Raw genomic sequence first — 72,089 nt, forward strand, 5'->3', positions numbered from 1 at the left:
CATCTGATTCTGTGTCCCTTAATGAGCAATAATTCCAGCCAAAGCAGCATAACATACCTATTCAGTAAGACTGAGAGATGAGAAAAAGTTAAAGGCTCAGTATTTTAAAAGCAGAGGAAAAAAATTGAAAGTACATTTTCTTGCAGAACAAATTATCTCGTGTGAATGTGCTTTAAATGGTACAAATAAGTTGCATTTTAAATAGTACTTCTTAATGTGTGCCTTCTTATTTCCATGCTAAACAAAATCAAAGCTGTGTAGCAATCTGGCCAGTTATCTGGCCAGTGTAAGTCCTCATTGTAAGGTAACCGCACAGGTCGATCAGAATTAAATACCCAGGTATTTAAATACCCATGGGAATGGCCATTTGAGATGGATTCCAACTCAAAAAAGACTGTCTTGCACTGGTTGAGTATCACTCATCCAGACAAGATCATGAAACTGATATAAAAAAAAATAATCTCTTGATGTGTGTAATTACCTAGAAATGTACAGTAAAATCTTGATTGCTCTACCTTTGCATACTCTACGTCATTGTCTGCTAGTCTGACTAACGTATCTCAAGGTACTCTTTTAAGTAACTTTCCTCTCTTCTATCCCACTGTGACCACATTTTTTGAAGTCCCTATCTCCAGCTCTGTTTCACGTGACCAAAGAAGCCTTCTTATGAGGCCTTCTTCCTTTGCAGTGACCTTGGCCAAGATCAATGATGGTGATGGAGGGAGGAGCTGTCAGCACAGGTTACACAGGGATGTAACAGCAGCCTTGGAGTAGGGATGCTTTATTCCCTAAAGGATGCAGAAATTGCTGAAAGAGGGATTAAGCACAAGAGGACCCCACAGGAGTGCATTATTTTAAAGCCTGTCTCTTCACTGCTTCAAACCATTCTGGCAGTTGGCAGAGAAAACGTTTGTCATGTTCAAATGTAACCATTTAAACTAACCTAAATAAACAGAAATATTAATGCTGCATCCAACTCAAATGAATAGCACTGTGCTCATACAGAGTGGAGATATTTGCAATGGGAACAGATCAAAAATGGGCAGGTTGTTCATGGTGATCAGCCATGGCCTTTCAAAGCACCCACCCTAGAGGCTGCATGAGACAGGGTGAGCCTACTCTTGGGGTGGGATATCTCCACCTTCTGCAGGGAAAAGCTGCCTGTCCCCATGGGAAAGGATGACACACTGTGTTCCAGCTCTTGCATAGCCCTTTAACTGCAGCACCCAGCTTGAGACCTCTCCTTCTATGCTCTTAGAGGTCCCCAAAAGTGCTGAAAGCAGGACTCTGGGACATCTCAGCAGAGCTGAGTTACACCATGACATTATGGGTGAGGCCTTCCTGGGCCTGCCCCAAGCATAGATTCAAGGTGGTTTTGGAGTGTCCACTGGCTGGGCAAGGACATTTCACCACCTGGAGAGCCAGGGCGCTCTGTGCTGGTTTTGCAGTGGGCTGCAAAGCTGTGCTGTAAGTTTTGCCTGTGCTGCTTCAACTGTCACACTGGCTGATGAGTCCAGCCTGGCTCTATAGGGAAATCTCAATTCATATGCAGAACCACAATTAGTGCTGTACAAATATATAGAGATGGGACTCTTACACTAGAGCACAAAGACAGACATAGGAGCCTGATGTCTCCGCTCTGCCAGTATTTGTGACTGGTGCCTTAAACATGCATCTTGAGCCCTACGGCTTTCACCTACATGTCCACAAGCAGCTGGAGTAGGACACCTTGTGCCATTTGTTGTTTGTACCATGCCTGTGGCTTGAATGTGGGGATGCATGCACTCACCTTTCGTGGGAAAGGCCCAGTTTGGACTCAGAGAGTCAGACTCAGCTCAGCTTGTTCTCTTGTGCCCAGCCTTGCCAACACTGCTGGGGGAATATGGGAGTGGGAAGAGCCTTTTTCCCGCTTACAGCTCACTACTTCTCCCTCCACACCCTTCAGTTTGCAGCTGCAATTCAGTCGCCTCTGAAGTGCCCCCTTGCCCTCCAGGATCCCCCTGGGACATGAGCCGGGCCCAGGGCAGGCAGCGGAGGGGAGGGTGCTGCAGCCCGGAGCCGGGCCGCGTTCAGCACCGCGGACAGCGGCCTGCCCTGTCCTGCCCTGCCCGCGGGCGGCGCCGGTGTGATGGACAGAGTTTGTATGCCTTACACAACTTGTTTGACAACTGGCTGGAGAAGGGGATGGGTGCTACAGAGGCCTGCAAGTCTGGCAACAGATAAGGGCCTTGGGAGCAGAACAATACCTTGCTATGCCTTAATTGATGTGATTTACAGCTCAGTCTGGAGGAAGAGATAAGTCCTGTGGAGGCAGGATGGTATCTTTTCCTTGGGGCCAACCTACATGTGCAACATCTTTGTAACATGAAGGCATCAACCACACTTGTGCAGAAGTGGGTTCATACAGCGGGCACCACAACTAGGGGGGATCACGACCACCAGACATCCCTTAGGGGACCACCGACTCATTTTGAGAACAAATCTAAGACTACAAATGCTCAGGCATCCCAATTAGCATGAGAAGTGAGTGGACAGGGGAGACAAAAGGGATATTACCACCCGTTCCTATCTCGCATGCAAATGACCTGAAGTATTTAGAACTTCTCGCTTGGGATGTTGGTGTGCTCCCGCCTGCCACCTGAGGACTGATCCTGCAAGCAATTTAGTGGAGGAGCGACTCTGCAAGCGATTTACCAACTCTACAAACAACTTATATCACTGGATCCAAGGGTGGTGATATCTCTTTTCCTCTCTCTCATATTCTTTATCCTCTTTCTCTTTTTCCTTTTCCTTCTCTCTTTTCTCAATGCCTTTGGAAACCCAAGACACTTAAGACCATGCTACTTTTCCTGTATTAATAAATTGTTCTTAATTTCATACCAGTTATTTGGTGTCGTTTCACCTTAATTTACTCCAAGGGATTTATGAACTAGTTGTGACCAGGTCATGATAGCTGGGCCCCGCAGCACCCAGGCTTGGGCTGTGCATGGCCAGGGGGACACCTCTTCCCGGGCTGACACGGCCAGGGGGACACCTCTTCCTGGGCTGGCACTGACCACACTATGCAAAGCCCGCAGTGTCCAATGTCTGGATAGGCTGATGTTCTTCAGGAGGCTGAGGCCTGCCTCCTGGGCACTTTGCTCCAAAATTCACCTTGGGCTTTCTGTCTCAGCCAGGCAATAGATGGGGAAATTGAGACCTACCCAGTGCTCTCTCTTGGGCCAAGGGGAAACATGGTGCTGCCATTGTCTCTGGAGAACAAAATTTGGTTGCACTGTCTTTATCTTCCTTGGCCAGGGAGGAGGTGAAAGCAATACAGCACTGGGTTGTGTGACCCAGCCAGGATCAGCTAAGGGGCACATCAGAAACGGCTCCATCTGCAAAGGGGGGGTCAGAGAGGTCGTCTTCTCTGTGGGCCTGCAAGATGACTTTCACAGGGGTTCCAGCACACTGTAACTTGGGGTATGAAGATACGGGTGCTCGTACCTAGAAACATGTTTGTGGATGTCAAGGGATGCCATGCGCTGGCAGGAGCAGAGCTGAATCCACTGAGCTTGCCTTTCCAGCTGTGAGAAAGATGTGACCCTGGGCTTTTTGAGAATCTATGTCACTGGAGATAAAATCATGACAGAAACAAGTTCTTCCAACAGAGGAACTTAGCCTGGAGGCAGCACTCAGCTCTTGTAGGGCTAGGGTAGAACAGGTCAGATCCTGTGGGCAGGAAAAGCTCAGAAGTAGGCAATGAACTTTGGTTCTGGCTCAGGACTTTCTGGCACTCCCGCAATTGTGTCTGTGCAAAGGGGACACTGCTTGGATTGGGCTAGGGTTTGGGGGAAAAGCCCCTTTGGTTCCCTGGGGACTTGGTCAATGAAGAGAGGGCCCCAGTGAGGTAAAAGAGGGCGGGGAGGAAGGGCAATCTCAGACATTGTGCAGGGAAGTCCAGACTGGGAGATGTAAATGGGGCTCAAGCTAATTGCCTCTGCAAAAAGGAGCCCATCTCCAGGGCTGAACAGTTTGCAGACACCTTCAAACAGAGCAGGAGGGCCGTGCTTTGAAGTCACCCAGAGGAGGAGTGTCATCTTGGGCTCTTGTGCATATTCTACACAAGTGGTTTCCCTTGATGTGTCTGGCATGACCAACATAAATGTCCCTACACCTAACACAGAAGCAACCAGCTTGCTTCGCTACTGTCTGGCAGCTCTGATCTCACCACCCACATATATGCACTGCGTGTCCATTCCCACCACATCCCCTGGTCATTTCTCTGGGACAAGCACTCACATCCTCAGGCAGTTTGCACTCAACATCTGGCAATTGCAATTAACTCCCCTGTCTCTCAATGAAGACTGACTTGGTGGGGATCTCAGGCCAAAAGGAAGAGGCCAGCAAGGAGAAGGAGATGTGTGACATAGAATCATTGAACAGGCGAGGCAGCCTGGACTCCAACAGGGAGGATGGCAGAGCCACTCTCATCTTGACCCTCACCCTCTGCAACGTGAGGAATATTGAGCTCTCTAAGGCAGCTGAAGTCTTTGAGGTACAAACCTCACCATTCCCTTCCTCCACTGAGCCCTCTCTTATGTCCCTATTGCCTTCACCTCTCCCACTTTGCATCTCCCCCTCTCTCACCCTTCTCCTGCTCCCTGCCTGACTTATGCCTCCACCTGCTTTCCCCCTTTCTCATTGTCCCTGTTTTGCTACAGCTGCTCAGAGAGGTTGACTGGCCTCTCCAGGTGAAGGAGAGTGCTCTGGAGGGAGGGAGCAGCTGGACACAGTCATTTAGAAGAATCATCATGTTATGCAAGGGCTGTTTAGAGCAGATACCAATCTATTATTTCTTTCTAGCAGTTGTGGTGGCCAGCCATGACTAAACAACAGGCCAGCATTTCAGTCACTCAGACTGTGGGGATGTTAGAAGCCAATGAATTTTCTCTGCGTATTTGGCAGGAGATAGAGAGAAAAAAAGAGCTGTAAACCCTACAGGCATTATATATTCTGGGCACTTGAAATATCCCTACCAGGTGCTCACTCTCATCTGTGAAAATGAATAACTCAAAAGAAAAGTATTATATTTGTTACTTATTTTTAATTGTTTGCAATTATTTAATGATTATGGTGTTATTATACATCAATAGATCTGCTTTCATTCTGCCAGGGACTTAAGAGTTACCCAGCCACTCATTTGTTATTTCTGCACAGATGAAATGCTACAGTCAACAGTACCTCATCTTTCATCTCTATCTATCTCTACCTAATTCTACAGTGTTTAATCTTTAGCTCTGCCTGTATTTAAGCTCCTTCTAAACTGGCCATTATTAGGCTTCATTGCTTAACATGCATTTCTTGTTAAGATCTCTTTTAGTCACCTTTTAAAGACATTGTAAAAGTGTATCTAGACTTACCTGGATTTTCAGTCTTTGGAGAAGCTTCATCACATGAACATGTGGCTCTTGCAGATGTTTGAAACTCAGATCCATCACTTTGAAACCAGACGAGCCAAAAAGCCCAAGAACTCTGCTGATGATCTTGACATTTTTGTTGAATGTGAAGTTCACAGTGCTGATGTTAGTGTCCTTATCACCTCTTTAAAGAGAGTAGCAGAGGATGTGAAATCTAGCAGAGAAGACAAAGGTAAGAAATGTATGCATCTGTTAGTGCTGTTTTGTTTCTTTTTGGAGTAACTTTTTTAGCATTAGCTTCATAATAGTAATTTAACTAGTCTGGAAAGCAGGTGAGCATGCATTAATTTTTCTTCACTGCATGACTGTTTTCCCTGAATTGGGACTATTCCCATTGGTGTGGAAAGTTAGGCACTTCGTCATAGCCAGTGGAACTGAGGTGAGAAAAGTATTCCAGCAAAAAGGGAGCTGAGAAAGATAGAGCAGCAAAATAAGAAGCTGAGGAGAAACTGGAAACTCCTCAATGACTGGAAAATTGTGGGCTGGGAGCTGAGAGCTGTGCAGAGAACTGACTGCTCTGAGGAGAACACAGACACTTGATGGGAGTCCAATGATATGGCAGAGGGTCTGAATGTTTCATTTGCTTGTAGCGTATCACGTCAGTTTTGTTAAAAGAAGCAGTAGCTGTTTACAGTGTCCACTGCCCTCTGGGTCCAGTAGTATTTTCTGTAGGTAGATTGCTCCTTCACTGAAAAGAGCTAAGTGCAACCAGCTTGAAGAAGCTTCCAGAGTGCAAGAGGGAGAGAGGTTCAGCAGAAAGCCTGCAGGGCAGGCTGGGAGGACCAGGGGATGAACTTTTTGTAGACAGAACACCGACTGCCAAATCTGGACTAACAGAGCATCAGGCATTTTCCCAAGCACCTGAAAAGCCTGTTTGGAGGTTATGCAGCTTCAAAGATTGCACTTTAGAAACAGTATTTCACTGGCAAAGTGCTGCAAGTGGCTACTCCACTGCCTGTGCTGTATTTGGGTCACCATCCCTACCAGTCATCAGGATGGAAAGTGAGTTTGCCAGAGATAGACCAGTATTTTTCCTGTTTACAGGAAGGTAGTGGATCAGTGGGTACAACAAGCTGTTGTAGGTGCCCTTGACAGATGAGAAGGCTGAGGGTCCAGCTCATAGGTTGAGCTCTCTGAATACAGAATTGCCATGAAGTTTGCCATCCTTGACGAGGACAGGCAGAAATCTCCAGGGTCCTTTTAGCTAATATAGTCATGTCTGGATGCCTCTGAGTGATGAGAGGCAGTCCATGTCAAGCTGTTCTTAGGGACCGTGGGGATATCAAAAGGGTATCACAATCATCAGGGAAACTGGAGAGCGAAATAGGGTTTTGGAGCTGAAGAAGCATTTCTTTAGGATTTCCTCAGGAGTTGACAGGTTTGTGCGCAGAAGTAGCAGCTGGTTGCAGGTGTGCTGGGACTGGGTTCTACAATAAAAACAAGGGACTGTTAAAAGAGGATGTGTTCATGGTTAAAGCAGAGGAATATTAGGGACATAATTTTCTTCACATTTTCCTTTTTCTTATGGTTTTGAACAACAATCATAAAAGTAATCAGGCTTATTTTGGATGTAATGATGCTGGAATTAATATACTTGGCATTCAACTTGCCAGAGTCTTTCTGTTTCTAAGTTAGGTCAGACTTACAAACAGCACTGCTTAGTTTGTCAAGAGTCTTTTCTGGGTGTTTCAGACCCCAGAATTCAGTAGTGCGCTAAGCAGTTAATTTGATTTCAAGATGAAAGGGTCAGAGAGTTGATATTTGTGGCCCACAGAGGCACCTTAGCTGTGGGCACTAGCAAGGACTGGGGATTTGGAGAATTTGGCCTTGAAGCTCTTTGTGTTTTTCGTCCTGTTGAGGTGAATTTGGAGGAGCATGAAAGAACTGGAATTTCCCAAAATTGGTGTGTATTTGTAGCCTTGTACCTTTGTGAACTGTCTCTGCCTTTATATAATATAATAAAGCTAAAGGTAAATTTGCCATTCAGTACAGGGATGTCTGGTCTGTTGTCAAGTATGAGATTAAGGTGACCCTGAATGGATGTTTTCTGAGCTGTAACACACTAAGTCTGATCACAGCATCAGTCTGACCTCAGAAAGCGGTATCAACTTTATCTTTTTTCAGTATTTTTTAAATTAATTGGTTATAAATGAGGGCATTTAAATTAAAATGAGCACACTTTTTTTTTTTTTTTATTTTAGTCACTAGAAAAGATCCCCACTTCAGGGGAAGGAAATGGTTTGGAAATTCAGCTAATGCTAGAATAATTTTGCTGGGGAAAAAAAAAAAGAGCCAGAAGGAAAAATCTTGAAGTCAAGATACTTCTTGGCCTGTTTTGTTTCCAGAAATTTCATGTTTTCCTTTTAAAATGTTGTTTTCACTTTTAAAGGTATGAAAATTTAAGACTACTTTTTAGACATGATCAAAATAGTTTCTTAAATCCAAAATGTAGAAATAAATTTGTTGTGCTGTGTCAAATGCAACACCTCATTTGGCCTAAAAGGAAATGATTTTGCCTTTAAAAATTGTTTCTATTGATTAAAACTGAGAGATTGTCATTGCAAGTTAGTTTCAGATAATTTTTCATCCAGTCTGCTGGTTTGGTCAGCAAACAAATTCAACTACTGACATGGTGAGACGTAGATATGAATATTCTTAGATATTGATGAAAAGAAAGCTTGTAATCTTCAGCACAACTTTTATTTTCTGTCTTTAAAAATTATTTGTTCCTATCTCATTTAACTCTTGCTACTTTCTCTCCAGTGCCCTGGTTCCCCAGAAAAATCCAAGATTTGGACAAGTGTCACCATCTGATCACTAAGTATGATCCCAGTTTGGACCATGGTCACCCTGTAAGTTTGACATCACTGTTATTTCATTTTAAAAAAAGAAACTCTCTGTAGGGAAATTTTTGTAAGGAAAATTTCAGGAGTAATGAAATACTCGTGAAAGTACAGAAAAAATGAAGGATCAGATAAAGGCTGATCTGCAGTGGAATTAGAGAGTATAGAATGGATTACTTAATAATGAGAAAAGCTTACGGTTCCTGATTCATCAGGGTACATATGATTAGCATCAGATGCATGCTGAAGTAATTTCTATTCAACATGTTCTTTTAGCATGAGTTTACATTTCATAGTTTAGTTTAAATAAACCTCTTGTTTATTATTTCACCCCTGATACATTTGCTGTGCGTCCACTTTTTACTAGCTGGTCCACATAACAGTGGCGTTCCCCAGCCTTCTGCATTTTGTGTTTTCTAAGTTTTGACATTTCAGATATTCCAGGTCTGTATTTTTAATTTTGCATATGTCAGGAATCTTATTCAAGTGCAGATGTACAGGGAATGGTAATGAGGACAAGTGGCAAAGAGCTAGTCACTGATAAATACCAGATCCTCAGATCCCACAGATGGAAGTATTATGCTTAAACTTGCAAAAATTGTCTAGACAGAAAATAAGATAAATACATAGCAGCACTGATTAATGGGTATAATACCTGAACTGAGATTTAAATGTGAGCGAAGAAGCTCAAAAGGTCTAGTGATTTCAGTTGAGGTAAGTATCTAAACTTCAAATTGGAAGCAAGTTAGAAAGATTATAATCCTAATTTCCATCTGACTTTTCACAAGGTCTTTGGAGCCAGGATTTTGGCAGGATTTATTGATACTATTCTGCAAAATATTGTTAGAATGTTTGTGACAGGCTCTCTCTCAGATTCAGACAGTAGGTCTTGGTTATGAGTGTGCCGCAAAAAGGGCTTTACTCATATCAGTTTTATGTGTGTACTCTTAGCCTTAATATAAGCAGAAATTCTAAGAGAAGGAAGAGGAAAAATGTACTGTAGAATTCTGCTCTAGTGATGATAATACTAAGGCAAAGTACTGGGAACAAACAAACAAACAAACACTTGTTTCTCATCAAAGTTTTCCAATTTTAGTACAGATGCGATACAAGTTTGGTACAGAAAAATAAGGGACTCCAAAGGGCCCTTTGCTGACCGACAAGATAGGTCATGGAATTGTTGTGAAGTGTTCTGTCGAACATCACATAGAAGTGATGCATGAAAGGGAAAAAAAGCACAGACTTTGCACTGAAAAACGCAAGGAACATGGAAGTCAACAGAATCCACAAGATTTTGCCATTCTCTTTTCTAAATGTCTGACTTCTATTTAGACCCTTTTATTAACTTACACAATGTTAATGTTGTTAGCTATGTACAGTTCCATGTGGTACAAAACTTTCCAAGTCTGTCTTCTATTTTTGAGAATCACTTAATAAACTATAATGCTCTAGGAGAGCTTCATATCCTCCTTAACCAGGACATCTTTCATTCTTCCTCACATCTTCCTGATAGAAACAATCCAGGTATTTGTCATTTTCCTGAGCTAGCTCTGATGCTGTTTGTTGTGAGATAAACGAATGCACACTGGGAGTTCTTTGAATGGGACTAAATTCCCCTCCTACTTTGCCAAATAGGGGGTAGGAGCACTGAAGAGGATGAGAGAAATCACCAATGGTGCACAGTTACTGAAGTATTGAGTGGGGATAAATCTACACTACAGAATGCAGTGCAATGTAGAAATACCTAAACTAGATTGAAACAAGTTAGCTCAGACACTGAAAATCATTTGTCTGTGGCAGGAGGGAGCACAACATGGGCTCATTTACTGTACTGCTAAGCATGGCTCAAGAATTGGTTTAAGATAGGTTGGAGGGAAGTACCATATGCTGATGTACAGGTGGCTCAGCAGAGATTTTGCATATACATTTACTACCAAATAGGCAATTTGGGCTGTTCATCTCAACAACTTCACTTTCTTCTTTACTGTGTCTTTAATGGTCAGGAAAGCAAACCAATGACACTGTGACAGCAGTGTTTGGGGCACCCTGACAGTGGCTGTAGCAGTCCCCCAGGGAGGCTCCTGCTGCTCAGAGAGTGGGTTCAGAGCCCTGGGAACTGCAGGGAGAGAGGTCACAGCATCAACGCTAGTCTGGCCTGATGGCCTTTCCATGTGTTTTGCATGGACTTGTTACAGCTACTGACAAGCAAGGGTGGCATCTGAATGAACATACTATCCATAACACATGACAAAAGTAAACATGCTCTCGGGATCCAGTTCTTTCCTCAGATTCACACACACAATACTCATTAACTGCAGTATTACTGGTATTGCTACACTGAAACTTATGTGAATAAACCTAAGGGAGAAAACTGGCTTGTAGTATGCAAAGTGGTTCCAGTAAATTCTGAATATTTTAGAATAATAAATATTTGTACAATGATGCTGATCAACGCTGCTTTATGAGTTATATTAATAACACAGTGCCAGATTTCAGATTCTATTCCTATTTTGAATGATGTAAAATGCAAAGGAATTTGATTCTACAATGCTATTCATATTTAATAGCTGGAGAAGCCTGCTTGAATCTCAACTTCTAGTAAACATCAAGGGGGCAAAAAGAAAACTCGTATTTAATAAGTAAACTACCCCTTTAAATAGATACCATGGAATCTGTCTGTATCATAACATGCTAATAAATGGGCAAGGGGGGATTGAGCTGAAAGCCTGTGCTTTCTACAGATTTAGTGGTGGCTCTAATGATTTCTAGGCAGCGAGAACCCCTTCTTCACCCAAAGCGCAGGTTATTGTGCAGGCTCGGTGTACTTTCTCTGGTGAGGTCATACTAGGCTTGGTACCATCGTGTCCATCACAGCCTTATGTTGCAACCTTCATTCTTAGCGCAGGAAAGAAATGATTCAGAGATTCAGCTCTTCCCCAGTGGAAGTGACACCCCAATGTCAATTCTATTTTTAATGTGGTTTGCATTTAAATTTGACTGTAAATGTAATGGTCTGTGATGTAGTGTTTATGAACAAATTCAAAACCTTCCCATCAAGCCATGTTACTTTCCTTTCTGGTCACAGGCCCTAAATTTTCATCAAAATGTCATGGATGTAACTGATTGCAGACTTTGGCTTACCCTGTTATAAGGCTCAAGATTCATTGCCTCAGAGAAAACAACCTATTTGAGATGTAGGTTTTCTGAATGCTCTGTTAGCAAATTTTTTTAAGCCCACAAAATCTCTCTTAATGTAAAACTTTTTACGAATTATTTTCTAACTCAGGGATACGCCGACATGGAGTATAAGAAACGGAGGGCATTCTTTGCTGACCTTGCCTTTAATTACAGAGCGTAAGTATAAGGCTGCTGAAGAGACTTCAGTGGTCCAAATGTGCTTTCGGGCATCTTTGTGTGCAAGAAATACCAGAGACTTAATCTTTTATCAATGTGTCAATGGGGCTATGTTTTAGAAGACAGAATTCAGCCACAGAAGCTTTCACTCCATACAAAATAGACTTTTCCCACAACACAGCAAATATACCGTAAGACAAAAATCTTAGGATTGTATTCATGTCTCCTTCAGTGCTGTGTTTTCCCCTAGCAGAGGTGATTTCTCAATGTGATTCTTTCATTTCAATTTTGCAGTTCCTTTTAGGATTAGGTCCTGAGCTGAGGCTAATCTTTTTCAAGGAACTATAAGGAACAATGTTTAGGGACATACTTTTGACAAAGAAAAGCAATTTACTATTTTTGTTATTTGTTTGACAAAATGTCTCTGGCTATGTACATTAGCAACCTGAAAACCTATCAGGTCTTGTGTGGGTGATTGAAAATATTTCTGCCTTTATGTTAAAAATTCACCAGAATCACACTGCTATCTGACAGATTCAATCAGATGTATAAAGGTAGAATTGGTTGGGGATTATCACCCTCATGGTGTCCAAGAACTGGTGAAATCTCCCAAGCCTTGAGACACTTCTGAGTACAGTTTTCTCACTGCCACCATATATCACAGCTAGTGCAGCACACAACAGCACGAAAGCACACACTGAACTGACTCAGAAGTACTGAAGAAACAACAGTGAGGAAGAGAAAACTGCCCGTCAGAGAAGTTAGAGATAACCACATAGCGTATGCTTGGGCAGTGCTCTGCTGATGGGTTTATGAATGCTTCTCTGCAATGATACTCTGCTGATCACATCCTCCAAGGATGGACCCGCCAGGCACACACTGCGTTTTGGTTGCTAGATTGCCTTCAGCAGAAGTAAGGGTAACTCAGAAGGCCTCTTTTTTTTTCTTCTGTAAAGCAGAACATGGCTCCCTTTCTTACCATATCCCTCTGTTTCCTCCCCACACTGGAAGAAAGGAGAAAATGCGCACATCAGAGCCTACCAAGACAAAGAAGTTGTTAATTATGTACTATTATGCTGTTTCTATCTTCATTACAGCAAATGTTTATGGTGCAGGCAAGGAAAATAATACTTGGAAACTGAACTGGAAACTGGACTTGAAACATGCTTTAGACATATGCATTATTTCCTCTCTTCATTACAGAGGAGACCCTTTGCCTCGCATCGAGTACACAGCACAGGAGACTGCAACTTGGTGAGTTTGTTACTTAATACTCCAGCTCCTGGGCCATTCCACTGCAGTCCCAGGAAAGACTGGCAATGTGAGACAGTTATAACATTTTAAAACCATATTCATCCACCTCGAATTTTACTACTTGTTTAAGTGTCACCTTTTGGTCATTTGTTTTGTAGAAAGCCATTCTCAGGGCTGGTCTTAACTCTTCACTTTCTAGAGCAAAATGCATTTTCCTGACTGTCTTCCTGCCTGCCAATCCCATCGAGATATCAGAAGCCAGAAAACACCTGGAGCCTATAGTATAACTTCTTCTAACTGACCTCTAATTAACCATAGCTATGGTGGTGACAGAAATACCACCTTTCCAAGTATGTTACCAGGAGAAAATGCCCACTCACAGGCTGGAAGTTCACTCATAGGATGTGGCTAATCCAGTGTTCATAGGATTAGCCCTGCTTGTTCTCCTGCAAGTATTCATTGCTGTTAACATGAATAGGTATCATTCTTTCAAAGTGAAGGTAAATGAAAATTTGGAGTGCCCTTCCAGGATACATTATTTACACTGTAAAAAGGCCTTTGATGTCATATGAAATGATGGCAAGTTACTTTTACACGGGTGCAGAATTTCTTCACTGAGGCTTTGTTTCTCCTGAAGGTTTGCTACTCAAAAAAAGAGAACTCCAAACAAACAAACAAACAAAATTAATTAAATTCAAAACATGTTTGCAGACTTTATGTGAAGTATAAATATGCCAGATTTGAAAGAAAGCAGAGTTCTTATTATATATACCTCTGTTTCCACTTTTTCTCACTAACTTTAACAAATCTCAGTAAGCAGCAACAATTACATATTTGTATGATAATACAAACATAAATATGTCTAAATGTTCCAACTAAGAGCAGAGTCCCAGTATTGTGCAAGGTGCCACATGTGCACATAATGAGTCTTTGTTCAGAAAAGTTTACAATTTAAATGGAAAGACGGCCTAAAGGTGGGAAAAATGAAGAATGATGACCACACTTTATAACTGTGGAACTGAAAAAGCTAGAGCTTAAGTGATTTGCCCAAAATTACACACAAAGTTCATGTCAATGGCAAGAATTAAATCCATACAGTAGATGTCTCATGCCAGAACCTCAACCATGGGGCCATCCCATCTTTTTCAGTGATTATTTTATTTAAAATAAAATCTACTGTGCCATAGAAACCTTGAGGGGTGTTGCCCACAATCACATAAAAACCTTGCATCCAACTCATCCAGGCAGTCATATTTTTATTAAGCTCAAATAGTTTTTTATAGCATCTTTCAATTGTCAAAGATTGATGGTCAGTGTCATGCTCATGATTGCTACCACTAGCCAACAATCTTGGCATGGGATGGTGTGTGGGAACGTCATATTGAAGAAAATTTAATTTTGTGTTCTTTCCTGTTTTTCCCTTTGATTGCCAACCTCTGTCATTCCAGCCCTTCTCCACCTAGAACTAGTCCCACTGTGGTAACAGAATAGACCTTTAAAGGAGTATCTGCCCATTTCCCCAAAGAGCCAGCCCCAGCAACCTAGGTTGTCTTGTTATGTAAAGCTGTTTCCAAAATTAGACCTCCCAATGGTTATCACGACCCCCTGGGGCTGTGCCATGAGGTCAGCTGCATTACAGCACAACTTAATTGAGCACTGAAATTGAACGGGAAATTTGTAGCACAGACTAAATTCCCTTGGTGTTCACTCTGAAGAGTTGTTGGATGTCTTTGGTTTGTAGCAACATGGTTATAAAAATAAAAACTAATCAAGTTAAGAAATACGACTTTCAGAAAACAGAGGGTGCAGATGATCTGAGTTACTGTTTTCAAGCAGGCTTCTTGGAAGGCCCTGAAACTAAGTAGTCACAAAAGACATAGAATCATAGAATGGTTTGGGTTTGAAGGGACCTTAAAGATCACCTAGTTCCAACCCCCCTGCCACAGGCAGGGACACCTTCCACTAGATGAGGTTGCTCAAAGCCCCGTCTAACCTGGCCTGGAAGTATTCTTCCAGGGAGGGGGCAACCACAATTTCTCTGGGAAACCTGTTCCAGTGTCTCACCACCCTCACAGTAAAGAATTTCTTCCTAATATCTAATCTAAATCTACCCTCTCTCAGTTTAAAACCATTCCCCCTTGTCCTGTCACTACTTGTCCTTGTAAAAAGCCCCTCTCCCGCTTTCCTGTAGGCCCCCTTCAGATACTGGAAGGCTGCTATGAGGTCTCCCTGGAGCCTTCTCTTCTCCAGGCTGAACAGCCCCGACTGTCTCAGCCTCTCTTCATAGGAGAGGTGCTCCAGCCCTCTCATCATCTTCGTGGCCCTCATCTGGACTCGCTCCAACAGCTCCATGTCCTTCTTATGTTGGGGGCCCCAGAGCTGAACGCAGTACTCCAGGTGGGGGCTCATGAGAGCGGAGTAAAGGGGCAGAATCACCTCCCTTGACCTGCTGGCCACGCTTCTTTTGATGCAGCCCAGGATGCAGCTGGCCTTCTGGGCTGCAGGCACGCACTGCCAGCTCATGTTGAGCTTCTCGTCAACCATGACCCCCAAGTCCTTCTCCTCAGGGCTGCTCTCAGTCCATTCTCCACCCAGCCTGTATTTGTGCTTGGAATTGCCTCAACCCACATGCAGGACCTTGCACTTGGCCTTGTTGAACTTCATGCGGTTCTCATGGGCCCAGCTCTCAAGCCTGTCAAGGTCCCTCTGGATGGCATCCCTTCCCTCCAGCATGTCGACCACACCGCACAGCTTGGTGTCATTGGCAAACTTGCTGACGGCACACTCAATCCCACTGTCAATGTCGCCAACAAAGATGTTAAACAGGACTGGTCCCAATACCGACCCCTGAGGAACGCCACTCGTCACTGGTGTCCACTTGGATATTGAGCCGTTGACCGTAACTCTTTGAGTGCACCATCCAGCCAATTCTTTATCCACCGAGTTGTCCATCCATCAGGTCCATCCGTCTCCAATTTAGAGACAAGGATGTCATGTGGGACAGTGTCAAATGCTTTGCACAAGTCCGGGTAGATGACATCAGTTGCTCTTCCCCTATCCACCAGTGCTGTAACCCTGTCGTAGAAGGTCACTAAATTTGTCAGGCATGATTTGCCCTTGGTGAAGTCATGTTGGCTGTCACCAATCACCTTCTTGATTTCTGTGTGCCGCAGTATAGTTTTCAAGAGGATCTGCTCCATGATCTTGCCAGGCACAGAGGTGAGACTGACTGGCCTGTAGTTCCCCGAGTCTTCCTTTTTCCCCTTCTTGAAGATGGGGGTTATGTTTCCCCTTTTCCAGTCGGTGGGAACTTTGTCAGACTGCCACAACTTCTCAAAAATGATGGGTAGCAGCTTAGCAACTTCATCCGCCAGTTCCCTCAGGACCCGTGGATGCACCTCATCAGGTCCCATGGACTTGTGCACCTTCAGGTTCCTTAGATGGTCTTGAACCTGATCTTGTGAGTAAAAGCTATATAAGAAAAAGGGACAATCTAGGACAAAACTATGGGCATGCACCTGTCACATCTTCATAATAAAGCTGAATAGTGCCGCTTTTTTCTAAAAGAATAAGGAAATTTAGGTAAAATTATGTCATTGCCTTTAAAGTCTTTCCAGTGGCTGGCTCCATCATTTGTTATGAGGGTCCTTTCTAGAGTATTTCATAGACCACATTTTCAGCAGTTTATCTTTCTGTCTCTCGACTGAAGTACCATCAAGTAGTAGCTTAATGATCCTTTGAGTGATAGCACCTCCACACAGTGAGGCATTACACCTATTTGAGACATTACATCAGGGCAAGCTAAATTGTTTTCTGGAAATACCTGCTACTCTATTGACTTAGATGACTGCCTTAGAGGTACTTAGAGAGGAGGGACACTTACCTTTGGGTAATTCACCACTAGTCTGTGACACTGCCTATGTTTCTGTAATAGTCAATGTTTGAACAGAAGGTAGAATGATACTTTGATAAAAGAGACCATATGTGCATAAGTGTAGATAAGCCTGCTCTCTCTAGACTCCAGTCTGGGCATGAACTGTGTACTGGTTCAGATCCTATGCAATCCCACTGAAGTCAGTAGTATTCTATGGGGAAATAAGCCAGGGCAACACTTGAACTCTAGTCCTCTTCATTTTTTCCTAATTCTTCTATGGAAATGGCCCAGTCTCCTGCAGCTTTTACAATAGTAACAGCAGCCACTGTTTCCCTCTGTTCTTTTAACTTTTTTTCCTCCTAAGGTTTTTTTCCCCCACTTCATTCTGGTTCATTATTCCCACACTGTGTAAGACATTCGTACAAATGAAGAGAGCCATTAACAGGGACTGGCTATCACCTCCATAGCAACAATAGCATCACTAAAAAAATACAATACAAAAACAACAAAAGGTCATTTTCCATAGCCAGCATTTCCAAGAATGATCTCAATTTTCATAAAACAATGTTTATAAAATTGTTAACACCCTAGGGCCGTGTTTGAACAAAAATAACCGTTTCTATAAGGTTCTTTGCCATCCTATTACTACTTGTTTATTTTGCAACAGCTAAATATATTCCAAACCACAGCTCTAAATCCAAGCACCATCAAGTTTGGGAGAAGCTTGAAGTCTGTGCCCAAATCTGGTTATATATGTTTTCCTTCAGCTGGTCTCTTTTTGTATAATGGGCTAAATGCTTCAAGAAGTTGGCATGTCTTTCAAATACATAGCCCATGCCAGGCATTTTGGACTGTAGAAGTATGAACCTCTTTGCCTGTCCAGATGTTACTCTTCAGTATCAGAAAATGTGTTTTTTAGGAGGAGGTTTGTAAGAGTCAAACATAGACTAGGCTTCAGCATGGACATAGATGGACCGGTATTTCAAGTTGTACGCCAACATAGAGACAGAGGGAATACCTGACTCATTCCATCCCTAAACTGTGCAACATAGGGAGTGCCACAGCCTCAGCTTTCTCCTTGGGATTTCCCTGGTACCTCCAACACCCTTATACCTAAGCAGGAATGACTTCTGAATCAGGATTAGAGTCCTGTTACATTGCAGAAGGGTGTAGGAAGGGATAAAACAGATTTGCTTGAACAGAACCCACTTTCTGAAGGAAAAGTGAAACAAAACCCCTTATGCTTTACTACATCCACCCAGCCATTGGCTTCCAAGCACCAGATATCCTGAGTTCATATTTTTGGACGGTTGCCTATCCTGGGAGTTTATGCCTGTCTGTGGATCTGTAGATAGGGCAGATAAGTACCACATTGCTGAGGTGGGTCATGCTATATGGCTTTTGCTTTTCAGGAGAGAAGTCTACAGGAAGCTGAGCAGTCTTTACCCTACTCATGCCTGTACACAGTACCTAGATGCTTTCCAGCAGCTGGAGAAATACTGTGGCTACCAAGAAGATAACATACCTCAACTTCAGGATGTCTCCAAATTTTTAAAAGGTCAGTCATTATGAACCACGGTTTATTCTAGGGTTCCCTGGATATGTTTGTACACCACATACACACACAAACCATCTCATAGGGCCCAAGCTAGTGAGCAGAGCTGATTAGCTGTAGAGTTCTCTTTTGCAAGATGAGCTGTAGCAAAGAGGCATTAATACCAGGCATATCCAGGGACCAAGCTGTAAGTTTGTGTTTGACCTGTGAGTGGCTGCAGTTGGTGTAGCACCAACCAGCTAATTCCAGTACTAGCAGCAGTACAGCCACAGCAGCAGACTGCTCAGCATGACTTCCACACACAGGTTTTCTATGGGTTTGGCTGTATTTTATGCTTCTATAGCTATGCTGCCAGTAGGACCCAAACACAAGTACAGGTACATACCTCTCAAGTCCACTTTTTTCTGATGCACGAGACAGGATGGCAATGTGTGCTAGAGGAAATTATTTCCAGGAGTTCTTGCTAGTCAGTCAGCAGCTGTCTTGAAACAACACTACTTCTTTTCTGTCTCCGTGGCCCCACTTGCCACACTAAACTCTTTGGCACCTACTGTGTGGCTGGCACGAGAGCAGAAAGGCTGTGGTGCTAGCCTGCAAATGCAACCCTAGATGAAAAGGCACATAAGAATGCTAGGCTGACCTACCTGCTGTTAGCTGGGGGCTGACTAGCAAGGGGCAGAAGAAGGGAGCCTGCATTATTTTTATGAAGCCACAGGCTGCAGGGATTTCCAAGGCCAGGTGCTTTGTTTGATTCAGCTGATTTCCTACTGTTATCAAGAATGACTAAAGGTGGTCTTTAAAGCCTCCTTGCTCCTTCTCAGTGATAAGAAGATGTGCCAGAGAGGAGAACAGCTGACCACTATGATGAAATAAATAATAAAAAGTATGACTTAACTTTAAGTAAATTAAATTTAAATACAATGTTCAGGAAATCAAATTACCTGCTCCATGTATCAGTAGATGATGCTAGTAAGCTTGAATAAGCTTTCTGTTGCTGAGGAATTTTCTAAGTCATTGCCATTTTTAGGGAAGATTAAGCTGTTTGATGACAAAGTTTTTATTGCATCTTTAGTGGAAGGGAATGGAGGGTTGGCATATGAAAAGCATCTCTCATGATCTACTATAAACACAGGGTGTCTAGTGTAAGCTAATTCTCTGAACTATTCTGACTGGGAATGAGAATCAGGCACTTCAGAGGCATTGTGTTCACTCCTGGAGTGGGTGTCTAAGGAAAATGGAAAGAACAGCTTTCAGAAGCACTGGTCCTACCCTCCTTAAACTGTAGATAAAACCTGGGTTAGCTTAGCCTACAGGCTTTGTAAAAGATTATGCATAGATGGAACAAAGTTTGTTCAAAAGAACTGTGTTTACAGCTAGACACACTTAAGAGTGAGTAAGCTATTATAGTCCCATTATATGGGGCTTTGAACTGATATCTTACTTATCTTCAATCATTCACTCTAATAAGGTCATTTCACTATACAGAATACTTTCTAGAATAGCATGAAGATTGATGTTATTGCAAGGTCCTTTTGTAACGAACTCAGACTGAGTCAGAAGCATCTGCAAGGTCTGTAAAATTTGTGTTTAAGACAGCCTCATGCCAAGCAGCCACTGTGTGAGGGGTATGACATATAAGTAGTTCTTCTGTTTTATTACTCATTTGGGTAGATTTTACCACCGGTGTCAGCAATGCCATAATTTTTGCTCCTTATAACTCATCAATCAACTCTGTGCTTAGGATCTTTCCTGTGTTACAGGTGTGCAGTGCTCAACCAACCAATCCTTAATCAAACTATAGGCTGTGATGTGTCTCTGAAAATTCCTTGGCATACAGTGGATGTATTTCAACTACAGCCTGTGTGGAGATGCATACTGCATTTCCTCCTGTCACTGGTTAGCTCTGGGTGAGCCTCAAACTGCCCCACTCTCCCATTTAGGACATAAATCCCAGCATGTGTCTTTGCTAAATACTGCCTAAGGACTGGACCATTCTTTAGCATATGTGATGATAAGACTTTATATAGAATAGAATAGAATAGAACAGAACAGAACAGAATAGAATAGTACAGACTGTTTCAGTTGGAAGGGACTTACAATGATCGTATAGTCCAACTGCCTGACCAATTCAGGGCTGACAAAAAGTTAAAGTATGTTGTTAAGGGTATTGTCCAAACGCCTCTTAAACACTGACAGGCTTGGGGCATCGACCACCTCTCTAGGAAGCCTGTTCCAGTGTTTGACCACCCTCTCAGTAAAGAAATCACAGAATCACAGAATCACAGAATGTTAGGGATTGGAAGGGACCTCGAAAGATCATCTAGTCCAATCCCCCTGCCGGAGCAGGATTGCCTACACCATATCACACAGGAACGCGTTCAGGCGGGTTTTGAATGTCTCCAGAGAAGGAGACTCCACAACCTCTCTGGGCAGCCTGTTCCAGTGTTCAGTCACCCTTACAGTAAAGAAGTTTTTCCTCAAATTTAAGTGGAACCTCCTGTGCTCCAGCTTGCACCCATTGCCCCTTGTCCTGTCAAGGGATGTCACTGAGAAGAGCCTGGCTCCATCCTCTTGACACTTGCCCTTTACATATTTATAAACATTAATGAGGTCACCCCTCAGTCTCCTCTTCTCTAAGTTAAAGAGACCCAGCTCCCTCAGCCTCTCCTCATAAGGGAGATGTTCCACTCCCTTAATCATCTTCATGGCTCTGCGCTGGACTCTCTCTAGCAGTTCCCTGTCCTTCTTGAACTGAGGGGCCCAGAACTGGACACAAGATTCCAGATGCGGCCTCACCAGGGCAGAGTAGAGGGGGAGGAGAACCTCTCTTGACCTGCTGACCACACCCCTTCTAATACACCCCAGGATGCCATTGGCCTTCTTGGCCACAAGGGCACACTGCTGGCTCATGGTCATCCTGCTGTCCACTAGGACCCCCAGGTCCCTTTCCCCTACGCTGGTCTCCAACAGCTCTGCCCCCAACTTGTACTGGTACATGGGGTTGTTCTTGCCCAGATGCAGGACTCTACACTTGCCCTTGTTATATTTCATTAAATTTCTCCCCGCCCAACTCTCCAGCCTGTCCAGGTCTCTCTGAATGGCTGCGCAGCCTTCCGGCATCTCAGCCACTCCTCCCAGTTTTGTGTCATCAGCGAACTTGCTGACAGCGCACTCTAATCCCTCATCCAAGTCATTAATGAATATATTGAATAGAACTGGTCCCAGAACCGACCCTTGCGGAACTCCGCTAGACACAGACCTCCAACTGGACTCTGTCCTGCTGACCACTACTCTCTGGCTTCTTTCCTTCAGCCAGTTTACAATCCACCTCACTACCCGATCATCCAGACCACACTTCCCCAGCTTAGCTGCGAGGATGCTGTGGGAGACCGTGTCAAACGCTTTACTGAAATCGAGATAGACCACATCCACAGCTTTACCATCATCTATCCACCGGGTTATGTCCTCATAAAAGGCTATCAAGTTGGTTGAGCAAGACTTCCCGTTGGTGAAGCCATGCTGAGTGCCCCTAATGATCCCCCTATCCTTGATGTGCCTAGAGACAGCACCAAGAACAAGTTGCTCCATCACCTTTCCAGGGATGGAGGTGAGGCTGACTGGTCTATAGTTACCCGGGTCCTCCTTCTTGCCCTTTTTGAAGACTGGAGTGACATTCGCTTTCCTCCAGTCCTCAGGCACCTCTCCCGTTGCCCACGACTTAGCAAAGATGATGGAGAGTGGCCTAGCAATGACTTCCGCCAGCTCCCTCAGCACCCGCGGGTGCATCCCATCAGGGCCCATGGATTTATGGACGTCCAGATTGCTTAATTGGTCCCTGACCCAGCCCTCATCAACCAAGACAGATTCCTCCTCTATCCTGACTTCTTCTGAGGCCGCAGGGGTCCAGGGCTCCTCAGGACAGCCTCCAACAGTATAGACAGAGGCAAAGAAGGCATTCAGTAACTCCGCCTTCTTTTTATCCTCTGTCTCCAGGACCCCCACCTCATTCATCAGTGGGCCTACATTGCCTCTAGTGTTGGCTTTACCTGCAATGTATTTGAAGAAGCCCTTTCTGTTGTCCTTGACCTCTCTTGCAAGGTTTAATTCCAAGGAGGCCTTAGCTTTCCTAGTTGCCTCCCTACATCCTCTGACAACAGACTTATATTCCTCCCAAGTGGCCAGCCCCTCCTTCCACGATCTGTACACCTTCTTCTTCCACTTGAGTTTGCCCAGCAGTTCCCTGTTCAACCATGCAGGTCTCCTGGTACCCTTCCTTGACTTCCTACCTGTTGGGATGCTCTGATCTTGAGCTCGGAAGAAGCAGTCCTTGAACGCTAACCAACTATCTTGGGCCCCCTTACCTTCTAGTACCCTGTCCCATGGGATTTCCCCTAGCAGTTGCTTGAAAAGGCCAAAGTTGGCCCTCCTGAAGTTCAGGGTTGTGATTCTGCTAGCTATTCTGTTCCTGCCACATGAGATCCTGAACTCTACCATCTCATGGTCGCTACAACCAAGGCTGCCCTCAACCTTCACCTCTTCAACCAGACCCTCCTTGTTAGTGAGGATCAGATCCAGCAGCGCTCCTCTCCTAGTTGGCTCATCCACCATTTGCATCAGAAAGTTATCATCAATGCACTGGAGGAACCTCCTGGACTGGGGATGGCTGGCTGAGTAGGCCTCCCAGCAAATATCAGGGTAGTTGAAATCCCCCACAACAACCAGGCCCTGTAATTGCGAGACTGCTCTCAGCTGCCTGTAGAAGGCCTCACCACCCTCCTCATCCTGATCCGGTGGCCTGTAATAGACACCCACAACAGTATCACCCCTGCCAGCCTGCCCCTTAATTCGCACCCACAAACTCTCAACTCGCTCCTGATCTGCCTCTGGACAGAACTCAATACATTCTAGCTGCTCACTCACATAAAGAGCAACTCCACCACCTCTCCTTAGCGGCCTGTCTTTCCTGAACAGGACATAGCCATCCATGACCACATTCCAGTCATGCGAGGCGTCCCACCAAGTCTCTGTAATTGCCACTAGATCATAGCCCCCCGACCGAACACGGATTTCTAACTCCTCCTGCTTATTCCCCATGCTGCGTGCATTGGTGTACAGGCATTTCAGGGAGCGAGCTGGGCACACCGATTTCATCCCAGATTCACCCCCTGATTTCACCCCAGGGGGATGGGGGGCCTCCTGGTCTACCTCAACACTAGAGCATTGCCCCAGTGGTGCAAGCCCAGCTACCACCCCATCCCCCTTCGAATCTAGTTTAAAGCTCTCCGAATGAGCCCTGCTAATTCCTGTCCCAGAACCCTTTTGCCCCTACGACATAAACCTTTCCCATGTATCACTGTCACGCCTGTTGTCTTATAAAACCAGCCATTATCAAAGAACCCAAAGCCCTGCCTGTAGCACCAGTCTCGTAGCCAGGCGTTAATAGAGAGAATCCTACTATTCCATCCCACGTCATCACCTGAAAATGGAAGAAGGGAGGAGAAAACAACTTGTGCCCCAGACTCTTTCACCAACCGTCCTAGGGCCTTGTAGTCTTTCTTCATCCCCCTCAGACTACGGGATGCAGCTTCTTCCCCACCTGTCTGGAAGATCAGCAGGGGGTAGTAGTCTGTGGCCTTCACCAGGTTGGGGAGTTTCCTGGTGATATCCCTGATTCGGGCTCCAGGCAGGCTGCAGACCTCCCTGTGATGGGGGTCAGCTCTGCATATTGGGCCCTCAGATCCCTTTAGAAAGGAGTCTCCAACCACTAAAACTCTTCTCTTCTTCCTTGTGGAGGAGGTAGCTATACGCCCGTCAGGTTTTTCTGGCTGTGGTGGGACCTCTGATATAGGTTGCCTCTCCACCACATCCCCGTTGGACCGGCTGTATTCCACTAGGGCTTCATATCTATTGCTCAGAGGCACCTGTGGAGGCAAGGTAGGCAAGGAGGGCACTCGCCTTTTGCCACGGCCATAGACTTGTCTCCACTCACTCTTCTCCTCTAGGTTATTGTTTTCCACCTGAGAGGGGCAGAGTACAGGGGTCCCTCGATCCTGGGAGCTCTCCGGCAGGTGCTCCCATTTTTGTTGCAGGGAGGGCAGAGCCTGGCTCCACCAGTCTATCTCCATTTCAGCCTCCCGAATGCTCCTAAGCCTTTCTACTTCGGCTTGAAGCCTTTCAGCCTGGCTTTGCAGCTGTGCCGCTCGGCCAAGCAGATCATCTACTTGCTCACAGCGCACACAGCCCCCTGACACCACAGAGACGGTGTAGCATTCCCTGCAGCCGGCAACCTGCACCATTGCCTCCTTCCGTGGGAGCTCTGTCTGGGTTCCCACATCCATTTTGGTCTTCTTCCACCGGGTAGATACCATTGTTCTTTCACTGAACTGGGAAATACCTGTTGGTGGCACCCCTGGTTCACAGCTCCTTGGCACCTTCCTCACCTTGTGCACTGGGAGGGAGTCAGTGCCCTCCCCAACGAGTTGCAAACAACTGCAGCCTCTCCTGCCCTGGGACACACCCAGTCACTGCTGACTCACCCAGGCACTGCTGAGTCTCCCCCCTCTGGCCAGGGACTAGTCCCTGCCCTCCAGGAGGCTCCTTATCAACGATAACAGGGGGTGGAGCATTTAAATCGCCCGCGGTGCCTCCGGCTACGCCCCCTCCTCTCCTGATTCGTTGCCGGGAACCTCCGGGTCCGGGGTCACAGGGAAGCAGCTCGGGGCTGATGCTCGCGGGGGGCTCAGGGGGGGCCCAGAGTACGAAAAACCGCCCGGTTAAGCCCGATGTCGCCCTCGCCCCCGCACTAACCTCAAGTCGCTGCCGCCGCTTTCGCTGCTGCCGCCACTTTTCGCTGCTACCGCCGCTGTCAGCTCGCGGCAGATCATCATCATTTGCAGATCATCAGCAAATGCTTCCTAATGTCCAGTCTGAACCTCCCCTGGTACAGCTTTGAATATAATAAAATATAGGGATGCAGAAAGAGAGAGGGATATCCTGCAGAGAAAGTGATGATGTTATAACCAGTCCACACAGCCAGATAAACTTTCATCTTTTTTTACTCAGCAGTATCTGTGATCTCAAGCAAGCAATTCCTTTTTACTTAAATACAAGTTGAACTACAAGCTCTGTCTAGTTAGTGTTACCTGGCCTGCTAGTGAGGCTGATTTGAACAGAAATTAACTCTACGTCATAAGAATTTCATAATTACTTAAAGGGAATTTAAATGGTTAACCATGTGACTGTTCAACATGGCAAGTGTTTTTGTAACGGGTTAACTAGATGAACCTAGGCACATCTTTCTTTCTAGGAAAGATGTTTGGATTTAGGCATTCATTGTCCTCCACAGCTGGAAGAAATTACAGCCAGTGAACTCACGCAAGCTCACACTACAATGCACAGGCCTGTATACATGAGTTTTTTAGGCCAAGATTTAAGCCTTACAGATCACTTTAGGTCAACTGCTCAAGACCTCCTCTTCAACTCATTTTGATTTCAGAGACCTTTGGGCAGCGAGTCCAATCAGCCACACCCCCAATTCTCTACTGATTGCTGGTTTTATCATGCAGTAATGAAAGAGAAGTTCAGATTTTGCAGGTATTACCTTCAGCAGATAATTTTTTCCTATGGCTTTGCAAGGCAACTGGCCAAGTCTGTTCCATCAGCAGACTGTCTGACTCACTGGCCTATATTTAAAAGGGCATGTCAGGGAACATAAGCTGTAATTTTCATTTTTCCTGCTGCTCCTCCAACATGGATGCTAAAGCAATATAAATTTCCCTAGACTCTTTCATAGTCCTTCCAAAATTGAGTTACTTAGGCCTTGGTTCTCATCTGATATATTTTTCAGCAGTTGCAGTTTTCGCTTCATTCAGACTCAGTATTTAGCCTAATGATGACCAGATTCTGAGATTCTCACATTCCTCTGGACTGGCTTAGTATGGCATCAGCAACAAGGGAGTACCCTTCTTGTGCCAGCTCCTGGCCAGTGCCTGAGGAGACATAGCTGATGGTCTGTCTGTTCCCCCAAAACATCCTGCTTTCTTAATTGAGGGGGGAGAATAGTAATCTACTTTACAATCACTTCTGATTCCCTGGTTAACTCTGACGCCTTTGCTCAACATATAGACAAAGATAAAGACATAATCTCCTTAGGATTTTTTTGCTGTTGTTCAGCTTTGAGGCAGTTCTGTACCCATTACCTTTGTATACAGTGGAGTAATAGAAGATAACCATGGCAAATCCTAACCACCTAGTCCCTCACATTGTCAGGTAGAAGCATTGCTTGCTGTCAACATTTTTTTTGTCCTGTATAACTTCAGATGTTTTGTCACTTCTAATTCTTGCAGTGGAGTCTTTCTTTTTTTCCTTTTCTTCTCTCTCTTTTTTTTTTTTTTTTTTAATGAGAATAGTCCTAATAGCCAGACAGAGCAAGACAAGAAACGCTGGAAGAAACATTAAAATCCAAACAAAACCAAATCTTTTAAATGGCTTGGTTTCTGGGTGGGATTTTTTTTGTTTGTTTACTTAAAATAAATTAAGTTCCAGGCTTCATGACACAATAGAATATGGATAGAGAAGGGAGAATAAAGCCATTTCTGAATTTTTTTTAAAATGTAGTTTTATGCTTTAAAGAAGATGAAATGTCATTTATGGGAGCTGAGAATGCAACACAGATTTTGAATATAAGACTTCAAAAAGATTATCATTGGCTCTCTTTTAAAGCAGTGATTTTCAATTTTCTTAGCTTTGCAGAGCACCAACATGTTTCCCATGGAAATGTAGATTTTGTATTTTGCTGACCATAGGACTGGTTACTTTGTTAGTCATCTGTCAGAGACATTTCACAGTAATGCAGGGTGTCCCAGGGTAACACTGATAGCACAAGCTGAAGTCACAGTACAAAAGTATTGCATTCTTCTGTCCTGTTCTGTGCACACATACAAAGCAAAACACTTACGATCACATCACTGGCAGGCTGTGTAGTTAGTTCTAGACAAACATAATGGTGAAAAAAAAAACAGAGAGGAAAAATAGGTGACAGCACTGATGTAAACTCTGATGTTAAATGATTAAGGGCCACATTCCAGCATCCTTACCTCTGACAAGGACCTGTTTGCTCTTTCTCCTGTGTGTTCCCATTCTAACAAGGTCCAGGCAGAAAGATGAAATTAATACCAAGTTGTGTAGAGCTGACCTAGTTTATGCATTTGGAACATGTACTGACAAAGGGAAATGAAGTTGAACAGTATGCCGCGATTCTACCTCTGGGGTATGTTGAACTAGGCCCATTGAGGAACAGAAGAATTGCCCAGATTGGAGCAGACCCATGGTCCACCTACTTCTGTCTTCAATAACGCAAGGTACGAGGGGTTTCAGTGCAGGGAATGAGAAAGTCTCCAGGAGGGGGCTAAACAGTAGCCTAGCATCAGGGAAGAGCCAGGTGCTCTCAGGCAAGGGTAGGAGTGGGGCGTATCGCTTCTCTAACTCCTGTTTTTCTTTACATGTGCAAGAATTAATAGATTAGCCAGAACTGAAAACGCAGGTTCTGTCCCCTGCTTGACCATAGGGTTCATATGTGACCTCAGACACATCACTGACATGTGGCATATAGTAGATAAATGTGTGTAAATGTGTTAAAAATATAAACTGGAGTAGGCAGTGCTCCAATACCTCATATCACTGCTGTGTGAATATGTGTAGGATGGATGGCTAGGTGATTTGATGTTGTAGTAGTTGGGCCCATAGCAGTACAGGGGCACATCGATAATGATAAGCCAGGATGTTCTTACTATGCTTAGGTAGAGGGAGCTACTGTGACAGAGCATGAAGGTCCTCTGAAACTGCTTACCTGAAGTAAGTGTGCCATGTAGTTAACCCTAGAAACACCTAAATTCAGTCTCATTTCCCTTTGCAGAGAGAACAGGTTTCCAGCTGAGGCCAGCTGCAGGCCTGCTGTCTGCTCGTGACTTCCTTGCCAGCCTGGCATTTCGTGTCTTCCAGAGCACACAGTATATAAGGCATTTCTCTTCTCCTATGCATTCCCCTGAACCGTAAGTTGGATGCCCTGGCACAATCCCATCCTTCTGAATGTGTTGGGGATGATTCTCTTGGGAAGGGCTCTGGAGCTCTATCCACTAGTCCACAGAATGAAACAATTTGAGAAACTGGTAGCTGGAGAATTAGAAGGGGAAGTCATGCATGAGAGGGTGTGGGTCTCTGTCTCTCTTGCAAAGTTGTCTGGGGAAGGAAAAGACTGGAGAATATCTGGTTTAATCTTTTCATCCTGCCTTCAGTTACCATCTGCTGGGGTTTGATTCCCTGCTGTGAAACTCTCCCAGTAAGTGCTGGCCAGACAACAGCAACTACATTTCATGAGAAATTACAAGTTTGCAGAGACACTTTTGTTGTATGCTGGGACAAAACAGGGGCCTTTCAAAGATGTTGTGACATAGAAGACTAGTGCCCGTGCTATCCCAAGTGAGACAATAGCCAAGGTAGCAGGGGGCAGCTGGCTCCCCATGGCAGAAGGGAATGCTTTGTTACACTCCCTGCAGAGCCAGGCCAGGTATGGAGGCAGCTACAGTCCTCACACTAGCTCCCTTTGGGGGTCTATCAGCTAAAGTCCTTCATGGGAAGTTCATGTAGGGCAGGAAAAGAAATCGTTATTAACCATGAAGGTCACTTGTTTTCCAGAGACTGCTGCCACGAGTTGTTGGGTCATGTTCCCATGCTAGCTGACAAGGAGTTTGCCCAGCTCTCACAGGTAAGAAGCTTGTTCTGCTGGCTGTTTAACCAGCTGCTCTGGCTAGCAGGCCAAATGTGCCTCAAAGGCATGCAGCTCACCATGCTTGAAATGCTATTTTAAGACTTGATTGTGCCCCTCCAGGGGTGGTGGGCTAGCAGTGCCCTGGAAGATGTTTACTCCAAGGGAGTTGTAGCGCTTCTCCCTATGGACATCGTGTAAAAGGAAGGGCAGGCAGTTCTTGTGGGAGTTCTCTGTGGGAGGGCCGTGTCAGTCTGCAGAAGGATGCCAGTGGAGTCTCTGAGGTGCTGTGTGTTTGAGTTGTACTGACTACGCTGTTCTCCTGGCTTCCTGTCCTACACCACATGAACCTAACCAGCAACAACTATTGAGCCCCCAGGCTGGTTCTGTCTCTGGATGTACATTTTTATCTCTCATGATACTTTAATTGTGTCCATCGCCATGTCATTCATTAAAGTTGTTTTTCCTTTTACAACTCACCAGATTCTCACAGCATTGCTCACACTGCTGAGAGGCTCCAAAAGCAAACAGGCTTCTTTGTACAATAAGGGGCTATTTAGTATGAGCAGTCACTGTCAGACCCAAGTGAACTCAATGACCTCATATAATTAAAGACTTCAGAACTATGAATGTGCCTCAAAACCATAGCAGAGGGAAGATAACTCATATGTCTGGGCTTATCATTCACTGGCCAATGCCAGTGTGGAAACTGGCAATAAGAGCAGAGGGGTTACATGATGTAGGTCACTGTCAGAATATCTCAGAAAGAGCCAGTTCACCTCATATAATGTGGTTTCCAGTTGTATCAACTTGGATACATGCCAGTTTCCATTTTGGTCATAAATATTGGTTATTATCAGATTCAGATGAGTAGTACTTAAAATATCCTAGTGGTCTATAATTATTCTGAGAAGGAAACCTCTTCAGTTCAGTTCAATACCAGAACTGAAGACATATTAGAAATAAGAGATTATAGCAATTTCAAAACTTTCGGCTTTCCTCTCTTCCCATCTATAACACAGACTATACAACATGGGAACACATTAAATGAATTTTCACATTCCACTTTTTTTCCCCACAAAGTATTTTCACAGTTGAAATTCACCCCATGAAAATTCTTTTTTGTTCAATTCAACATGAGCCGATGAATGGTGCAAATGCCATAATTTTGTTTGTTTGCTGCATGATATGGCTCCCAGGATAGCTAAGAAGACACATCTACAGACTCCTATTGTGAGAATAACAATTAACAGGGAGCACAGATGAGAGTAAACAGAATCCTCCTTGCACAGATCTGACCCACTCATAAGGACTGTAAGAGTGAAAGACAGAAGGGTAATAGAAAAGATAAAACCCACCTTGCTGTCCTTTCTTCTCATGCCTCCCTATAAATCTCTGCCAGGGATAGCCCAGCATTAAGCCAAGAGATGGTTAACTTTACACAGAGAACACTGAGGATTAAACATTCATCTAATGTGGCTCCCAGTGGTATGTAGCTGGGGGCCAGGGAGAGGTAGGCATCCTGGAAGCCGTGGAAGGTCATTTTGGGTGACAAAAACAATGAACAGTTCATGCTATTCATGCTAGAAATGATGTGGTCCTCCCCCTTCCCCTCTTTCTCTCCCTTGGGCTGAATAATCACACTAGTGTAACACTGTCTGCTTGCTTACTTGCTTTAGGATATTAGACTGGCTTCTCTGGGATCATCTGAAGCAGAGATTGAGAAACTGGCTACAGTAAGTATGGATGGCAGTTTAATATCAGAGGCAAAACCCAAACGATTCACTGCATATCCCTTACTGTGCAGGGAAGGCTCTTCGCCAGTGTCTCAGATGAGCTACAAAAATGGGACCATCAGCAGGATTGTCTCTTCTCCTCATCTACAGGCTAGGGAGGTGCTGGAGCAGGGTCTGGAGTCCCTCTGGGGGAGCCCAGAAATGTATGATTGCCACTGAGGAAATGCTTATACTTTATACAATATATTGCTGAAGCTGAGTTTCTGCAATTGCAGACACAAGAGGGTCCAACTCACTTTTCCAGATTCACCTAATAAAACTGGATATTCAATGTGATTCCTGCATTTTCTCCTACACAGGTGCAGGGAACCCATCAGAATTTGATTCACTCTGTATTCATTAGTCTCACAAAATAGGTGAGCACTTAAAAGCAATTTGAGAGCAGGTACTATAATTCGGTTCTGAGTCACTAGGCTGTACACATCTGTCAAAACAACTCATGCAGCCACTTGCTGCCATCTTAAGTTGTTCTGAAAGTGGGCTGGAGGCCAGATTATTTTTTTATCTGATAATGACAGCCATTTCCCAGTCTGGATGACTTTTTTTCAGGGGAGGAGAGGAGCCTTACTCTCACCAGGCTGGGTGAGGCTCATTCAGGAAAGGGGGTGGATGGGAGGAGACTGTCACTCCTGAAATTCCTCCCCTAGCCCACAGGCCTACTCATGATGAAGTGGAACGAGGCACTGTGTGAAGGAGATTATGGCTCATCTAAAATTTATCTGCATATATCTGTCCTTGGGTCAGGACTAGGTAAGACTAGCAGTATTTTTAGAGTTTGGAGAGCAAAAGGTACCAGTGCTGAATTTTTCATAGCATCAACCAGGTCCTGGGCTGGTGACACATTCACATTAACTTTGCAGTTTCCCCTCTGGGTCTAGAGAGGTTAGAGTAAGATTAAGATCCATGCCTTTGCTAGGGTTAAAAGTATTATGAGGCCCAGAGAGCCATTTTGCACCCAGTGAGACTGGGTGAAGGCCAGTGTCTTGCATACCATTCCTTTGCAAGCACTCCTCCATGACCCTGGACTGGCTAGCACTAGATTAGAGATAGGGTTAAGGTTAGAAGAATCTCATATCTGAAATTGTCATAGTATCATCTAGGGTTTGAGGAGGTAGAATAAGGGCACCTTTTTGAAAGGGCTACTTGCAGTTCACAATCTGTGAGAATACAATTTTGTAAATGCCATTCAAGTATCCTGAACAGTAAACATATTCCAGATTAACATATCAGTCTTCAATTGTTTAAAAGTTAGATATCTAATCTAGGTTTATTGTTTAGGTTCCTTCACTAGTAAGTGAAGATAGAGAAGAACCTGTAATGTATTCGCTATCCTGACATAGATGTCTGACATAAATCCTTTTTTTCTCTCTGGAAGTCCCTGTCATTCTCTGTTCATTATAAAGAGAATGTTGGTAACTATCTTAGATGATACGACAGTACTTAAGCTAACTAAAAGTTTATTTAAAGAATCTCAACTTTTCTTGTTGTTATAGTCTATAACATTTGTAAGACAAACTTTGAAATGCCATTATTTCATTCAGTCCCTGGACTTCTCCAAGCAGGTGGATCTATGCACTAGAGGTGAGAAATTGCCAGTGTTCATGTCATCCACAAACTGCCACTAGTACCATGTCTTGTACCCTGTTAAAACAGTGAGAGCCAAAAGAATCTCACTAATTAAAAGCCAAATACAGGATATTTAAAGAAACACTAAAAAGAATTCCTCCCTCTCCCATGTCTCATTCTCCAGTCAAAAAGCCCTTCTGCAAAATGAGGAGATACTCGAAAGACATTTCACTGTGACAATAATAAGAATCAAGATTCTTAACAACAACAAGAATGGAGAATTATAGCTGAACTGTAGAGAAAGCAGGTCAGGATCTGCAGAAGAAAGATCCTGCCATGCTGTTTCTTAGTGGTAAATTTGCAGGCTAAAACCAAGTAACCAAAATTATAAGACATGTGAAAGAGGGGTGGAGAAAAGAAAGAGAAAGAAAGAGTCAGAGCAGACAGAATAACATAAAGTTTCACATTATTTTACAAATTGCCTGCAGTTCTTTGAGAAGGGTGCTGAGAATGCAATACTTATGGCTAAACTGAAGCCAAGGTCCAGCCCTGTGTATGAGGCGGCAAAGAGATATGTGTCCCTAAAGGAACCTTGAAGAGTTGTGACACAAAGCCATATTCTTGAAATGCCTCATGTTTTCCATGTTTTATTTTGCACAACACCTTTTCAGTTGTTCAGGGGTCAGCCCGTGTCCAGAATTGGTCCTCCACCATCCATTTCCTTAGATGCTATAATAAGGGAAAGAGTAACAGGTTGGCAGAGCCAAGAGTTACTTTTATCCCACTACTGTCCATCAGGTAAAGGAAGTATGGTCCTAAGAATGCTTTATTGCAAGAAAAGCCCAGAGAGTTGTATCTTTATTTTCTACTGGAGTATGATAAAGATGTAATTGGCATAATCTTAAAGGGTACATTGCTGCTAAGGGATGTCATTCTTCAATTCTTCTGAATGCTATCCCACAGACACAGGAGGGAAACTGTCCTTTCAAGCACCTTTCCTAGGGTCTTGAACCCTTTATAGGGGTCTCCCTGTCCTTCTGGGGACTATGGGTTAAAATCTGTCAGCTTCCACTGGCTATAATGAAGCTCAGGGCTAAGAGGTTGCAGGGTAATTTGTAACATCTTTCAAAGAAAGAAGGGGATAGGACTTTATGACTTTATTTACCCATGTAATTATCATTAGCAATATTATTTTTCTTTTTTTGGGGGGGGGGAGTGGGAATGGGAAGGATGGCAAGTTTTGAAAAAAATATGTGTTACAATTTTTTGTATGTTATATATGTTGAGAGAAAAAATCGTTTTCTTAAAATATACAACTAAAAATTTGAAGATACAAAGACATTAAGGAATAAGAATAAAAAAAATTAAAGGAAAACCAAGAAGCTTAAAAATGAACTGCCTGTTGAGACTGTTTTTCACAAGTTGTTCTTATTACCAGCTTTATTGGTTCACTGTGGAGTTTGGTCTCTGCAAGCAAAACGGATCAATCAAAGCTTATGGGGCAGGACTGCTTTCGTCTTATGGGGAGCTTATGGTACGTGTCAGATGTTTGGTATTAAAAGATTTCTATAATCTAGTTTTCTGAACTCTCTGGTAAAATCAAAATGTTGTTTCCTCGCATAAAACAATATGATTAAAAATACGGATTTTTCTTTTGCAAAGAAATTCATTCTCCCTTCCCAGAAGCTACTGAGTAGGGGAAAAACTACTGTATGATCATACCTGTCTTCCACCTAAGGAGATGAAATGCAATGAAAGCAACCATCCTACAAAGTATTAGATTTGCTTCTTACTGCTCCTGGACAGTAGTAATACAGTTGACTTTAATGTAAAACTCATGTACCTCTCTGAATTACTCACTAGAGGGCAATATTATGCCTATTATCAACTCTGCTATGTCGTCCATGCCATTGACATTCATGCACATAGGAATCAGAAAGGCACTGACTGGCTGGACCAAATAAAGTGTGAAGAAACTGTAAATAGTGTGGACACTCACAAAAAGAAAATACTTTAGTATTTTACATTCCTAAATACATTTCAAAACTAATCCCAGCTCAAGTTTTATGTAGATGAAAATCTGCATACACAGGTTTGACACTGCCCCACCTGGACAGATTAACTGTGGAAAGAGAGACTGTACACCTTTACAGAAAGTTTATGGGTTTCCCCTCCTTTGGAAAAACAACTGATAAGGGAGGTATTAATTTCTCCTCAGTTTTGCAGAGCACTGAAGCAGATGATCAGTTTCGAAGTGCAAAAGCCCTAAACTGGTATCAGTAGGTCTCAATTTCTTCAGGTTGTGCAGATACGGGCTGATTTTTTGGGATTAGTAAGAGCGAAAAGAAAATAAAAAGCACTCTTTTCAAGCATTTTTATAAACCAGAAATAATGTTTTTCATGGGAGATATATTTTAAACTTAACACATAGACACAACAGCCTAACAGCCAGCTACATGATACATTCACATGGAACCGTGGCTGGATTAGCACAGTTTGGACTCCCATAAGGGGAGATAGTTGGAACGTTATGACTATAAACATATTACAAAACTCTCATAATGAAACACAGGTCAGCCCACTTCCCAGTCAATTGACAGAAGGAAGAAACAACATGTTAATGAATCTCAAAACATTTACAATAGGAGTCCCAACAGAGGGGCAGCTGAGACTTAACATATCGAAAGGGGAACCTTCCCAGACATCAAACTTCATTTTACCACCTGCCTAGTTTAGCATTAGTTTTCTCCTGACACTTGCAATTTGGAGACTTTTGTGAGCAAACTCTGTGGTATATGATTTGCAGAGCCTTCTCTCTTCATAAGCTGAGTGATCTGCATGCTTATTAGCCCTCTAGAGAAATAAACATGCCTTCCTTCCTACATAGGAACCTGGTCTTGTGCCTGACTGCTCACGAGCATGAGTAGAAGTGTACTAGCACTATTGCAGCACTCATCTGTAGAACAGTGAAACGTATTGTTTTGAAACAGCAGACCAATAATCTCCCCTACAAATTAGGCTCCAGTGCAATGAGTTTGGTTTACATGTTTATCTGTTCTAGGATAAGGCTGAAGCTACTGTTTTTCTGAGAATCCTTCAGGAGTTGCTATATTCACAGCCAACAAACAGGAAACCTGGGCTTGCTTTTATTTACCTGGTAAAACCAAAAAGGTCCAATATCAAAGTACAGTTCAAGGCAACATTTATTCTGCTCTGCCTTCCTGAATATAGTTTTAAATCAAATACATTTACATGTTAAACAGGGTACTAAATGGCAGAAGTAATCATGTCTCCAATACTTATGTAGCTTTCATAGTAATATGCATGACACAATCTATCTGTATGATGTTATCTCCTCTTTCTGTTTGATTTTGACACAGATAAAGGTAAAAGTTGCATCAGAAATGCTCACTTTTGGTGGCTGGAGTTGAGTGTACCAGACTTGTGCTCTCTCTCCTCTCTTTCCACCCTTTTCTTCACCAGACACAAACAAACTCTTCTGCTTTTGATTGAAGTAGTAGGCTAGAACTGCTTGTTCACAAAACTGTGCTATATAACACAAAAGTATAACTGCATCTCAAATTCCCTACCTCTAAAGTTGACAATGGAAGTAGTAACTGTCCTTGAGTTGATAAATGGCAGATTCTCGTCATTACTTTTATCATCAGTAGTTGTTGGGTAATGCTGCTGGATAAACTTTTGATACAGCTGGGTCCACCTAGGTTTTCATCCATTGTATTACTGAGATTACATGCAGATGTGATAGCATTTATATTGAATAGGTAATGAAGAAGGATTACTTCCCTTCCAAAAGCATGTCCATCTAGCATGTAACATCTAAGTCTGAAGATGGGCAGGTAGTTCACCAGCAATGCTGCTATGTGTCCTGTACAATCCCTATGTAAGCTATGCAAGTCCATCACTGTGTAGCTTTTGGGACGGCAGCTTAGTGGGTTCTGTGCGCTTCACCTTAAGCATCTGAAAATTCTTTTACACAAATTAGTTACATCCATGGCCTTAAGTGCTGAAGTTTCCTTTTACGGCTGACTGATTAATCTCACAGATTTTTATTTGGAATAAAACTGAAATACAGAAATGTTTCCATTTAATCATTCTAGTCTGCATAAGCATCTGATTCTAACTTCAATATAGACAGTGGCAGTGTGAGTGAAATGCTGAGGTCCTATACCTAAGCAACTGCTAGCAACTTGAAAATGTATACCAACTGTTTCTTTTACAGCTGAAGAGAAGAAATATGTGTAGTGCAGTGTCTACTTCGTAGAAGGGACTTTTTTAGAAATACAGCAGTGGCTAGGCAGTTTTGTTAGAGAAGATGAAGACTGGAAGATAGTGAGGCTCATAATAGCCTTCCGTTAGTTGCAAAGCTCATTTTACAGTCTTAGACTGGCTCTTGAGAAAGCTCTAGATAAGTTTTGCTACTACTTGGGAGAAAGCCATTGTCCATCCTGATAATTGTCTGCCAGTCTGCTCAATATGAGCCCAGACATGGGCTTGTGCATGGAGGCCCCAGACTCGATTCTGTATCATTTAGCTGATCAGCATATTTGGCACAGACAGTCTCACTGCATCTCATGTGATGGAGGAGGCACACTGCAGCAACCTGCGCAAAGAACGGGTTTCCTCATCACTGAAGGCTTCTGAACCAGGAATAGCAGGATGATTTGGTCACTGAGGAGGCAATAAAGGCGTGAGTTACTAAGGGTAGGTGGTTAGCTACAAGAAAATAACATCTAACAAGATGGAGAGGGTGAGCAGCAGTGTGTCCAGCTAATGTTATGTGAGAACTTAGAATCAGCAAGGAGCCTGGGAACATCCCTGAACTGTAGCCTGGACTGACTCCCTGTAGGTGTGGGACTGTAACCCAAGGAACCACATCCTGACTGTGAAATCTTCAAAATGTTTTCCTCTTCTCCATAGCACCCACTCTGACCAGTTCAAACTCAGCTTCAGGTAGTCATTTGCTGTGGATGAGCTGATTCTGCCCAAACTCAGGGCATAACTTGGGAGAAAGGCAGAGAATGAGAGGTAAAGCTACATGTCCTATGCATGAGACTTTATAGAATCATAGAATGGTTTGGGTTGGAAGGGACCATAAAGATCATCTAGTTCCACCCCCCCTGCCATGGACAGGGACATCTTTCCACTAGACCAGGTTGCTTAAAGCCGCATCCATCCTGGCCTTAAACAGAATCACAGAATCACAGAATCAGCCAGGTTGGAAGAGACCTCAGGGATCATCGAGTCCAACTGTTGCCCTGACACCACCCTGTCAAATAGACCATAGCACTAAGTGCCATGTCCAGTCTTTTCTTAAACACATCCAGAGATGGTGACTCCACCACCTCCCTGGGCAGCCCATTCCAATGTCTAATAACCCTTTCTGTAAAGAAATTCTTCCTAATGTCCAACCTGAACCTCCCCTGGTGAAGCCAGGGAGGGGGCATCCACATCATCTCTGGGCAACAGCAACATCTCTGGGCAACACAACTTGCACTTGAATCCCTGTTATCTAACAAATCATTTAGTGACAGCAGCTAGGTATTGGAAGGGACAGGATAGCCATACACAAGTCTAAACTGAACAGTTGTAATGAGCCTGACTGCTGGCCAACCTTGCCTCCTCTGAACTGTAAGAATTCCTCCCCAACAGTTCTCGGTATTGCACTGTTTATTTCACTATATTCTGTCAGCTGTTCTACATTATCCAAAATGCTTCTCCTGTTAACACTCATCTGGACTCTGTCCTACATACTGTAAAATCTTATGGCTCATACCACACTTCTGGCAGCACTCAGTGCTACATATGCTTTTCTTGCAGCACAACAAGTACTTAACTTGTAGAGGCCTTTAAGGCCATCCGGTTTCAAGCTGAACTTCCACTGAAATCGATGAGATTTCAGTTCTGCTTCAACACTGACAGCATAGCGGGACCCCTGTCAGGTTTTGAGTTTCTGAAATCTTTTCCCATTAGTCCCCAGAGCTTCTAAGATTGTAAGAGCAGCCTCATGTTTGTGTATACCATCCATCTTAGATTGTATGAGTGCTCTCCAAGGTTTATTCTTCAATTACACACAGCAAATGAAGAACAGGAATAACACCATCTTTTACCATTTTTTACTCTTATTCTTTTTTTTTTTTTTAAAAAAAAAAGCCCTGTATGAATTTCTGCACCAATTCTGCAGCAAATTGGCCTACTGGTTAAGGCAGGCCTCCAGTGATGGAGAGTTCAGGATCAGTTCAGTGAAATATCTAAAAATGTGCTTAAGGGTACTGTCTGAATTTTTCCAGTTAGCAAATGAAGCTGAAAGTCTTGTGCAGTGTCACCAACCCTTACCAGTTATTTAAAAGCACCATGGGAGTTGGCATTTGGGTTATAAAATACTGAAGGGAGCCTTCTGAAGACTGGGAAAGGAGAGAGGAAGACAAACAGGCGGATCTCAAAGAAGGGGTGGGTAATAAAAGACTGTCCCTTGGTGGCGGGGGCCCACTGTCCAGGCTGAAGGTGGAAAGAAAAGTCTCAACATTGACTGGGATGAGCTGTCCTTTTCCTTTTTTGTTTGTACCCAGGACACTTCACCCAAGTGGCCATGGCACTTGCTAACCTGGCCAATTGAAGTCCAAACCATCTTCTAGGCACATCTACGGTGCAGTTCAAATGTCACTGGAGCTGAGCTAGCTTTAAACTGTCTCACCTGGTGTTTAGGGGCAGACAAACTGTGCAGGAACTCACTTTAAGCCTGAGCTGCGCTGCCTTCCCAGGACCCTGTGCAGGTACTAAACAGCCACACCAATACCTACACAATCACACTGTCACCAGCTCTGCTGCTGACTGGTTTAAAGATATCTCCAGTATGTGTAAACAAATGATAGATGTGCCTGTTAGATCCCTGTAATACAGGAAATGCGTCTTTTTTTTTTTTCCTTTTTTCTTCTTTTTAAAAATTTCTATTTGGTTTATTAACTGCTAATTATGACAAGCAGCTTTCACCTGTGAAAGAACAGGACTTGATATTACCTTTAACTGTTCCACAAAGAGCATTTCACAGCCCAGTAGATGCTAATTCTTGCTATGTTCATTCACCTGCTCTAACCTGTGTTATTCCCGCTACAAAGTATGCTTTATCAAACAAGCCAGAGTACAAACCTTTTGATCCAGAAGTGACTGCAGTTCACCCGTATCAGGATCAAGCCTTCCAGCCTGTCTATTTCATAGCAGAAAATTTGGAAGATGCCAAGGCCAAGCTTCAGTAAGTAAAGTGTTTGTTGGTATTTTCACTGAGGGGGGCACACTGGCTTGAATCCTAATCTCAAATACATCTACTACTGCTACAATAGCCATGCGAGGCTATCTCACTGCGCACTTCATCTGCACAGTGGCTTTCTTACAAGAAAGTTAAACATGAGATTGTTTGTCTCAGAAAAGCTTCATAGAAAATCGTAACTATGTATTGTTATGCCCTGTCCCATGCTTCATCTTAGGAATGCCTCACTTTAGCAACTTCTGAAGTAAATTCTGTAACTGAATAGTGAGAGTAGAGTGCAATCCCACAGTTGGGGTGGCTATGTGCTAGTCCATACAAATAGGAGGTCGTGAAGAACTAGTTTACCCAAGGTCACATGGAAATTTTATAGCAGACTCAGGAATTAACATGGGTCAGCAGGGGGCTTAAAAACAAGATTGCCTTTCTCTGATTATATCCGCACAAGAATGCAGAATCAGCGTTCACAAGCAATCTAATTTCTACGAAGTAGCTGACTACAACCTAGATAGCATTATTTGAAATTATCTTGAGGTGTTTCTAAATACATTTCTTTGACTGTGTTATGCTATGCAGTAAAGATTTTTTACAAAATTTTTTTTTAAAGTAAGCAGGGTTTAAATTCTGGCCTTCATCTCCAACAGTTAGAACAACATGACCAATTCTGGCTGGAGGCAGGAGGCTGGTTGTGGAGCTACTGGGGAGCACGCAGGAGCTGAAATGAGGTGTTTATTAGAGGAAGAGAACCTGGGCCAGACTTCTTCCCTACTCCCCTCACCTCTTCCCCAGAATCACTGTCTGCTGGGGTTATAGCAATGGCAAATTAGGCCCCTCATCTTAAATCTGAAGGTTAGCATTAAATTATTAATGTGTGTAAAAATGTGGCTGAGAACTTGCTGGCAGAAGAGAGAGGACTTTCAAGTGCATTTGACTCAGGCAAACCTGAAAAGAACTTACAAGGACAAGGAATACACCATTCTCAGACTTGAAGCTTTTTCATATATTTTTTTTGAAGATAGTTGTGCAGCCAAAGCTGCTCAAAATAACCGAAAGCACAAGAATCTGTCAGAACAGAAAACATAAGGCAACATCAGTATAGGGAGGTCCTACAGCATGTACTTAATGGAAACATTGTAGAAAATGGCAAGAAATCCTGTTTTTTCTTTTAATAGAGACAGCAAAATAGCCCAGGATGTTTAGTATCAATAGGTTTTTAGAATTTTACGCAGAAAGAGCTACTCCAGGTTATTTCTTGGAAGTGAAGGCGGCAGACATGCTGTGTTCCTGCATTCCTCGGCTTGTGGTTGTAATAACTCTGGATTGTGTTAATGTAGAGCTGTAAGAGCACAGATGGGTCTGAGCCAGCCATGCTGAAGAGCAGGCACTGCAGATCTTTTGGTCTACAAGTAGTCCAGCCGTGGGGAGGATGTGCTGCACCAGACAATGTTAAAGAGTAACAGTGAGGAGGTGCCATAGCAGCCTCTGCTCCCCAATAAGTCCATGTCTACATACTGAGAAATTAGGTGCTGCAGGTTTTACACTTAGGGAAATGGCTTCTGAAATAGCAGCTGTCTTCTTCCCCCACAGAAACTATGCGATGAAGATCAAGAAGCCTTTTTCTCTGGACTATGACCCATTCACCAGCAGCATAGAGGTTATGAACACACCTCAGAAAGTCAAGGGGGCACTCTGCCAAATGAAAGAGGAACTGAAAAAACTATGCTTGGCCCTTGAAAACCTCTCTTAAAACTACAGCAGTACATCTCACCCGGCACTGAGATACTTGTAGACGGTTCCAGCGTTTGAAGATTTAGTGACGACGTTGTAGTTGCATGTGAAAATCTTTAACCCACGAAACAGCTCTGTCAAGCTAATCTTTTCGCTATAATTTAGGCTGCGACTTAGCCACTTTAATGAGTTCCTATTGAGTATGTTCCAATGACAAACAAGACCAAATTACTCCAATTTTTGGTAGGTAATATGAGCTACAGCTGTTTGGAATATATTTATCTGTTATTATTGGACTCTTACAGGTTTTTTTTTATTCACCTGCCACCTTTTCAAGTTATCTATCACAAAATAGCACAGTAACTCTTCAGCCACACAGTCTTTTACTTGCTACTTAAATGACATGATCACAATCTTTTAGGTTGGCTAGATGCCTACAGTTAGCAGTCCTTGCAGCTAGCTCATTTCTGCTAGCAATTACTATCGGCTATTGTGCTCACAAATTATGAATGGTTCCCTTACAATGTGAAAATGCAAGAGTTTGTAAGAGGAACCCTTTACTTCTGCTCACTATTTTTTAGACACTTGTCTCATTCAGTAGCCTTCAAATATGACAAAATAATTTTGTGTCATATTTGAGATCACAGAGTATTTGCCTCTTGGCTAAAAAAAAAGCAGAAAATAATAGGCCACAATGCTCTGGCTCTGTCACATACAAGGATGCTTAATTTGAACAGGAAATTTGGATTCAGGGAAGGAAATTTGGTGTAAGGAAGGATTTTCAAAGAAACCTTTAAGAAACAGAGTCCCATTGGATTTTCATGGGATTCGGATACTCCTGGAGACCTTTAAAAATCTTTGTTTCTTATTGATGTCGTGATGACTGTAGTAATAACCAAAAGGCCAAATCTACAGAACATCTAGTGTAAAACCTAAGATCAACCACTAGCAGCCATATAGCCTTGCTATGGAAACAATATCAGATTTGTGCTCCAACTCATCTTGCCTTGCTCTCCAGTCCCTGAGATGTATCTGAAATTTATCTACACTCTGCAGGTAACGTTTCCCGGAATCAAACCCATAATTGCCTTTTCCAGACTGTCATGCTCTTTGTGTCCCCTTCCTTCCTCTACTATCCACAAGTAGAGACTAGTTCAGGAAAAGAAGATGAGGCTCATGCCTAGAAGGATTTCCTCTCCTCTTAGCAGCAGTGCAAAGAGACGGAGTCAATGCAGGTTACAGATATGGCATAAGCAGAGGCAATGTGGATCTCATGGCTCAAGCTGGGTGATAGTGATCCACAAATGCCAAGGTAGATTTATCCTGTGCAGCTTAGAAGCTCTACGTATTTTTTCAACAGTATATTTAGCATGTGGCAGACAGCAAGCTTGTCCACTACTATCTACACTCAGTGTGCATGGTCTGAACTCTGAAGTAAATGTGAGGTGATTTGGGCCTTGGTGGAAAAGGAGTCATCATCTCTACTTTAACTGGTCACTGTGGGATACGAACATGTACGCAGAAAGTCACAACAGAGCAATTCACATGCTGTTACTTCATACAGAGTTTATCTCACTGTAATTTGTTCATGTGCCAGGCTCTAAGGAAACTGTCTTATTGAAAGTTAATGGGATTTTGTCTCTTAAATCTTCATGTCTATAAGCACTTCAGAAAATTTTCCCATGGGCAGTAATAGAGTATTCAAGATCTGGGGAGCTGCTGCAACTGCTCCATTTTATTAAAATATGGTGATGCCTGAAAAATTTCGAAGTATCTTGGCAAAAATGGCTGTGAGACCCCTTCCTCTCAACAGCAGGAACATCCCAAGTTCTTTCTTTTTTTTTTTTCATTTAAGTCCAGGTTTCTTCTATTCTGCTCCAGGAGAACACATGCATATCATAAACCCTGTTTTGCTAGAGATTCAGGCAGGGACAGAGCTGAGGAGAGTTCCTTTGCTTCCAGTATATTTCTGCTGTGATGAAGGATGATCTCTCAGCATACTTTTATGGATTTAATTCTACTTATCCTGCTCATACACACACACACACACAAATATCATTTCTCTTCAGAGCAATTTTTTTTGTTACATATTGTAATAATTTATCCGTCTACTTCCTGCCAATTGGTGCATAGGCAAAAGTGCTTGATAGCTCACAACAGACTGTTTTCAGAAGTATTATTTTCATCAATCAGTTGTTTTATAGTGAAAATCGAACCATGTGCTCCAGTTTTGTGTGTTTTCTTTTCTTTCTTTTTAAGTGGAAGATAATGCCAGAGCGGAAGAGCTATCAAAATATTTTGTATAGATGAACTCTGTAGACCATAGGGTCTTTTTCATGTATTCCCTCTGAAATGGTTGAATGTGGCGTTTAGACTTGAGTTTGGCTACTCCTCAGAACAGACCTATATTTGGAAGAAATGAGAGACCTGATGGATTTGTTTTGCCCAAGGCCTCACACTTTCCTTGGAGGCACTCCAGGCCCGCCCACACACCCTCGTCTTTTCCAGTTCCTGTAGCAAGGAGAGAAAAAGAAACCATTTGGAGCCAAATTCTCCCACCCCTACACAGGCTGAGTAGTACCCGATCTCTCGAGCAATCCCAGAGACAGTACTGAGCTTATTTAAGGTGCTGTACACAGACAATAAGAGCAGGATTATCAAAACCTCTGCAGGTGTACTTGCTTTTTTATTGTTTTAATGAGAGTCAGCCAGCATACCCTGCTAGGGTAGGCTCCAGTGAAGCTCAGCAAAGCTTCAAAAGTAATGAATTTGGCTACTTGGACTTTTAAGAAGCATAAATATTTTTCCAAAGGAGGCAAATCTTTCCCTCCTTAGTCAGGCAAAACCTACCCCAGGATAGCCATGTTTGACACTCCCCTCTAAGGAGGTCCAAATTCTTCTCTTCTGATTCAGTGTAGTGACAAAGCAAAAGCCTTCAGGGTTACATCCTTATGAGGTACACTGCTCATGCTGCTCTTCCAATAGTCATTCTTTCATTCCTTCACAGAAGCCAAGAAGTACCTCATACTCCTGTCAGTCTAAGGCAGGGGTGATGGGGAAGGCAGTGATGAGGCCTGCCGATGAAAATAATGGCACAGAGGAAAAAGCACCAACCAGTAAAAATATGTCTTTTTGTCAGTTTGCATTTCAGCAGTTTCACATTAATCTTGCACAAGAAGGCTCCAAAGCCAAATAAAACACATCTTGTGACTTGAAACTGAACTGATGAACTCCCCATGGGTCCTTTGCTTATCCCGATAAACTTATTTTTCCTAGATGGAGTGCATTTAGAACAAAATAGTGTATGTTATTAAATCTGTATTGTGTTGTTCTGTTATACATGGGAGAGTTAGTAAATTCAGTTTGTGGGTTTGGGTTTGTTTTGTTTTTTGGCTAACCAAGTCTGTCCTCTACCAATTTTGGTCCACCTTCAAGCCTCCAGCTGCTTCACTGCTTCCCTGCAGATTTACTAGGAATGCCAAGGGTACCACTGTGTAAGGAGAATACACAGTTATGCAATTTGGGGAATTTGGCAGGACAAGAAGAGGAAATTTAGGCAGGCCTCCCACCCACTCCCATGAGAAATAGTATTGTATTACAAGGCAGAGCTGTCATCCTCAGAAAGACCTTCTCAATCACTTCCCTCGGGTTCCCTTAACATTTCGACCTTTATATTACATGGTGAAGGTAAACCTTACTTAACCAATTAAAGAAATATCAGAGGAAAAAAAAAGAAAAAAAAAGACCTTCCAAGAAAGGAAACTTCATCACACTCAGTCTTCCTTGTCTCTGCTGATCCATGAAGGAAGAAGCAAACAAAAAGAAGGAAACCTCCATGGAAATGATAGTGTGTTCCTGAAGAAACCTAAAACATGAAATTGTTCCATGTACAATTGAACACATGAAGTTCGCCTTACACCCATCACTGAAATGCCATAACTTACCCAGTAGATCATGACCATCAATTAACCACGCACAGAAGTGTTACATGACTGCTTGAGGCAGGAAATGAAGCTACCAGCAAAAACCCTCCAGTAGCTTTGCCTTACACACATACTAAAAAAACAGAAGGTCCTCTGGAGTCTGCTTCCATAGATATCCTACAACATGGAGAAATTCCAGCTGGCAAAGAAACAGAGGGGTATATACATACATCTCTAGTAATCTCACCCACCACTAATCAGGAGTTTATACGTGGGCTTTGAGATTTAGTTAGAGGACATTACTTTGCAGCATGATCAGAAATTGGCAGAAAGGGTTACTGGCTGTATCATATTAAATATACATTAACTTTGGGTAATGCTGGTGGCTGAGGCCCAAAGTGAAAGCAAATCTCTGGCACACTCTCCCACCACAAGAATTCCTCAGGGGAAAGAAAGTCAGACTAGAAAAAGAGTCTGGCTGACAACCGGCAGAGCAAAGGGAGAAGGAATGGAAAGCAGCGGTACACAGGCCTAAATCATGTTTGTTTTGCTTACGCTGTTTCATTATATTTGAGAGACATTTCTGTTTGAAAGGGAGCTTTTTAGCATAAAGGAGGAAGTTTATATCTGTAAGAGTGTAGAGGAGTCGAGGTCAGTTAAGACTTTTTAACCGTGCCTGAGGAGTGTTAGCCTTATCTAAGGCATTTACTTTCAGCAAGGGCTACAAAAGTTAGAAAGTAGAAAAGGAGTCTTTGGGAAAGATTTTTTTACATGACATGTGGGAAAGCTGAAGCTGACCAGGCCTTGCTGCCCTGCAAGACACAAGAGTCCTAAATTTTGAGTGAAGGCTATCTTTGGAGGGGAAAGTGAGCAGCTGGCCAAGCACTATCCCTCCAGTAGAAGACTGTAAAATTGTTATTGCTATAGCTGTGTGCTAGGCACTGTCTTTTACCCTGCTTAACTATTTTGTCAAGCATTTTCTTTTTTCATGTTATTTAAAATATTATTTATTGATCCCTTTGACTTGTGTTTGCAAATGGGGAAAACTGGCTCACTGAACATGAGAAAGTTCAATATTATTTTCCCAGGGGTTTGGGTGGAACTTCAGGAACAAATGGACCCTCTTAAACATAAACCTGGCCCTTGCTGAAGGCAATTAAGACCTGGCAAAATGGTTACATTTGGGTAAAAGCTGTGACAGCTACCACTTCATGTATCCAAACCAAATCTCTACTCCCATCCGCAACCAGTAGTGTTAGTCTTCAAGGTACGTCTTTCACAAAATTACCCAAGACAGATTTAAACATAAACTACTAAATATAAAACATAGCACATAACACCTGTCAGGTACAGTAACTAGAAAAATCCTCCAGTTTGAAAGTTCAGTATCTGAGCTGCTTTGTAACAATTTTGGATACCGTTTATGATTATGTGGTATATTTCAGCTGTAGCTGAAGTTCCGGCCTTTGAGCATGGTGTGCAATAGAGCAGGATACACTGTTGACTTCAGTGAAGCCAGTTTGACTGATCCCACTTACAGACTCCGAATTAACAGCAAAATTTCTGTTGAGCAGGCTAATAGCTAAAATGTGGAAGTAAAAATAAAGGATCTGTTTACAGTCATATCACTGTGCAGCATTTAGTACTTTCCTCTTATTTTTACTGACAGAGAAAAAAACCCCAACTATCAGTATTGTAGAAATATTCCTTGAAGTGGTAGACTGGCACACTTTAAGTACTCTGACATAAATAGACAATTAAAATGAACTCATAGAAGGAAAATATCTATTAATTTGTTAATTAACAAATGCTGTCTTTCCAGAACATCTCACAAGATGACACAGATGATCATCATTATGTTTTGTACAAGAGTGTTAGAAATATTCTCAATAGAACCGTTAAAAAAAAAGAAAAAAAGGCCTGTTTTTAAGTATTTCCTGAATGAATCCCAAAACTGATGGGTTAGAAATGGAATGTGTGTTGGATGATGATACGAATTTTGTACAGTGTTTAAGTCTTGCACTTCAGACATTTCAGTTTTGTTCTGACTCTTGCATTAGTTCATATTTCTTAGTTTAAATCTGAGTAAACAAAATTATTTCACTTGATTCTTGTGTCTCTAGTGTCCTACAAAGGCAGGCTTTGTAACCGAATCTGAATTTTAGCCCCCTTTATGAAACATTGTGTTAGCTGCAGGGAGCTTGAGGAAGGAAGGAATTTCATAAATGAAACTTCCTAGGCACTGTTGCTTGTTGTCACATTCTTCCAATTACCAATCTTTATCCCTGGGTAGGAAACAAGTCAGAGGTTACCAAAATGAGCTTTCTATTACAAATGTATCATCCAATAGTGCTGTCAAGTGCATACACAGTTTGCACTCCGTCCCATCACTAATGTGGTAATGGCTTTATGATGATATTACTTGTTTGGGTTGTGGGCAAACCATTCAAGAACATTTTCTCAGTACTTTGTGATACATGATTAGTTTATGCATTTCTATCTTACTCAGTTAAATGGAGTTAAAGATAGATTAAAAAAACAAATTTGGGTGGAGAAAATTCACTTTCCTATTGCCTTAACACCTCTGTTTGTCCAGGAACCAGACTGAAAACATGAAGCAAAGAAGCAATGATGTCATTATGCAGAAAACTAGAGAACACCTCATTCTTTATTACTTAAATGGCAAAGATGAGTGGTACAGACTTTCCTGATTAATTTCTGCAAATTGTTCTTCACATTCCAGCAGTTTACTGAAGTCTTTAGGTGCTGACTAACTGCTGAAGAAAATAAAGTTATTACAGAGGACTCTTGGGCCCAGTATGATTCCCACTGGTGGCTTAGTTCCGTATCCTAAGCTGATATAAAATGGTAGTACACCACCAGTTTCAGAAGAGTTGTCTTAGGCTATGCTACATGGCCCACTATGTTGCCTGAGAGTTCAGGAAAGGAAGTTCAGGTTTTGCGCTTTCTAGTATGTCCATTTTGAGATTATGGAATCCTGTTTATATTTGAATGCAAGACAGAGAAAGATAAATTGTCTCATTTAGGAAACATGGAACGAGGAGAAATATTTTTTTTACATAAGGAACCCAACTCATAGAAGTGAGGAAGAAAGTAGTCCCGTAGCTGAGGGCACCAAGAAAACCCAGCAAGAACTGTTTTGCTCTGAATTCCTCCTACTACACCATCACAGAGTCTTCTGCCAGCAATTTCTCTCCAGAGAAACAGATTCAGCATTTGTCACATTACCAGACTTCCACCCTCAGTAGAGAAGTTGTTATTTTCGGCATGACATGAAAGTCTTTCACTAGGAACATCTCGGTAGATGAAGTTAACACATCTTTAAGATTAAGGTCTTTGATACACAATCCATTCTCCATGGCACCTCTGCTGTTTCACAGTATTAGTCAGTGGAAGAGAGGAGCAAAAGGACAGCAGGTGAGCATAAATGGGAGAGAGTCCTGGCTTCGTGATAGTCCTGTGTGGCAATTTTGCTGTGCTTGACGCAAAGGGCAAGGCGTGAGGGATCTAATCCTGAATTAAAGGATCACTCTTCCATAGAGCTGGAGTGGAAGCACACCTGCAGTGCATTTACTGCCCCTTATGCCCTAAGTTTACCCTGTGCTTCAGCCACACCAAAATTTAATATATATTACTTTGGTCTTTCCCATCTCCTTGTAAGACAGAAGCTGGGGCCAGAAGAGAGCTGTGATGCTTCAATAAGTTTCTTTGGGCAACAGAAGAAGTAGGGCAGGGAAAAGTACTGAAGAGAGCATGAGAACTCACTCATGTCCCACAATATCTGTGGGCTGAATGTTATCCTGAAAGGAGAATCAAAAGATAGAAATGTTTTTTCTCTCTCTGCCAAAAAAAGGAACAAGAAGTTGTACACAGGAGCATTGCTCCTATCACAACTGTGTCTGTAATAATGAACATGTTGATGAACAGAATCACAAAGGTTGGAAGGGACCTCTGGAGATTGTCTAGTCCAACACCCTACTCAGAGCAAGGTCAGTTAGAGCAGGTTTCTCAGTACTGTGTCCAGTCAGTCTTTGAATATCTCCAAGGACAGAGACTCCACAACCTCTCTGGCAGCCTGTTCTAGTGTTTGACCACTCTCACAGTAAAAAAAGCTTTTTACATTTAAATGGAATTTCCTGTGTTTGAATTTATGTCCTTTGCCTCTTGTCCTTTCACCTAATACTGCTGAGAAGAGTCTGTCTCTACCTTATTTACTCTCCCCATTAGGTATTTATACACATTGATAAGATCCCACTGAGCCTTCTCTTTTCCACGCTGAACAGTCTCAGCTCTCTCAGCATCTTCCTGTATGTCACATGCTCCAGTCCCTAAATTATCTTCATGGTCCTTCATTAGACTTGCCCCAGTATGTCCGTGTTCTTGTACTGGGGAGCCCAGCACTGGCTGCAGCACTCCAGATGTGGTTTCACCAGTAATGAGAAGAAAGGAAGGATCACTTTCCTCCATCTGCCTGCAGCAGTCTTGCTAATGCAGCCCAGGATGCTCTTGGCCATCTTTGCCTCAAGGGCAGACTCCTGGCTTATAGTCAACTTGTTGTCCACCAGTACTCCCAGGCCAGCAGGCCTTTTCTGCCAAGCTGCTTTTCAGCTGGTGGATCTCCCCAGCCTGCGCTGGTGCATGGGGTTAGCCATCCTCAGGTGCAGGATTTTGCACTTCGCTGTTTCCTGAGATTTCTGCTGTTCCATTTCTCCAGCCAAGAAGTCAGTGAGTTCCTCAGCCTTTTCCATGACCCCATTCAGCAGCATGCCTATATTTCCCCCAGTTTTTTTCTGCAGATAAACCTGTAGAAGCCCTTTGTGTTGCCCTTTACATCCCTCACCGGATTCAACTACAGCTGGGCTTTGGTTTTCCTAACTTCATCCCTGCAAGATACAATGTGCCTATATTCCTTATAGGAGATCTGAAACTCCTGCATGTTTCTTTTTTATGTTTGAGGTTTGCCTGGAGCCCCTTGTTTCATCCATGCAGGCCTCCTGCCATCTTTCCTTGTCTTCCTGTGTGTCAGGATGGACCATTCTTGAGCTTGGAAGAGGCGATTCTGGAAAAAATGCTCAAACTGTCTCATGAAAATGTAGAGGATGGGGAAAGTGAGGTGGAAGGAAAGCAGAAACAATTCTACATTAAGGCAATCTGTAGTCATGTTAGAGACCAAAGTTCACATTGCTTGCTCCAGTGGACACTTAATTTACCACGCGAAGAAAATTACTGTAATAGAAGAGCAATTGAGGAAGGCTTGTTCTGTAATATCAAATAAACTGGGGTTTTTGGACATGTTCTCTGGATGTGGAAAACCTCAGTTTGATTTTGTGTCACATCAGACCACAAAGAGAATTTGGCATCAGTATAAATCTGGATATCTAGCCTATTGACTAACAGGAGGATAAGTCCCCGCAAAGCTTTTGCCTTCAGCCATGTAAGACCCAAATCAAATCATGTCAATCATCTTTAGCATGTAATGGAGATGTCTGAGTAAAACTTGTTTTTCAAATCCCTCTTTAGTTCATGTGTGAGGAGGCACATCAGACAGTAGATCTCCTCCTGATCATGTAGAGTTTCAGACCTGCAGGGGGATTCCTTCAGTTTTAGGGAAAAGGAAGATGAGGTTTTGAATATATTTTCTTCTCTTGGGATTTGTTAAGTGCCATAGGGCACTTCATCCTGATGGGATGAAGAGTCTACTAATAATATTCTTATCAATAGCCTGTTCAGTAACTGAACTTTTAGATGGTGTTCTGGTTTCTAGTCTTCTCTGAAGCCCACCATTGAAATACAAGAATGCTGTTGTAATCTCAGAATGTGGAGAGAAGACCATGAAGGAGTTGGGACCCCAAGGTGATAAACTGCCAAAGGACTTGTCAGTTGAGCTAGCAGGTAGAAGACAGTCAAGGAAGCTGCAAGTAGATCTGAAGATTGCAGTTGAGAGCAGGCAGATCAGAGGAGTTGCCTATATAAAGGCATTGGTACTCTAGTATTATAGGAACATAATTTCATTCCTACTTTCTTGTCTATACCCTAGATGAGAATCAGACTGTTATATCCCTTTGAGGAGTACCCTTCACCTGCTGTCACACTTCAGAGCTCCAGCAGATCTTCACAAACTGTTTGGCTTCTCTTGGCTGCCCGGATCCTGAACTGGCTCAGTCTGGAGGATTCAGACTATCCTGTCCTTGTCAGCTAGACTGCCCACAGTCACCTTCCCAGCCAGTGCTGTATTTATTTCTTACGGCCAGTGTACCTGCGTGTCGAAGAGCTCAGTGCTATTTACCTTTTGCCCACAAGGTGGTAGCGCAGCACTAGCATTAATGTAAACATGGTGGCTCGCTTTGCTTTAGCCCAGTTACCTGACAGACTCATATTACTGGACAAATGTTGACAACATCTTCTTCCTTTTGTTAACTTTCTAATTAAAGAACAGCGTGATATATTAGGCCAAAGACATATACACTGTGATAGTAAATATTTGTGAAATTAAAGAAGAGATAAAGAAATCTCTTCCATGCCCAGAAGGGCTATTTGGAAAGAATGAGTTGTAGGGATAAAACCATGTAACTCAGCTTTGACATTTTGACTTGCTTCCATAGTTGGTGAGGCCAGACATTATCAAATGCTGCTCAAGGGGGATGAAAGTGGCTGGGCTGCAGTGGCCCCTAATGTCACACTTGAGTGGTTCTCTGGCTGCAGGGTGCGGCGTGGTAGAACTTGTCCTTTCAAGGCCCACCAGAACCCATATCTAGCAGGTTGTACGACCATATGTTGATCATCTCTTTCGTGAAACATTTAGGCTCTTTTCTAAAGCTAATTTAGGGTATAGTTTTGCCTTTGGTGACACTACTACTGGCTTCAGACAGTCCCATCTACAACCTCCTCCCACTTTCCACTGCTCATTGCTGCCCACCACACCTGGCAGCATGACTATGACAGATCAGATAAAGTTGACTACTTCAACATTATTATTCTCTCTCTTACATATACGGCTTTTTTTTCAACCAAATTTCAGGGGTCTAGTTCACAACACAGGCTCATGAATGGTTGTGCTGCCACTAACGAGAAGGCTTTGTGCTTGCAGCAGAGGGTCAGGAGTGGGAAGGAACATATCAAGCTGGAGTTAAGCCCATGAACACTTTTTATCATGGACCTGTGGCTGTAGTTCCCCATCGTGAATGAGCTCTCTTGCCAGGATATTTGTCTAATTTTTAATCTGTTCTACCAAATGAGGTAAAATGTCCTTTAAAATATGTATTTCACATTAATGTTATGAAGATCACTACTTATAAAGTTACTTAATAACAAAATATTTGTCAATTTTTCACACCATTATTACAGTATAGCCAAGTTAATGAACACCTCATGAGGATTCATATGCTTAAAACCTCTTCGTACTCTTAGGTTGCAAAATAAGCCAGTCTGACAGTGATTTTTAGTAGTCAGTCTTTTGTCCAACAGAAAATCAGAGCGTTCATATAAACCCTTTGAGTTGCCATTCTACCCCTCAATGAATTGTGCTCAATCCTGGGATGCATAAATCAATCAAGTAGTTATTTTTGCTGGAGAGGAAGGGGTAGGAAGAGAGCTTTATCTCCTAATCAGTGTGGTCTCTATATCACTTCATAGTTCGTGCTGATTAACTAGAGCACTCTCTAGACAGCCTAATTTGATACCTCCTTTAGCAGGTTATCAAACAAACTGGCTCTAACTTCAAACCCAGGCTGCTAGGCTTCTTACACAGGGTTGAAAGGACAGAGTGTATTAGAGAGATCAAAAGAAGGCTTTCAACCTAGTTGGTACCAGAACCTAGTAGTGGAACAAAATTCCCTTGTTTGAGTCTATTTCCCAGTAATTCTAGGTGGTCTCCCATCAAAGTGCTGGAAAGTCCTCCTTAGTGTCACAGTGACTGCCCACAATCCTTACAACCAAGACAAAGTGTTGCACAAACTACGCAGGCTCTTAGCTCCCAAGGGCATTACTACATACCATGGGTCTGACTATAACTCTTCATCTGTTACTGTAACTGTAGTAGGAGGCCTTATTTATGTCAGAGTACCCTTATAGTGTGCTGATAAAGTATCTTGAAGTATTCCAAGGAATGGACATAGCTGTCTCCAGAAAGAAATGGAACTGCTGTTCCAGTCTAGTGAAACTATCCAGTTGAGTGAAAATACTTATATTGATGGAAACAATTTTGCCAGTATGCTCATGCCACCATTGGGGAATCTCACACTCCTGACAGACAGAGCCTGGCAGGAATTTGGAGCTTAGATGGGGCCTAGATCAAATGAACAAGCTGGAGTTAGAAACATATAGCAATGATCATTTCAAAATGCTTTTATTTACAGAAACATTCAACTGAAATAAAGTCTCTTAACAGGAGGTCTTGATTACTTTTCCATTTCCAAACCACACATCATAATGGAGATGGAATGTGGTTACCATAAATTGTTGGTTTACAAATCATCACTGACTTGTTAGCAACAGCTAGGATGTTAGAGTTAGAGCAACAGTTTGGATGCGATAAAATAGCAAGAGACCATTTTTCATGGCATCATTGGAATGAACATAAATTAATTCTTCCCAGAGATTCATTGTGGTGGTTGTGGTAAATAGCAAACTGCGTATTTCCTGCTCATGTTGAAATCAATGGGAGTTTTATTATTGGCATCAGGAGAAGCAGGATTTGACCTTAATAGAAAAGAGAAGAGGAAAAGAGAAAAAGAGGAGGAAAAAAGAAAAGAATGAGCCTGAGAGTTTTAAACTGACTAGCGATTCAGATGCCTAACTGGAGACACTTCAAAAGAGGAGTCTGAAAAGCAGAAAGTACCAACAACCTGAAACTGGGGCCCCTTTTCATTTGGATTTCCTTCCAAATTTTCCTTTGAATTCTCTGCTTGTGAACTTTGAAACTGAGGAATAACCAATACTAGTCACTGCTGAAAATGCAGATTTTCAGATTTTCCTTTTTCTTGGAAATGCTTCTGTCTCTCTAATGGCACTGAAGAGTTCTCTTATTGGGTTTTGGATAAAGCCTATAAAAATCAGCAAAGGCATTTTTTCAGGGAAGCCAGCACAAACTTTCTTCCATACTTGTGTTTGAATCATGACATAGATCACTATCAGTCACTTAACCTTGCTCAAGCAAAGTCCACATCTGCTAATAGACAGAATTAGCAACCCTTGCCTCTGTCACATAGGTAATTCTTTACAAGAGTACTTCTGCATTAGGAATAGAGGAAACAAGAAGCTCTGGCCCAAAAGAGACCATTACACTGCTTAACTAGTAGATAAACTACTCAAATTTATGGATTTCTCTTCAAGTACTCTAAAAAATAGACTAAACCAAACAAAGTAACAATGTATGCATTCTCACCACATGGTACAACACATCACAAACTTATTTCCTTTATCAGGTGTATTCAAAGCACTCACCAAGGTCACAATTCCTAAATATAGTTGCTTAAATATTTAAAAGAGTGAGTGAAATCTGGTCCTCTAAAGTCAACAGCAAAACTTCCAGTGACTTCAGATAGACCAGAACACATGCTTAGCTGAGTAAATTTAATATCAGTGGGGCTAGGATGATCTCTATTAGCTGAACATTTAGTACTTGCTTACTTAGATTTTAACACAACAAACATATAAACATCCTTCTCAAAGTATAGATGCCCTTAAAAAATAGCTAATGGGGGATAAATGCCAATAAAGATACAAAAAGTAAATGCAAAAAATAACTCTTCTGCCCAAAAGAAGTATTGGTCCATTTGATTGATGTTCTATCCTTCAATACCCACAAACCACATCTCTTGAAATAGTCTATATCCAAGGACTCTGACCCTTAATGTTCACCAAATTACTTGTAATGAACCTCCTTTTGGACCTTCAGTCTGGGACACAGATGCTGAAAATTATCATTCTGTGCAATTACTCCTGAGCATGCTGGTAAAAAATTCAGATAGTGTATGAGTGTTTCAAACCAGGTCCTGCAGCAATGCAAAGCAGGATGAATTTAACCTTTGCTAACAACAGCTGAAATTGCCATTTTTTTTAAAGTAAAGGGCTAATGCAGTTAATTCTTTCCCTTCTGGTATTATTTTTTGGTTCTCTATACAAAATTCTCATTAGCTGCAAGACAGCCCTTTAAATAGCACGTATTGTCCCAGCCAGATGAGGAAGGTTTGTAAAGGAAAGTTGTGTCTAATAAATGTCATTTTTCCTTAACAGAGTCAGACATTGTTGAGCTCTAGCATGTAAGAGCAGATGATCCAACTGAGATTATCACAGGAAATCCAAGAGGAATTTAATCCAATCCTTTGAACTTTCAATAAGATTTCTTAACTGTGAAGAACACAAGGAACTATGCTGACTATTGTCATATTTGGCTAGAGACCCCTTGTCTTACCAAAGTATTCTCTAGAAAATGATCCTTTATCCCCAAAGTGTTTCTGATGTTGCTTGAAAGAGACAGCAAACACAATTGAGACTGATTTTGGAAGAAGGATATATTCTGTGTTCTAGAAAATCCTAACCTGTCAAAAAATTCACCCTCCCAAAGGTAAAAGGTAGCTAGTGCTTCTCAGAAGATGCATTTAAATGTATTAGTTTCATTTACCTTTTGCCTGGACAACTTATCCTAAATCTAATCACTGGAGTACACAAGATTTCTACTGAAGAGGTACCCATTGCCCATTTCACTAGTCTAATAAATTTGTTTCTCATTCCTCCAGAGTGGAACAGAGGTCTTAGGTTCAAAATAGCAAAATACATGTGTTTCATAACAAGAAGGCTTATCTTCCTCATCAGTTACCTGCTCTGCAGAGGATTTCAGAAACAGCACTTTGTATCCAGTTTCACTACTTTCCCCATGACAACTGGGATGTTCAAAAGAGAAGCATTCAAAGTGGTATCTTGGAGGTGTGTTGGTCTCCCTTTTTGGAAGTGGATTTGATTTCACTAACTTGATTTAATTACTGTGAGTATTTAAACCCTGAATAAGTCTGGACTATGGTTTTACTACGTGGTACAATATCCCAGACTCATTATGAGTAAAGGTACTGCTATTAGATGAATTTCAAAATGTTTCACCGTTTCTCTACATGGCAGACAGAATGGTTTTGTAAGGTAAACTTACCTAACCTAAGCTGCCTTGTTTGAGCACGGCTAGCTGTTTCACTGTGCCTGCAAGGAGCTTAGTAAGGACAACTTTGCCCATCTCAGGAGAGTTTTGCGGCCTCTGCTGAATTCCCTGCTCCCATGACCAGACTCTCCCTGCTGGCACTCATCTGCAGCCGGAGGCCAAGTCTGATGCCTTGACGTTTCGGTGGAATCAAAGCTCACTCAAAGCTCACTCTTAAGATGTCCTAGTATGTGCCATAGTAATACCAGTTAATGAAGTAGTTGCCTGACCTACATCAGTTTTGATTAAGAGTAGATCACCCCAAAACCCAGACTTGGGACTCCAAGAATTACAGACCAGAATATTTAGAGACTGTGCAGAGTTTACATGGCAGACCAAGTTGCCTTTGAATGTACTAAGATTCAGGCATAACAAAGTCATGTTCTCTATCAAGATGTTGAGAGGCAGCTTACCCAAATTCTGTACTTTCTGTATGTTTATTTGCCAGTACCCAAAGAGTTAAGGTAATGAAATTCTTTCAGGATTACCCTTTTATCCACAAGCACTTCCACATCCCCACCTGCCCTTTTAACTACTGCTCTTTCCTTGGCCTTAATTCTAGATTATGGAACTTCCACATTTCAGCATTCTGGGATTTAAGAGAAACATTTAAGTGCTTCCCTAACAGCCATAGTTAATGCAGGGAGCTACTCACAATCAAGCGGTAGGCTAGCAGCACGGTGTATTGAGGCCTCACTTTTGGGATATGCCCAGGGAGACACTGAGGGGTCTTCTCAGCCAGCACAATCCTGAGAATGCCCATGAAGTTCACAGACTCTGTAGAAGCTCCTGTGGAGATCAGAAGATGTTTCAAACTGAGTGCTTCTTACATCCGGCTTGATGGATATAATAGCAACTGTTCAGGCATCTGGTAGCCTTTGGCTATGTGCTTCCTAAAGAGCGTATAGTACTGCATACTACTTAAAGAACACAAAGGCTGTTAGTATGTGATTTTTAAACAATGCACAAGCCAGAATGTGGTATTCAGAAACCCGATGTGTTTCTAATGTATGTAGACATCGTTGTTACTAATATCTAAATTATAACAACCCCCCATACCTTCCAAACTGAGTCCAAAGCCCTTATCCTTGGCAGGGACAACAAAGTAACCCAAATTTGGAGTTTCTCAGTCAAGATGGTTTTGAGTCATGATATTTCTTTAAAATAAACATTAGGAAATTATCCAAAAAGTGAGATCACCCCACTTTTAAAAATATCTTCCTATCTCCCAAATGTTTTGCCTAATATCAGTCAAGTTTTCCTGAAAAATTTTATTCTGACATAGAAGTTTGCCTGTGCAATTTCAGGTGGATTAATTTCAGCTTGAAAAAGTCAGGGTGGGATTCAAAATCAGTCTCATAATGGAAGATCTTGCATCAAACTAAACTGTGGAAGAAAGCTGCATCTCTCCATCTTGTATTTTCTCTCAGCCAGAGCTAACAATAACTTTGCCTCTGCTAATGAAGAGCCGAGCCAAAAAGACAGAAAGACAAAAGCCAAAGACAAACCAAAAAGACAAGAAGCAGACACAGCAGAGAAGACAGAGAGAGAAAAAACATCTACCCCACATACAAACATTGCTCTGAAAGCTCAAAGATAAGAACAACAGCCTCTGTAAAAGTCAGTTTTGACATTAGGAGATGACAGAAGCAGCGGAGATGGCAAAGCACCTAACCTGACCTACCATCAAGAAAAGCTAATGAAAACAAGATGGAAAGAATAGGGGAAGTTTGTCACTTTAAAAGAAAAAAAAGTAATTTTAACATTGACAGTATACAAACCAATAAAATACTCAGATGTTGGATCAGGTCCATATCAAAGTAACTCAGCCTATAATTACATAAGAATCAAAAAATATCAAAACACAACAATAAAGACACTCTGGAGTGCTTTGTCTTTTGTGGAGCAAGCCCATCCATACCACCAAATAAGGGAAAAAGTTAAATAGTTCAGCATGATGATTACCAGAAGGGAACCATAATGGATGGTAATAGGCAGAAGTGGGAAGAAGAGAAGAAAAAAGGCAGAAATTAACAGCAGTGAATAGTGAGTGAAAAAAAAGGAGGCTGCCTTATGTTAGACAGATACCTGCAACAGACAGTCATGTCTTGAAGAAATCTCCATATCTGTTTGCAGAGAAAGGTAGTATCTCCCATCAGTCCAACTAATACTGTTTAAAAAAATACAAGTATGCCCTCAGAAATATGGGCCAACCTTCAGGTATGAAATGGAAAAAGGATTTTATATGCCCTGAAGGATGTCTGATTTTGCAACCATATAAGCCGGAGTAACAAACATATCACCTCTTTCCACAAAACTGATTTTGCCTGTATACTTAGCCCATCATAGCTACTTCAATACTGACACTAGGAATTCTCAGAACAGAGTCAGATATAAATTGATCCAGCTACATTGAGTAAAGTGAATGCATATCAGTTTTCATTAGTTGATAAATCACTTAGGATCTGGCCAGCAGCATGCTTAGTCCTAATTGCTTGACAGGGAATGCTGCCAAATGTGCTCATCACTTATCTATCTCTGCTCCTAACCAAGTGAGAGGAAGCATGAACCTTTCACTTTGGTGGGAGCAGGACAAGGCCAGCCCCAGGTGCTTTTAAAAATCTTACCTATTTCAGGGAAAAAATTCTCTGCCTTATAGGTGTAAATCTGCCATCATTCAAAAATCAGAAAATTGAGTGCCTGATTTAACTCCTCGTTTGTGGGTACAACATTGATTATTTCTAATATTTCTTCATCAGATTTTGAACTGTATAGCAAATGCAAAGAAGTGGAGAACAGGAAGTCTAAGCAAAGTAAAGTTATCACTAACTACTCTACCCAATGGCAAACGGAAGGATCAAAAGGGGAAAAAAACCAACCAGATAAAACCTCCTACGCCTTCAGATTGCACATTTATCCAAAAGGGACAGCAACCTTCTGTTCCCTAGAAGCTAGTCCCGTTTCTTCTTGCAAACACCTCATTTAATCTTGAATCATAAATAATAATCCTGAACTTAAATCCTGAATCTGCATTTTATCCTAGATCTACTACTGCAGTCAATGGGAGTTTCGAAAGTGCAAGGAGCATGCACTGGGCTAGAGCCTTGGGCTGTAAGATCTAAATCCAAGTCTATGCTTTTTTCTGTGCCTGAAAAGTGCCCGCAATTTTATGGGTAACCTATAAAAACAATTGAAGTAATTGTGGTGGTCTTACATTGTTAAGATTGTTTGCTTTCCACTCCCCAACCTCGTAACATGAACAGAGCTATTACAATGATCTATTATAGTTGGGGCCAGTCTCACTGTAGAAAACCCTGTACAAACTGAGAACCAAAATGTAGTCACAGCTCCAAACATCTTGGGGATGAAATGAGTTCTTTGTCTATCCTGCATCCTAAATGCATCCAAATTATTCTAGTATCCATATATCTATGTGGACCACTTAACTCCCTCTTGAACTCTCCTTAGTGCTTTAAACTGCTTGTCAGACACATGTGAAAATCTCTACCTCATGTAAAATTTGCATTCCAGAGCTTTCTATTACTGATTTCTCTCAGCAGTAAGGTTTCTTCTGACCTCGATGCCACTGGAACGATGGAACCTAGCTGCTCCTGCCTTTTGCACAGATACTTAGCATTGTGTGTGGAGCAGAAATGTAATCAGCCCTGGGCCAGAATTTCAGCAGTCCCTTATTTAGTACATCAGCATGGGAGGAGGACTAGCTGAGATAACAAGGTAACGTGATTGCTGCTGCTGGCAAGAGGACAGATGTCAACATTGCCTCTCCTTTTCATGGAAACATACCTGGCTTTATGAAGAATAGGTTAGCAAATATTTTATTACAAGTAACCTCAGCAGAGCTGCCAAAGCAGGCTCCAAAGAGACTGACTTGTTTACAGTCTGGACCAGTGCCTTAAAACCTGACATGCTTATTCAACAGAAAATTAACCCCCAAACGGGTATCATCATTACTGCAGGGAGAAGCTCCAGAAAGATAATATCTTAACTCTCTCTAGCTGAACTACGGACATTGTCCACATTTTGTCACATCAAGTGCCCTTGTAGTCATTCAGAATAAACAAGCAAATAAAGAAGTGAGGTATATCGCGTGTGATAGCTTGGGTCACTGGGACCGCATAGATGTTTGGATGTGGCCCAACCCCCTGCCTTTACTTGAATTACTACTGGAATCTAACTTCTTGCATTGTTTTAAGAGACTAAATTGTTCTCTCTATGTACTTTGGTCATCTCAACTCAGATGTTATCTTTTCCTTTCCCACTCCAGTTTTTGGCTACAAAAAATATACATGAAGAAGAGTGCTGAAAAGAGCCTTTTTTTTCCCAGCTGCAGAGTGTGTGTGTATGTGTCTATGGTACTGTTCTCCTCCACACACCTTCAACAAAGATTGTCATTTATGAGCTCATTTGTTTAAGAGGTTACTAGTGATTCTCGTGAAAATGAATGCTGGTATAGATTTGACCTTGGAAGCACATTGATAGTACCAAACTGATGTAGGTAGTAGGGGATAGAAGAAATTGTTTCCAAAGTTACTGTAAACATTCAGTAATGGCTGAAAACTTCATAGGGAATGGTCACTGATCTGGGAAAGTCACTCTGCACAGGCATCATAATCTTTAGCTATCAAATTTCTTGGAAGTCAGAGGGAAAGTCTGGTCCTGGAATTATTATGTAAAGGCTTGTAATACTGGTTTTACTGATGGAGACCTTGGTCAGCTTTCATTACATAATTCAGTTGACTTTGAGCAACCCCACAGGGGAACAAGAGAGAGAGATGATGTGGGACAGGTAAAAACCAGAGCTTTCCTGTATGACCTGCTGGCAGAGCTCCGTGGAAGGCCATGCATTGCCCTGCATCCTCTACGGAGGTCAGTGGCAGGCACTAGTGTGGCAGCTTCTGGGTCGAAACAAATGAGAGTGGTGCTTTTCATGCCTATTACCTGGTATTCTGGGCCCCTCAGTTCAAGAAGGACAGGGAACTGCTAGAGAGAGTCCAGCGCAGAGCCATGAAGATGATTAAGGGAGTGGAACATCTCCCTTATGAGGAGAGGCTGAGGGAGCTGGGTCTCTTTAGCTTGGAGAAGAGGAGACTGAGGGGTGACCTCATTAATGTTTATAAGTATGTAAAGGACAAGTGTCAAGAGGATGGAGCCAGGCTCTTCTCAGTGACATCCCTTGACAAGACAAGGGGCAATGGGTGCAAGCTGGAACACAGGAGGTTCCACTTAAATTTGAGGAAAAACTTCTTTATGGTGAGGGTGACTGAACACTGGAATAGGCTGCCCAGAGAGGTTGTGGAGTCTCCTTCTCTGGAGACATTCAAAACCCGCCTGGACGCGTTCCTGTGTGATATGGTCTAGGTAATCCTGCCCCGGCAGGGGGATTGGACTAGATGATCTTTCGAGGTCCCTTCCAATCCCTAACATTCTGTGATTCTGTGATTCTGTGATTCTGTATGTCAAACTCCACTTCTTTGGGACAATCTGATCTTAGACCTCCATATCAGTTGTAAACCAAATTGACTGGGTTTGGATTTCCTGCAAATATTCATGGATCATGAAACTTTTACTGAAACTAGAAAAAAGATATTTCTTCTATCCTACAGACAATTGCTATCGGGATCCCTAACTGAAGTCATTCATGAGATGTCAATATTAAGAGACTGCAGTTGTGATCATAGAATGGTTTGGGTTGGAAGTGACCTTTAAAGGTCATCTAGTCCAACCACCCTGCAGTGAACAGGGACATCTTCAACTAGATCAGGTTGCTCAGAGCCCCGTCCAACCTGACCTTGAATGTTTCCAGGGATGGCGCATCTACTGCTTCTCTGGGCAACCTGGTCCAGTGTTTCGCCATCTGCATCGTAAAAAATTTCTTCCCTGTATTTAGTCTGAATCTGCCTTCTTTTAGTTTAAAAACATTACCCTTGTCCTATCGCTACAAGCTGCTAAAAAGTCTGTGCCCATCTGTCTTATAAGCCCCCTTTAATTATTGAAAGGATCTAGAAGAAAGGATGAACATAGTGCGTTATTGCTTGGAGTGGTCAAAGGAGATGTTAATTTGTGATGGCAGAGGAATAGTGGCACTCTTGATGACCAGCATGGAGGCACACGCCTCGTTCAACTGCTCTATCAGTGAACTTGTAGTTGGACAAGGAGGCTTCCTGGGGCTGCAGTAATATGACATTTCTTTTAGGGACAGAATAACAGTCCCTGTCAAAAGTGGTGGACTGGTGTTAAGAATGCAAAACTGAAGCAGCCTGTAGTTATCAGGTCACAGGAAGGTTGTGGATTAAGCACATAATCCAACTAGTTTTTGTTGAGACCTGAAAGCACATACCCACTTCCACTGAAAATCACAGAATCACAGAATCAACCAGGTTGGAAGAGACCTCTGGGATCATCGAGTCCAACCGTTGCCCTGACACCACCCTGTCAACTAGACCATGGCACTAAGTGCCATGTCCAGTCTTTTCTTAAACACATCCAGAGATGGTGACTCCACCACCTCCCTGGGCAGCCCATTCCAATGTCTAATAACCCTTTCTGAAAAGAAATTCTTCCTGATGTCCAACCTGAACCTCCCTTGGCGAAGCTTGAGGCTGTGTCCTCTTGTCCTATCGCTAGTTGCCCGGGAGAAGAGGTCAACTCCCACTTCACTACAACCTCCCTTCAGGTAGTTGTAGACTGCAATAAGGTCACCTCTGAGCCTCCTCTATACTGAAAGCATAACAGAATGCAATGAAAATGGAAAGGTTTCCCACAGTATCTTATAAAACTTTTAAAAGATTTGTATCGCTTTTGTAGAATTCTATGACTGTTAAAAACAAAACCAGAAAAAAAGAGCAGTGCTTCCTCTTATGTCTGTATTTTTAGAGTACTATCCACAGAAACTTATTAGAGCCTACCCTACTAAATTCCTTACAACTGTCCCACAAGGGTGGTTCTTAAAGTGAAAAATAGAAAAATGCTGGCAGTTTATGTAATGTCTTTTTCACTTATACAATCTGAGAGGCTATCTAGGAAGTTTAATGGTATACAAGTCTCTGGTGTCAAGAATCAAGCTGGAGAGATTTCTCTACAAACTCAGCCTTGTTTATTCACGTGTCCTCCAGTACACCCTTGTCCCATATCTCTCTTTGCTCCTAAGAAGGCAAAGGAAAACCACATTCCCTTGAAAAATGTCAGACTGAACTAGAATGCAGTATTTGGATGACTGACAAAAAACTTACACATTTTACAAGAGCTGCTTCTGGGTCTGTTTTGCTGGAAGCAAATATTTACCTACTAAAAAGTCTGGTTGGGTTCAAGTGGCACACTAAGATATTCCCTAGCTAATCCTTACTCCAATCCCTGCCTTTCCTGTAAGTAGCCTAGGTTCCCTAATCTTTTCTATCTAAACTCACAAAGGGGCAGAGCTCCCTCCCCTCTCACTTGCACCATACATGATCTTGAACTCTGGACCTTTAAATGCCTAACTCGTACCCCTCTTGCCATTCAGTGTATTAAGAACTCTGTGCCCCTGTGCTATTTTCCCTCCTCACGTGTCTGGTACAAAATGTTAAGCATCCTTGTGACCCTTAAACATCCTGCACAGCTCTCCATCTCCTCTTTATGTGATCCAGACTCATCTCCACCTCCTGTTAGAAAATCCTGTGCATGCACCTGGCTTGATTACGTCAGCATATATGCACACAGCTGAGCTAGCACATTTCAATGAATCTACTGCAGAAGCAAACGGAAATGAATATCTCTCTTTCTGTCCGCAATCCAATAATTGCTCTACTATGGTATAAATTTAGCATGAAATTAGAGTTATCTGTAAATCTATTTTCACTGTTACCTGAGTGTTGAGATGTAGGAGATAGAAAAAAACAATACTGACAAGATTTTGATGGTGGCCACTAAAAACTGAAATTATTTCAGTTCCTTATGCTTGAAACATCACTTCTTCTGGGTGCTAAATCTTTTTTTCTCCTTTTCTACTTGATGAAGTACCTACATATTCCAGGAGTAATGTGTGAGTAAAGCAAGAATTGCACAAGAGATCCAAGACACATGCCAGTCACTATAAGCTACTACAATATTCACCTTAAATGCAGACAGCCCAGTAGTTCTATTTCTCAAGACCTCTGCTAGGGACATTGTATTTTTCAGTGTTGTTTTACTGTACATAATTGGATGATAGCTGTTTCTTTAACCTGGACAATGAGCATGCAGGAAACACCAGGAAGCGGCCCAAGGATTATATAAATGTACATTCATAGCAATACACTTGGTCTGTAATCCTGAGTTTGACTGTAGAGCATACACAGTCCTTCTTCCTTCAAGGGTAGAGGGCTCCTGGATTGGAGGGTGCTGTAAATAACACCTGACTACTGCTGAGCAGGACAAACTGGTGAAGAGAAGTGTGGGTTCATCACAGGCACCAGTTAACTGAAGGAGAGCAGCAGTGCAGGAAAACAAGTGTTATAAGGAATAAAATGCCTGCTCTGGATTCTTGTTCTGAACTTGACACTAGAGTACCAGGAAAGTCTCCATGGGAGAGTTTGGAAGACTTCAATTCATGTCTGGTGGAGCAAACAGCAGTTGTAAAATCTCAAGAGACAAGGGCCACCCAGAGTGTGTCAGTTTATCAACTGGACAGCTGTGGTGTGTCTACAAATGTCAAACCATAAGCATATTGGCAGGGGAAGCAGGAATTGTGGCCAGCACACAGAGAAGTGGCTCCTGAGTTTCTGAATTGCCTGCCTCTCAGAATACACTTACAGTCCAGGCCAGCCTGCCAGCTCCGGCAAGGCTACTGTGCAGCAGGCCAGTGACAAACATGCCTCACACCTGGCTTTGCAGCCCTTGGGAAGATTTCTCTAGTATAGAGGATGGCAATCTGGGAATATTATAGCACTCTGCTCACCACCCTGCCTCAGGTAGGGTAGTGAGATAATGACACTGTAACTGGAAAGACCTTATACTCTTATTGTTCCTCAGCTAGAGAATGAGCTCTTTGGGAGCTACAAGCAGTGTAATACAGGGACCCTCCGGTGGCAGAGAAACCACTGAGGGACTTGATAAAATACTCATGATCATGGGAGTGTGAGCATGGCAGTAAAACTACTTTTGCACAAACACAGTGGTCTTAATACAAAAGAGAGCCCTGTGTCTTAAATGCAAAAGGGTCAGTTGTTGCCAGTTGCTGAATTTTCCACCCACAGGAAAAAAATGCGCTGGAAAGCAAAACAATTAATCACAAGAGGAAGGCAGAGAATCATGCCTCTAAGAACTACTTGGGCTACAATGACAAGATAACCAACGTCAACAGCAAATGCCCGAGGGAGGTGGACATGCAGTAAATTAAATATTGAATGAAGTGTTATCCAAAATATACATGATATTTTACATCAGCCTTAGGTGTCCTTCAGATACTGTATAAGCTGTGATATTTATGATTATTGGTGTTTATAGTAGTCATAGTAGCAGCATTAATATACCTATAGGCTTTGAAGGGATAAACTATTCCTAATGAATTCCTAATGGAGTTCTAGTGAACCCTAATGGATTCCACCCAATCCCAGAGTTTATTTTGGCTGGATTTTGAGCCCCTAACACTGGAAGTAGAAGCAGAGGATTATCCAGGCTTCTTAAAATCCTCTAACCAGTGAAGAGTTAGGCAAAGGCAGGGGAAGTAGGTGCTGTTGTTGCTGGTCCTCCGCCATCCTCAGAGCTGCCTTAGTGGGTTGTTAGATATTCTGGCCTAAGGTTTCCTCTTGCTTTCCTATACTTTCATTGGAGAAGGATACACACAAGAAGACTGGGATGCACTCTGGAAATGCCTGCAGTTGTTCTGAGGTTAAGGGAGAGAGGATGGTGTCTTTAGAGACTAACAAAAGACCCAGTCTGTCTCTCCACTGACTCTCCTTTCCTTGTGAAGGATCAGTGTCTCCAGAATCCTTGCAAGTAATATAGACACTTCTTCCCTGCAAATATAGTGAAATAGTCTCAGGGCATTATATCAACCAGGAACCAGATATTTTTAATGGACTATTGGTAAAAGTTTGCAGCAATTACTCAAATGTCCCAAACTCCAGCTTGTGGTGATGATCATGACTGCAACACACAGAACAACACAGACTGATTTAAACTTGTTTCCCAGAGATGAGATGAATCAACACATGGTCCACATCAGGGGGGTTGGACTAGATGACCTTTAAAGGTCACTTCGAATCCAAACTATTCCATGATTCTATGATCTCTGCAGTTGCATAGGCATCCTGGAGCTGCAAATTAGAGAGATGATGGGCATTGGGATCCATTGGGGAGAAGATGGTGATTTGGCATAGCAGGGGACATCAAGGCATGTGCTAGTGGGAGAATGATGAGATCCCTACTGAGGTTCTGCTTTTATATTCCACCATGCCTGTGAGTTTTTATGCATTCCTTAAGAACAGTACTGATGTCTGTTCAAAAATAATGAGCTGGCCCAGGCTGTTCCTGCAGGTAGGTGTGAGGGAAGCCAGGCAGGGCTGAGCAGGAACCAGCTGTGACCATGTGCCACAGTTGCCCAGTGGCACTATGGCTCTAGGTGAGGACCTGCCACCAGAGCATTCTGTAGTTTGCTGGTCACTTAGTCAAGGGGTTGTGGGAAGATGTAGATCACCTAAACAATGTGGTCCTGCTACTCAGCTGGTGAATCTTTTCTACCCTCCAAATCAAGTGAAAGTGGGACCATATGGCATAGGCTGACTCTATTCATCTTACTCCCTGGATCCTTTGTCATAATCACAGGAAAGGATGAAAAAAAGGGAAAAAAACCCAACCACAAAACTGTCCTCACTTGTTTGACTCTTTGCCCATAAATACCACACCTATTAAAACAATCTTTTGGCTACTGAGGTTGAAGTGAGCAGTGAATTTTGAAAGAAAAATGCAAACAGAAGGAACTTCTAATTTGAAACTTTTATGGCGACATCCAAGCATAGCCTTGCAACAAAAGTCCATCTTATTAGTTACAGTGCACAGCTACGGATTTTAATAGGACAGCTCTAACAGGACAGAAGAAGAGGGAAAGGGTTGATGATGAGTCATTTATGAGATGCAGCCACAAAGAAGATGACAGCTATGACTCTAGCATGTCTTGCTAAAGAAAGGGAAGTATTAATGTCATTGCAAAAAGCTTTGGCAAGCCTCCGTTATAAATACAATACCATTATGACCACCCATGTGCAACAAAGATGTATTGAAAATGAAGCAGGTACAGAGAACGGCCACACAGCTGATCAGAGTCTGCCTCGGAGAAGAGGACTTAAACCAACACATTGTTAGCCTAGCAAGACAAAGGCTGCAGGATGTCCCAATGATTGTAAGTTCAGACGTAAAGGAAGGTGTAAAAGTAGATACAGAGAAGAAATTTGAAAAATCTAAAGACAATAACAGTGTCAGTGGTTGTAGATTGGCTAGGACTAAATTTAGGCTGGAAATTGAAGGTTTCAAACTTCTGGAAGAATGAGTGGATCTTTGGTGCTCCTTTTCCTGTATTCGCTACTTTCTGTCCTTCATGGTACCCTCTAATTGCTATTGCTATTTCTACCCAGGCAAATCTGATCCAGTAGCACAAACTGGTTATCTGGCTGAATGGTGTCCCCAGCTTCCATAGTTCCCATGAAATTACATTCCATGAGTAGTAGCTGTCCCTCTGTGCACTAGGAGTGAGCAGTTTTTGCCCTACCCTATCCTGTAACCCATAGTAGATTTGAATGGATCATGTCCCATCCCATTCTGTAACAAGGCATTCAGGTTCACAAAGCAAACCAACACTTTTTTTTTTTTTTTGCAGATGTGTTAAAAAAGCAAGTCTTAACAGCAAAGCCAGTATGTTTTCCCCTATAACAACAGAAAAGATGTAAGGAGAATCAGATTTTTAATAAAGACATAGGATTCTACATGAGCACTGAAGACAGGCTGGATGCTTGAAGATTATCCACCATCCAGTACAAAATTTGTTTCCTACTAACTGCTCCGTACCACCTATTGAAATACCATTCATCCATTCTGTGCACTGCTTTCATCCCTACCACACATTACAAAATGTAATACTAAAGGTAAGAAACCATCAACAGCAGCTTCACTTCTTTCAATACATATGCTTTCTGCTCCTCTAAGAAACAACACCAACAAGTGGATTAATCTTTAGTTATTTGCAGTAGCAAATCCTTATCGTGAGTTTGAATTCTGGCAAAAAAATCATATAAACAGAGACTAGTGTAAGAATATTGAAATGCATTTTATTTATCTGCATGGGAACTTGCTATTTTTCTCATAAACATGGGAACTGTCATATTTAAATATTTCTCCAGTACAGTTATAAATCTCTCTTATAACTGAATGTCTGAGTCTAGCTTTCTCTTTGAACTTTATCTTGCCTTTATGGAAATGTATTGTCTATGGTTCTTTTTTTTTTAGTTTAGTTGCTTGCTCGTAGCTTTGTCTACTGTCTGTGTTACAGATGTCTGGGACTTGTTAAGTATTCCTATGTGACAAACGAAGACACTATATCTACAGACACAGGTATATACAAGGATTTATACTGGAAATATTATACTCTCATCATCCTGATCCCAAGTCCAGTGAAGTCAGAAGTAGCTTTTAACCACTCCATTTATTTTTAATTAAGCTTTCTAAAAGAGATTGGCCTGAGGCAGGAAGCATAGATCAAAAGTTCATATTCTTTAGGGGCTCTGACTTGAAGGCTTCATTTAGGCCACATACTACCTATGGAGCAAAGAATGGTGCTGTAACTGAGCAAAATTTCTGCCAAGTATACAAGATCATATGTAACACTACATAGTTCCTTTTTTTTTATTATTCCAGAGCAGGAACTTACAAAGAAAAATGAGATGTCCACTGTCCTAAAGAAATTAGTAGTACAAAATGAATAATCAAACTATTGTGTTGACATATAAAGAAAACCAAAGATTCTGTCCTGGATTCAGACTTTAACTGGTTTCAACATAGAAAGGCAAAGGGAAGGGTATGTGTGATCACAAGTACAGTGCCAGGAGGCTTCTGTGTAATTATTAGTCTTAACAGAAGCCAATATAAATAAAACATATGCAAATGTTCTTTCTCAGGAGCCTTGAGTGGCAAGAGTTGACTTAAATGCCAATGAAACCTTTTGTGAGAGGTCCATGAAAATAAGTGGGTTTTTTGGACATGATATCATTTGTTCTTCTTTAGTCCTTTACACAATGTAACCTTCTGTGTTTCAACTGGATTTTAATGTACAAGGTCTTGGTCCTTTGTACAGGGTTAAGAAGGCAAGGAGACCTTCCAATGTCAATGGGGGTATCTCTACCTTTTAAATAAGTTAGGAAAGATGGGAAATTTTCTCCAAGTCTGATTATTATCAGGAGGTGGTACAGGTGAAATCTGTTACAATGTCACCCCTTACACACAGAAGATTTGTTTAGTGAAGGTCAGCTTTTAAGTGTCCCAAAGCACAAGATTAGCTTAAACTCAGTGTGCTCTTTTAAGGTTTACCCAAAACTATTCATTACCTTTCCCATGAATCAAAAACCTGAGCTTTTTTTTCTTACTGTAAAATGGGATTGTCACGGTTTAAAGCTGGGCCGGCTATTAACCAGGTGGCAGATGCTCTCTGTTAACCCTCTCCCCCCACCTAAGGGAAAGGGAAAAGGGAGAGAGACTTATGGGTTGGAAAGTTAAAACAGTTTTAATAAACTATAATAATGAAAAAGAGTATAATAACAATAATAATAGAAATAATCAAATATATACAAATATATACAAATATATACAAAACCAAGACTGAGAGCTTGGAAATCCTCCTCAGGCAGAGTTGCTCCCCCCAGCACGGGCAGAGGGGAAAATGCAGTAGCTCCACCCAGCATGGGCAGAGGGCAAAATGCAATAGCTCCCCTGCCATCACACCTGCAGGCTTTTAACTGGAGATTTGGCAAAGCTGGTACCAATCAGTGGGAGACAGGAGGGCCCCTCCCTCCAGGAAGCAGTGGGTTAGTGATAAATAGGAAAGTGAGAATGACATGTATGGGATGGAATACCTTGTTGGTCAATTCTGGGCCAGCTGCCCTGTCTGCTCCTCCCTGCAGGTATGACTCCCCTTCAGCTCTTCACTCATAAGCAGTGAGGAATTTAGCAGTGACCTTGGTTTCTCTAAGACTAATTGGCCTGGTTTGGGCCAAACCAGGACATTCCACCCCTTATTCCATACCATTCACGTCATACTCAGATCACCACTACCTTTTCATTTTCAAATATATATATATATATCACTAGTTTATGATTCATCGCTATACAAAAAGTTCATCAAGTTCATTTAGTTCAGGATTGTGGGTTTCCATCTGGCTAGCAGTCTCTCAGCAGTCTCTCTGGCTAGCAGTCTCTCTTTTGTCATGGTTCGTGCCCACGGGTTGCAGGTTAAAGATGTCAGACTCGAGGAGGTTACTGGACGCCACTTGATGAAGCTAGCTCCGGTCTCATCACCACTGTCTTAACCTGAAAGACACTTATGCAGTAACAACATACAGTTCAGAATTAAGTATTCTCACCCAGAATCAGATCACCTTCAGGGACACATCGGACTTCACCATCTTGCAACATCACCCACCAAGTACATCCAGGTCCCTGAACAAAAGCAATCCCACGAATGGGTTTACCTTTGCCCGTTGCAGGAAGAACCCAGACAGTTTTTCCCAATAGATTCCTTTCATGCACCACAGGGACTTTATCTCCTTCTACTGTATGTAGAAGGTCTGACTGAGCAGGGCCAGCTCGATTGATAGATCCCCTGGTGTTAACTAACCAGGTAGCTTGTGCCAAATATTTATCCCAGTTTTTAAAGGTTCCACCCCCCATTGCTTTCAGGGTAGTTTTTAACAGCCCATTATACCGTTCAATTTTCCCAGATGCTGGTGCATGATAGGGGATGTGATATACCCACTCGATGCCATGCTCTTTGGCCCAGTTGTCTATGAGACTGTTTTTGAAATGAGTCCCATTGTCCGACTCAATTCTCTCTGGCGTGCCGTGTCGCCACAAGATTTGCTTTTCAAGGCCCAGAATAGTGTTCCGGGCAGTGGCATGGGGCACAGAGTATGTTTCCAACCTTCCAGTGGTCACCTCTACCATGGTAAGCACATAGCGTTTACCCTGGCGGGTTTGAGGGAGTGTGATATAGTCAATTTGCCAGGCCTCCCCATATTTATATTTCAACCACCGCCCCCCATACCACAAAGGTTTTAACCGTTTGGCTTGCTTAATTGCGGCGCATGTTTCACAATCATGGATAACCTGTGCAATAGAGTCCATGGTTAAGTCCACCCCTCGGTCATGAGCCCATCTGTATGTTGCATCTCTTCCTTGATGACCTGAAGTGTCATGAGCCCACCGAGCTAAAAATAGTTCACCTTTGTGTTCCCAGTCCAAATCTATTTGGAAC

General features: G+C 42.5%; 1 protein-coding gene across 1 annotated transcript; it reads left to right on the top strand.

The window, feature by feature from the left end:
• Positions 1–4,339: 4,339 nt before the first annotated feature.
• LOC137664035 (tyrosine 3-monooxygenase-like) lies at positions 4,340–41,489 on the top strand. Its single transcript, XM_068401758.1, has 12 exons — positions 4,340–4,537; positions 5,457–5,631; positions 8,223–8,311; positions 11,589–11,656; positions 12,860–12,910; positions 18,197–18,342; positions 28,253–28,388; positions 29,032–29,101; positions 30,781–30,837; positions 33,902–33,997; positions 39,597–39,730; positions 41,330–41,489. Exons 1-12 carry the CDS (start codon positions 4,340–4,342, stop codon positions 41,487–41,489), a joined length of 1,380 nt encoding a protein of 459 aa, XP_068257859.1.
• Positions 41,490–72,089: the final 30,600 nt, after the last annotated feature.

This window comes from Nyctibius grandis, chromosome 5, assembly GCF_013368605.1.
Source record: "Nyctibius grandis isolate bNycGra1 chromosome 5, bNycGra1.pri, whole genome shotgun sequence".
NCBI classification, from domain to species: domain Eukaryota; kingdom Metazoa; phylum Chordata; class Aves; order Nyctibiiformes; family Nyctibiidae; genus Nyctibius; species Nyctibius grandis.

Excerpts from the sequence above, each read along its gene's own strand:
- LOC137664035 (XM_068401758.1), top strand. The coding sequence starts at position 4,340 with ATGAAGACTGACTTGGTGGGGATCTCAGGCCAAAAGGAAGAGGCCAGC. Across the intron at positions 11,657-12,859 it reads CTTGCCTTTAATTACAGAGC|AGGAGACCCTTTGCCTCGCA; the intron begins GTAAGTATAAGG and ends TCTTCATTACAG. Across the intron at positions 29,102-30,780 it reads AGTTTGCCCAGCTCTCACAG|GATATTAGACTGGCTTCTCT; the intron begins GTAAGAAGCTTG and ends TACTTGCTTTAG.